Genomic DNA, 72,089 nt, shown 5'->3' on the forward strand with positions numbered 1-72,089 from the left:
TTTGACCGAAAGCCGTATGGTAAGTCTGTGGGTGGTGGTCGTGAGTTCAGGAGAGCTAATAGCCCAAATAGCAAGCCGCGCCAGCCCAACCAGCCCTACCGACCTAATCAGCCGAGTAAGCCTAACCTGAAGATAATCTGCCATAACTGTGGACAGCCTGGCCATATTAAACCTGAGTGTCCTTTAGCATCCACGAGTGAGGGTAGATTATGTTACACCCCAGGTAATGGGCTAGCCAAGGCAACCCCTAGCTCTATGGACGTTTTAGTACCCGTCAGAATCAGAGGGAAAGTGTGGAAGGCCCTAATAGATTCGGGTAGTAGCCAGACATTCATCCAAGGAGCATGTCTCGGTCCAGAGGGTTTAGTGGGAGGGGGTAGTGTCAAAGTGCGTTGCATACATGGTGACGAAAGTGAACACCGGACAGCTGAGGTACAGGTGGAGATTGCAGGGCAGTCATATTTACTTAATGTTGGCATAATGGACAACTGTCCCTACCCAGTTGTTTTAGGTCAGGACGTACCTGTGTTGGCAGAGTTATTACAACAGCACACACCCCAAGTGAAGAGTTATGTGTTAACTCGAGCTCAAGCTAAGGTTAACTCCAATGAAGCGGATAGGTGGCAGGAGTTGCCCTTTCCTGTAGCTTCGTCACGGGGAAAAGAGAAGAAACCCAAGTCGGTTAAGAGGAGGGACAAAGTTTTAGGAACTCCAGTTCTAGAGCAGCTCCACCTACCTCCATTAGACATTAGGGAGGTGGATGGCATTGACTTTGTACAGGCTCAGAAAGCTGATGCTACTTTGAGTTCCTATTTCAGCAAAGTGAAGAGTGAGGAGGATGTGTCTAGGGCCGCAGTGTGTGGAAAAGAGTGCTTTGTGTTGAGAGAGGGAAGACTGGTGCGGGTAGGAGCTGAGGGAGAGCAACTTGTAGTCCCTAAGTCTCTGCGGGCGAAAGTACTGAACCTGGCTCACAGCATCCCTTGGTCAGGGCACTTAGGACAACAGAAAACCCTAGACAGGATTGCTACCCGTTTTCATTTTACTGGCGTGTACCAGGAAGTTGTAGCTTTTTGTAAATCCTGTCCAACCTGCCAGCTCACCTCCCGTTCCAAAAGAGGCACGAAAGCACCCCTAGTTAACCTCCCTATCATTGATGTTCCTTTTACTAGGATTGCTATGGATGTTGTAGGCCCCCTTGACAAGAGTAGGGCTGGCCACCGGTACATCTTTTCCGTAATATGTGACTACGCTACTCGCTATCCTGAGGCTTTCCCCTTGAGAAACACCAAGTCTAGGCAGGTAGCGAATAGCCTTATGCAACTATTTTCACGAGTGGGGATCCCGAGAGAGATCCTAACAGATCAGGGTACAAACTTTAGCTCCAGGTTTATGAAGCAAGTATACTCCCTGTTAGGGATCCGGGGCATAAGAACTACACCCTACCACCCGCAGAAAGATGGAATGGTTGAGCGTTTCAACCAGACTCTCAAGGCAATGTTAAGGAAGTTTGTGAGTGACTCTGGAGCTAACTGGGACCAGTGGCTTCCCTATCTCCTCTTTGCTTATAGAGAGGTCCCACAAGCATCCACCGGCTTCTCTCCCTTTGAGTTGCTCTACGGACGTCAGGTGAGGGGTCCCCTGGATGTCCTGAGGGAGGCCTGGATGGGAGAGGGGCCTCCGCAACAGACTAACATTGTGGATTACGTACTCAAGATGAGAGATAAGCTGGAGGAGCTGAGCAATCTGGCCCACGACAACCTGGCGCAGGCCCAGTTGAAACAAAAGGCCTGGTACGATAGGACTGCCCGCAGTCGAACCTTCAACCCAGGCCAAAAGGTGCTCCTGCTTCTTCCATCATCAGAAAGCAGCCTGCTTGCCAAGTGGCAGAGTCCCTTTGAAGTGCTGCGCAAGATGGGCCCGGTAACCTATGAGGTCGCTATGCCGGAGCGACGAAAGCCAAAGCAGGTGTTTCACATTAATCTGCTCAAGGAGTGGATATCCAGACCAGGGGCCGCCAGCGACCTGATGTGGGCCCGCAGAGTGGACGATGAGGAGGAGCTGAAGGAGCAGTATTTCCCCACTGCTGGGGGCGAGGGCTCATATCCCTCTGTGGAGCACCTTTCCAGTCGTCAGCAGAAGGAGCTCCTGCAGATTGTTGCTGGGGGTCTATTCCGGGAGGAGCCTGGACGGACGACGGTGATCCACCACAGCATCAAGCTGACGTCTCCAGGGCCAATCCGCCAGACTTCACTGAGGGTCCCGGCAAGACTGATTCCTGCATTGAAGCAGGAGGTTCAGTCCATGTTGGAGATGGGCGTCATTGTGCCATCACGCAGTGAATGGTGTAGCCCAGTGGTGCTCGTCCCGAAAAAGGATGGGGGGCTGCGCTTCTCTGTGGATTTCTCCAAGCTCAATGCCATCTCGGCCTTTGACCCTTACCCTATGCCGAGGGTAGACGAGTTGGTGGAACGGCTCGGTAAAGCACAATATCTTAGCACGCTGGACTTGTGCAAAGGATACTGGCAGGTGCCACTTACGCCGGACTCACAGGCGCTGACTGCCTTTAAGGCCCCGACGGGGCTGTTTCAATTCACAACTATGCCTTTCGGTCTACATGGAGCTGCCGCAACCTTTCAGCGCATGATGGACCAGGTGCTGAGGGGGACGGAAAGCTATGCCGCTGCCTACATCGATGATGTGGTGATCCATAGCTCGTCATGGACTGAGCATTTGACCCACCTGGCTGACGTGTTCCGGAGGATTAAGGCTGCCGGGCTGGTGGTCAATGCCAGCAAGTGCCAGCTCGCCAGACCCGAGGTTTGCTACCTGGGCTACGTTCTCGGAGGAGGAAACATTATGCCGCAGGTGAGCAAGGTGGAGGCCGTCCGGAGCTGCCTGCCACCCACAACCAAGAAAGGAGTGCGTTTGTTCCTGGGTCTGGTAGGGTGGTATCGACGGTTCATACCCAACTTCTCCACCAGGGCTGCGGTGCTGACTGACCTTACCCGCAAGGCAAGCGCCAACAAGGTGATTTGGACAGAAAAGTGCGGACAGGCTTTTCAGGATCTGAAGGACAGCCTGTGTCACGATCCAGTGTTGCAGAGCCCCAACTTTGACCTCACCTTCACGGTCCAAACGGATGCCTCAGGACTGGGGCTGGGAGCCGTCTTGTTGCAGGGGGAAGGAGAGTGCAGGCCAATCCAGTACATCAGCCGGAAACTCTTCCCGAGAGAGACTAGGTACTCTACAGTGGAGAAGGAGTGCTTGGCCATTAAGTGGGCGTTGGACACGCTGAAGTACTACTTGATGGGGAAAGAGTTTGTACTAGAGACTGACCACCGGGCACTACAATGGATGCATCGCATGAGAGACAGTAATGCCCGGATCACGCGGTGGTATCTGTCGTTACAGCCGTATAAGTTTACTGTACAGTACAAGGCTGGGAAGGACAATGTGACTGCCGATTTCTTGTCCCGCCTCTACGAGGAGGGTCAAGCTTGAGTAGGGGGGTTTGTGACGCCGCGGCTATAGCGCGTCCTCACGCGTCCGTATAATGGCCGCACTAACGATCCCTCAATAGATAAACAAGGGATTTGCATTCACAAGGTGCATGTGTTCACACCGTTAACATGTTGTTGACTGTGTTAGGCGTTAGGTTTAGTTTGGGTGCGGTTAACTGATGGATGCATACATGACGTTGAAGCACACCAAACATTCTCCCACGCATTCACACGCATTTCATTCATTCATTGTCATTTCACTCACTCGCAGCAAAACATAGTTTGGTAGTTTAGTAGAAAGATAATAATTGCAGCGGAAACCGCGGAGCCTCAACGTATTGTCCTAATTAAAGAGTCATAACTGTTTAGGTGTTAAGTTAAAACTTCTTACCGTCGCTTTCACCGAGTATTTCCGTGTGCGTCTAGAAAGCGCGCTCCCGACACGGGAGGGCTATATGGACGGGCGCGTTCGCGAATGACGCACTTGCGTCAGCATTAAATCAATAAGTGTTGTTTAACCATGTACTCAGTATGTTATGATATGTGTACATGCAGTGAGGTTATATATTAGACCTAATGTGTAGTTTATAGTGATCCGGTACCGTTTTAACTGAGTTAAGTGTGCATTAGTAAAATGTAATGTAAACACCCCTGGCTGTCTGAAACCTAGTGGTAGGTACCAATTAAGGGTGGGTTTCCTAAGGGGATAAATACAGCAGAGCTTCATTTGGAGGGGGCTCTCAGAGGGAATGGAAGTGATGCCAGATTCGCTAGTCCCTATAGCACTAAAAAGGTATTGTGGTTATACCTTAGTAAAGCCTTGCTGTGCCAAGTGCTCTATTTACTTTGACTGAATATAGTCCTAGTTTTTTGTTTATTTTATTTATTCAGTATTTCCTTTCTAGAGTTTTTCTTTTTTTTGTATTGATTTTTTTCTAAACAATGTGCGCTGGTTGATCAACATCTGGTGATGATACAAATAAAAATCATCACTGAAGACATTTCTGCCTGACCAACGTCATTTGTGTCTACCCTTAAGACCCTCCACAAACTACCTATTAACAAACTTGAATAGCTTTAGATCGGTTATGCTGCCAAAGATATGCAAGTTTGTTCCTGTTCACCTTCTTGGCAGCCGGCCGTAGTTGGATTCTGTCTCCAGGGAGGGCACGACGGTTTCACGCAGGTACTCCAGCTGTTCGCAGATCCAGTCAGCTGTTAAAGCCTGTGTTAAAACTTCGGGATGAGGCCGTGTCAGCGGGAACTTCTTCAGGACTCTTGCCACATATTTCAGAAGTTGTAATCCAAAATGTTTACCTTTGTGGCTTTCCGCGGTGAAAACTCCGTTCTTGAAGAATATTCCGTTAAGCAATGTCGTGAGCGTTATCCACTTTCCTGGATCGCCGGAGGAAACAAACTTATGCTCGCGCCGCTGGCTGGTGCTCAATCGATCCCTGTAGGTTTTCTCATGGATCTGGAAAGCCATCCATTGCTGTTCACAGAGTGGACGAACACACTGCTGGAAGGCATGGTTTGTAAGCTCCTCTACCGGTCGATGTTCACGGTGAGGATCGTGAGGTGACAACGGCTTCAGGTAGATTCTCCCTGAGAGTAATGCTTGTTTGTGTGCATGCTTGATTGTCGCAATCAAACACATAGTCCAAAGAAGTTGCCAATGTATCATAGCTGCACATATTACATTAACGATGGCTATTACAACGGGTGTGGTTGTTTTTTACAACAACAGTCAACAAACACACCCACACACACACACACACACACAGGGTCACAAGGTCAATTAAAGTAACTGTATAGGTAACAAATAGAAACAGAGAATGATTGAAGGAATGTATTTCAATACATGTATTTTGATTATTACGATTATAACGCAGAATTCCAATATCAACATTTGATACACTACACAAAGACTGAGGCCATGCATTAAATGTTGATATTCAAATCCTGTTATTGCGCCTTATCATATTATAATTCAAGTGAATGATTTACTGATTCCCTTCTTTATTTCTTCTCAAATTCTAGGGTGTAGAAACACACACAAATACAGCGCATTAGATGCTGTGTATATACCTGGATTTTCTACTATAAAATTGCCAAAAACACCACCTAAATGCTATTATTCACACAAGATAAACACGAGGCTTAAGTAAACACGTTACTTGCATGAATAGTTTTACAATCAACTTGTTCGTTTATCCATAAATGAGTTCATAATTTACACAAACAACGAACGGCAACTCTTCTGCTTGGTATTGGGCAAGTGGCTCAGCGTGGGTGGAGTCAAACGTTTAGCTCCACCCACGTTGAGCCACTCCTCGCTCTGCGTACTGCAGTCAGGGCTTACTCGTAATTATGACTCTGAATGTTTATTCGCATGAAACAGTAGGTGGTGTCATAACAAACAAGGGAGACATTTCCCTAAATATCAGCTGATTATATAAATGTTATTTCTTGCACAAAATTCAAGCACTTTCAATGACCCATGTCTATATCAGGGCCTTGTTTATTCAACTTCACAAACTTTCAAGGATGTCAAGGGAAATGGGAACCCTGGATTGATAATCAAGTGAACGGTTGGTCAGCGATGTGATTATTGTTTCTTGCATTAACAGATACATGTTAATACAATGTCTGAAAAATAAAACAGTAATTGTTAAAATAGTAGTCGAATTAAACGGAGAAAAAAAAGGTTAAATGGTTCTTACCGTATTATGCTCTGCAATACACATCTGCTTTGGTCCTTTATTTATGAAAATCAAACCACAAGAAACTTTTGCAGCAAAGAACAAAGACCAGCGACGTAAAAGAGAGAAACACCAGAAAGGTAACAGAAGAGTCACAAGGATTAAAAGAGGCACATGGGGAAGCAGAAGACACCTCTGTAAAGACATTAGTGATTCCCAGCCGTGTTTTGAAAACCCCTCTCTTCCTTCTTGTCCTCCTTCTCTATCCCTCGCTCCCTTCTGCTCTGTGTGAAGATTAAGAGGAGCACTCCACCTCTAACCCAGTGTGAAGGGGAAACTTCCCCGAGTACAAAAGTTCTGCTCCTCGCTCTCTGCCAGACTGTGCTGCAGCGCAAATCGGCTTTTAGAAATTAATCCCTGCATTATGGAGGCGGGGAAGTAAACAAGCGGAGGACAAGGATGGGGACCTGTGAGTGTGAGACGAGGGGGAAAATGAGACGGGAGAGGTTGTTTTTGTAGGTGAAAAGCCTGTCTTTCTCCTGTGAAGGCTGTGTGTGTGTGTGTGTGTGTGTGTGTGTGTGTGTGTGTGTGTGTGTGTGTGTGTGTGTGTGTGTGTGTGTGTGTGTGTTTGAAGAGAGGAGGAGGGAGTAGAAGAGGTGATTGAGGGGAGAGAGAGGTTGAAAGGAAAGAAATGAAGCATCACAAGCCTGTCCCGTCCTCTGGGACTTTCCTGGGGGGAAAAAAGTGTCACAGTCTTTTTTGCTGCATGATCTTAAAGCCTTGTCTCGCTCGCTCTCTCTCTCTCTCTCTCTCTCTCTCTCTCTCTCTCTCATCTGTCCAGCTTATTACTACTGGCTTTGTCTTTCTCTGCTTCATTCAACCACTTCTCCCTGATGGCAAAGAGTCATTGTCTGCAAATCCCTCCTCCTCCTGGTGTTGCCGCTTCCTCTTCTCCTTTTCCTTATTCTATCTCTCCACTGAGAGGTACTTAGATAAGGCCATAAGTTCAGCCTGACGAAATCAGAACTTCCCTCTTAGCCGAGATTAAACTTGCAGTGACCGGATGGACAACTTTGTGCATTTTCTGCAGAGTTTACGTCTCTAAACACCACCCCGTTAAAGAGCTTTCACACCGACAGGGTTCCCATTAGGATTCTAGATCTGTCTGGAAAATTGGTGCTCTCAGTGAACCATCCATCCATCCATCCATTATCTACCGCTTTATCCTCCACCAAAGGTTCGCGGGGGGCGCTGTGCCTATCTCAGCTGACATTGGGCGATAGGCGCGGTACACCCTGGACAGTTCGCCAGTCCATCGCAGGGCCACATATAGAGACAAACAACCATTCACTCACACTCTCACATCTACGGTCAATTTAGAGTGACCAATTCACCTAATCCCCACATCACATGTTTTTTGGACTGTGGGAGGAAGCCGGAGAACCCGGAGAAAACCCACGCACACACGGGGAGAAGTTGTTCCAAACAGGGCTCGAACCCAGGAACCCGGGTCTTCTTGCTGCAAAGGTTAACCACAACACCAACCATGGGCCCCTCAGTGAACCACCCCACACGAAAGAGGAATTTTTCTTTTTGGCCTTTTTCCTCCACAGAGCTCCCCCTACAGTTTCAGAGTCCATATTTTTACAACATCACTTTAAACATACATCAATTGTCTACGTCTTTATCCTCACTGTTGTAAAAACTCTCTGCAGGGTGGCACCTGGGGAGGTGATATTGTGGTATTGCGCAACAATTGGGAGATGGGACCACCCGATTATTAATGGGTATTTCGCACACTGGTCATAATGCTTTAAACAATAATAATATGGTAAACAATATAGACACTCTCGAGAGCTGGATTCAATCCTGCAACCTTATTGATATAAGTCAAATTACTTAACCATTAGATAGATTAGATTAGAAAGCGAAAAAAAGACACAAGTTTTCTCATGCTCAAAATATTAGATCGCATAAAAACTCAGCTCTCAGATTCCGAACTGTTTTTAACCGTGATGTGTACTTCAGCGTGAGAAAACGGAGGTTTGGCTTGAGAGCACAAAGTCAATCAAATGTGTCCCACATAGCAGTGTCATTTGGCCCAGATTTGGCATGAAGCTGGCACAGGTGGCATTCAGTCGGCACTGACATAAGGCATATAAACCGAACATGGCCCAGGTGTGGCAAAGGTGGCACTGTATTACACTAGTATTCAGCCCATATATCAAATTACAACTCTGGGCCACATAATTGTGAGACTGGTCATATCCCACCCTTAAAATAAAGTTTTAGATATTTCTGAGTTGTTTTTAAAGTTCAAGATTTGATAAATAAATAAATAAATTTCTTACTATTCTATTGATTCATATATATATACATATATATATATATATGTATATATATATATATATATATGTATATATGAATATACATACCCGTGGCGCGAACCTACTGCACTCAGGGGAATTTGTTTATTGATAAAAAAAATATCTGCACTCAGGGAGGATGTGAGTGATGTGACAGGGCTCCTTCTCGGCACTGAACGATTCGGTGAACAAATCTTTTAAACAAAATGGTGTCTAAAATATATACACTATTAACAGAAAGCGATAGCTCAATTTCTCTACCTACCTTAAAATGGGAGGCAGACCTATCTATCAGCCCAGACGAAAAATTTCTGGCTACAAATATCATCTAATACATTCAAAATGATAATAAATCCAGGCCTACAATTAATACAATACAAAATACTACACAGGACAAAGGATGTTCAGAATGGGGTTCTCACAATCACCTGTTCAAACTGCAACGAGAACACAGCAGATAGCTACATACATGCTATATGGCTATGCGTGGGCGATGCCATGGTGGCCTGGGTAGGGGTCCCGCCTCATCTAGGGGGACTGTGCCCATCGGTGGCCCACCCCCTGGCCAGGTGGGGGTGGATCTGCCCCTCTGCTCTGGTGGTGCTCGTGGAGCGCCGTGGTATGTCCCTGGCCTGGACGGACCGCCTCCTCCTTGGGCGGGGACCTGGCGGTGTCGGGGCACATGACTGCCAGTCAGGAAACTGGCATCCTATGGGGGGTTGCTCTTGCCCACCTCTATGTCCCTCCAGGATGCATACACCTCCCCACATACATTTAGGGCACTGGGGGAGGTATGGTGGGGCTGATGGGAGGTGGAACCACCACATGGTGGGGCCACTCTTCACGGCCCCTGACGATCTGCCGCTCTCCCCATAATTTTATCGCATCATAGACAGCAGGGTCTGGTGGGTGAGGGAGCACGTTGACGTCCACTGTCTACCAGCAGGGGGTCCCTGAAGATGTGAGTGATATGCCACGCCTTCCCCCTCCATTTTAATTACACACTAGTTACCAACATACCTCATATCTCATACCACATATCACTCACATCTTCAGGGACCCCCTGGCTCGGGGTCCTACGTGGGCCTCTGCCTGCCCCTCCTGGGGATGGGGGTGTGTGGTCGGTCTCCGGTATGTGGTAGGGGTGGTTGTGGCGGGTTCTGGGCCGCTTTCCCGGTGGGCAGTCTGGGGGTTTCTGGGGTTAGGGCAGCAACAAAGGATTTCCACTCCTGTCTGTTTTGGGCCAGTGCCTTTATAGAGCCCCAGGTGTGGTGTAGGGTCTTCACCTCTCCCTCCACCGTCCTGCGCCAAGTGTTTTTGGGTCGGCCTCTTTTACGTTTACCATCTGGTGTCCAGTGAAGGGCAGTCTGTGTGATGCTTTCTTGCTCTCTACGTAGTACATGTCCAACTCATTTCCATCGCCGTGTCATAATGATGGTAGCCATGTTGTCATATTAACACTGGCTGAGTAGAAGTTGATTAGCGATGGTGTTGGGCCAGAATATTCTATTTATTCTACGTAGGCTTTTGGTGTGGAAGGTCGACAGTTTATGGAGCTTGTTTTCAGTTGTTCGCCAGCACTCAGCGCCATATAGCAGGGTAGACAGGACACAGCTCTGGTACAGTCTCAGCTTAGTGTTGGTGCTGTACTGGGCAGATTTCCAGACGTTGTCAAGTCTATATAAGGTGTTTCGGGCCTTGCTGAGTCGGCTTGTGATGTTGTAGTCTGCTCCTCCTTCATGGCTGACAATGCTGCCTAGGTAAGTGAAATGGTTGGTCATGGGTAGGTTTGTGCCTTGTATTTGTATCTGTGGGGGGTTTGGAATGTTTAGCATCATCCGCTCTGTCTTCTTCGGTTGATCTTAAGACCTATTTGCTGTGCAAAGTTGTTAAGACGATTGGTTTTCTCTTGCATATGCTGATGTGTGTGCGAGACCAAAGCCACGTCATCGGCGAAGTCCAGATCTTCCAATTGAGAGAACAGAGTCCATCTGATGCCTCTCGGTTGGTCATCAGTGGTTCTCCTCATCACCCAGTCCATAACCACGTTAAACAGTACTGCAGACAGCCTTGCCTCACTCCCGTCTTGACTGCAAAATTGATGTGGCTGTTTCCAACTTGGCATGCAAAGTTGTTGTAGAAGCTCTTGAGAAGAGAAGAAACACTTCATTTGGGATACCATAAGCTCTTAATATTTGCCAAAGACTGTCTCTGTGGATACTGTCAAAGGCCTTTTCAAAGTCCACAAAGTTAATGTATATCTGCCTTTGCCATTCTGTACACTGTTCGATGATGTTGCTGGTCATCTATTGCACCTGATATTCTCTGTACAATGATTTTGGCAAGGATTTTGCTAGGGATAGACAAAAGGGTGATGCCTCGCCAGTTGTTGCAGTTGCTCAGGGCACCTTTCTTTGGTATTTTCACAATGATGCCTTTTGTCCAGTCCTCAGGTATATTTATCTTCACCCACATGGCTGTGAACAGTGGCTTCAGAACTTTAGCTGCCAGACCTGGGTCTGCCTTGAACAGCTCAGCATTTAGACTGTCTTGCCCGGGTGCTTTCCCATTTTTTAGGGATTTGATGGCGGAAATTATTTCTTCTTTATCTGGTGGTTCTATGTTGATATCAAGGTCCGTTTCAGCTTTTACTGTAGGTGGTGGTCTATTAAGGATTTCAGTGAAGTGCTCTGCCCATCGGTTTTCTATTTCTATTTTGGATGTAAGAAGTCGTCTCGGTTTGTCTGTAATTGGGACATGTTTCGGGTATACTTTCCACAGATCTTATTGGTGATCCTGCACACAATCCCCTGCTCCCCTCATTTGGCTGCATCTTCTGCTTGTTTTGCAAGATCTTCCATGCCTGCTCTTGTCTGCTCTAACCTTCTTCTTTGCAATTCGTTCCACTTCCCTGTATCCCGACTTGTTTCTTCTCTTGCAGCCTTTCAGACTTTGTTGAGAGTATCTTAAACTTAAGGTCCCTCCTGTTTTCAATTGATTGCCATGTGTCAGTTGTTATCCACTCCTTCTTTTTATTATTTGTTGTTCCTAGACAGGCTTTGCTGGTTTCGGAATATGTTTGCTTGATTTGTTCCCACTTGTTATTGATTTCATTAACATATGAGGTTGTGTGTGGTCCTCATTCATGCCAGTCAGAGCTTGGAACCTATTATTCAACTTCAGGATGAAGGCAGTCTTAATTTTGGGGTTACGTAGTCTCCCTACATCGAGACGTTGTCAACCCATTTCTTTTTGTCCTGATCTCCTTCAGGACTGCTGTTACCAGATGATGGTCGCTGTTGGCATCCGCTCCCCTCCTTACTCTGACATCCAGCAGTGATCTTCTCCAGGTGTCATTTATCATAAGGTGGTCTATCTGGTTCTTGTCTCTTCCATTGGGGGAACACCAGGTTAATTTGTGTATTTCATGATGCGGGAAGAGAGTTCCTCCGATGATGAGGTCATAGGAAGTACAGAGCTCCAGTAGCCGTTTTCCATTCTCATTCATGGATCCACATCCTTCACTCCCCATTGCTCGGTTGTAGTTTGTTTTATCCCTCCCAACTTTGGCATTCAGGTCACCCATAACGATTTTTAGATCGTGTCGTGGTGACGCTTCCAGTTCAGCTTGCAATTGTTCGTAGAAGGCATCTTTTCCTTCTTCATCGCTGTCATTTGTTGGGGCGTAACACTGGAGTATGGTGGTGATGATGTGTTTCCCTCTCATCCTTACTTTCATAAGTCTGGGTGCCCTGGGCATCAAGGTCCTTATTGGCTCGCTGCTGGGGATTGGTCAGACCATGACTCGGTCCCCCACTCAGATTCCAACCACATCTAATGACAACACCTGCACATTTACACAGGTGCGCCCTCATGCTCTCTCTCACACACACACGCACTCAACTACACTAGATAAATCTGAACTGATATAGATGTTGTAAATGTTCTGTTCTGTGAAGTATCACTTTAATTATCTAATGTTGTTTATGTTCTGTTCTGTGAAGTATGTTCTGTCTGTTTTGTATTACTTTAATTATTTAATGTTACACACTTAGACACTGTCACTCTTAATGTTTTCTGCGCATCTCTCTCTCTCTCTCTCTCTCTCTCAAACCTTAAGGTCCACTAGTACTACATGTTGCGCGTTACATGTTGATATCCGTGATATCAATCCTTAAGGTCCACTAGTACTACATGTTGCGCGTTACATGTTGATATCTGTGATATCAAACCTTAAAGTCCACTAGTACTACATTTTGCATGTAACATGTTGAACGTAACATGTTGTTAACATCATTGAGTGATTCCACAGGAAATCGTGGACATATTGACGTCCTCAAATCCAAAAAAGTGGCTTTAGCCAACCTGCTGGACACAAAAGTACACGGTACGCTAATCAGGTAACCCGGGTCCAAAACATCACTTAGATGGATGCTCTTTCTCGCTTCTTCTTCAGCCTGGAGAAGAAGATTGGACAGAAGAAGGTGAAGTGCTTTCAGACACAGGGCAGGAGCTGACTGAACCTGGCCAAATTCAGGAAAGAGCAGTCCACTGAATTCAAAGAGATGCACTCTCAGCTGGAGGCTCCGGGCATTGACGGTAGTGATGGGTCGGTCGCGAATGAAACGGCTCTTAGAGCCGGCTCTTTGAAGTGAACGACGGGAGCCGGCTCTTTCTTGGGAGCCGTGTTTTGTTTTTTTTTGTCACTCACTCACTCTCACTCTCTCTCTCTCTCTCTCTCTCTCTCTCTCTCTCTCTCTCTCTCTCTCACTTTTTTTTCTCTTCGCACCGCACGTGATTGGTCAATATGCGTGAGTGCCTTGTGTTTGCACTGAGCAGCGGGGGGAGGGGCGGTAGTTACACTCGCAGCAGTAACACACGAACAGAGCAGGAGGGAGAAAGAAGAGATAACATCGACACATTAGAAAAGGTATAGTAGATACCTTTACCATAGTAAGAAAATGAGTGACACCAGGAAAAGAAGCAAAATCTGGAACCATTTCAATTTTGTTGACAACACAGTGGCAGAGTGTAGAGTCTGCAAGAAAAGAATATCCTACAGAGCCGGCTCCACAAACAACCTGCACAGCTGAGGCACTTGGTATTTCTTAATGCCAACCTCGACCTTAATTAAAGATCTGGGTGTTCATTTTTTTTTCTTTTTGTTTTGCATATTTTAATCTATATTTTATTATGTTGTGGTTTGCAGTGTTTTGTGTTTCACTTTAAATTTGTTTAAAAGGAAAAAGTTGAAAATTGAAATAGTTAAAAGTTGAATTGTAACTAGTTGTTTTTGTATTTTATAATTTATTTTTTACATTTTATGTGGAGTGTATAAATAAAAGCATATTTATATAATAAACATATATAAATAAAAATACACGTTTTTTTACTTTAGTAATTAATTTTGTGCATAATTTTATATAGTTGTTGATAAATTAATGAAAGCAATAAAACAACCTTAAGAGCCGCTTGGGAGCCGAAAGAGCCAGTTCTTTTTAGTGAGCCGAGCCGAAAGAGCCAGTTCTCTAAAAAGAGCCGGAATTTCCATCACTAATTGACGGCCTTACAGTCCGCACTGATGCCACTCCTGGACTGACGGCAGCCATAAAAAAATCAGACTATTTGCTTGGAGGGACTCATCAAAACAGTATCACCAAACATGAATGACACTCAAGCTTTGGCGTTTTTATTAAATCTCCACTCTAATAGGATGGCCAAGAGGGTTCTGGAGCTCTGGAGGCAGAGGCTCTCTGGAAAAGTGAAGAACCTCATCGTGGAGTACAGTAGAGGGGCTGCTGTGCCGGACAAGCTGGACCGTTTCCCTGACCTCTACCTCTGCCTTGATGTTGGTGAGCTGAGTGGCCTCCTACTGACCCCACACAACCCAGAGAGACTGAGCCTCCAGAAAGCAGACAAATGAACCCTCTACATCAACTGCGTAAAGGCCATCCACAAGAAGAAGAAGCTTTGTGGCAAACCATCCACTGTGTGGACAGAGAGACTGAGGGGCCGAAACCCCATCTGTCCACAGTGGAAAAGTTTTTATAAACCTCCCCTCAAAAAAAAATGACTGGTGACCTCCAGTGGAGGATTTTATATGGTGCTATAGCCTCCAATTAATCTTTTTAGATGTGAAGCTTTTTTTAAAATGTTTTTTTAATGTTTTCCATGTAGAAAAATGTAAATAAAGCTTATTTAAAATATAAAAAAAATAAAAATCTCTCTGCCTGTTTGGAGCAGAGAGAGAGTGATGGTTATCCTCTCGTCTCTGAACAATCTTATTATATAAATGTTGAAGCCAAATGTTTATTAAAAAAATGTATAATAGTAATAATAATAATAACACAAATTAATAAAAAATATGTTGTGGAAGACCAGAGAATTCACAGATTTGCGCCGACATTATTGGGCTTGCTGTGCTCTTAACCAATCTGTCCAGTCTGGATACTTCACACACCAACGCAAGGAGCAGAAATTATTTTCCAGACTGGTAAAAATAATGTGGAAGAGGTGTAGCTACATGCAGGGGAAACATATCAACAATATATGATATCAAAAGAAAACAAAATGTGTTTTATAAAGCCAGTTTTTAGGAGCAAACAAGCAAACAAGCAAACAAGACCTACATGGCTGTCTTTCAGTCTCTCTGGTTTGGCTGTTTAATTGTCACGTTGCTTTAGTTGTAGTGGCTTTATTTGCAAATCACATGTTAAATGCATCCAACACTTACAACTCACCACTGATTGTTGACTTCCAATTACAACTTCTCCATTTCAGAAGCAATTTATTTCTCTCTCCAAAATGTTACTTGTATAGAATTATTTCCACCTGCTTTACTACTTTACTTATGTGTGTATGTATATACATATATATATATCTATTTATATGTATATACACACACATATATGTATATACATATATATATATATATATATATGTATATACACATAAGTGTGTTCACAGATGATGAGCTGAGCATAGAGAGGATTTTTATCCCATACTGCCACCTGGTGGTTAATATGAACATTTGCTCATTTGTTTGCGTCATTTTGCGTTTGCGTGTTTTATAAAGCCAGTTTTTAGGAGCAAACAAGCAAACAAGACCTACAAGGTAGGCTATGTCCATGGCATTTACTGCAGAATCTAATCAGACCTACAGTCTATGGTTTGGACCCGAGTTCGCTTTCTTACCAGAGGGGACCGCACCAGAGTCTGACATTTGGTGTGGAGTCAAGCGGACCGAGACCACCTCTTTTTGGCGGTCTCGGTCTGCTTGATTTGGTGCGGACCCAAGTGCGATTGATGCTTTCACACCAACGAAAACGAAACGAACTAGAGTTTTTGGTTCGGATGGATCGTTTGGTGCGCACCAACTGCTGTTGGTGTGAAAGCACCCTAAAATAATGTTTTTGAAAGAAAGTGTGCCAAGTGATTATTCAATAGATGTGTGTCCTCAACACTTTTTGTCATGAACATTTTGTCACCACCAAATTAACTAAACATTAAGCTAATGGAGAATGAAGAAAAAACAGGTCCTGTGTTCCCTGTTTTTCCCAAAAAAGGTCCTTTTTTAAAAAAACAGTCTTTTCCTCTTCCTCACTTCCTCCTACTACAGTTTTCTGTGCTTCTTTTTCTCCTGCTCTCACTGTCACTGCCTTGATCTTATAGTGTGTGTGTGTGTAGTGCTGTGAAGCAGTTTGTGTTTCTTGTGAGACCAAAGACCTCCTGATTCTGAGGACTCTGGGTCAGAGGCCCTGATCTTGCAAGGCTGGCTTTCCACTAAGAAACAGTCAAATCTCCCCATAACTAGACATTTAATCATCACAATGACTCGAAGCCTTAAAATTAGTGTAAAAATCCTGCATAATACTGCAACAATACATCAACAACCGTGTGAGTCAATGCACAGCATGACAGGCTGATCACATTGAGCTCCTGTGAGCTGTCCCTCTTTTAATTCTCCTGGAATTGAGGTGATGTCCAAATCGTTACCAAAGTAATTTACCTCTTCTGGAGAACACTATACATGCTGTGACCTGGGACAGATCACGAGCCAGTGGGCCCCTGGGAATAGCTTGACTTCCAATTACAACTTCTCCATTTCAGAAGCAATTTATTTCTCTCTCCAAAATGTTACTTGTATAGAATTATTTCCACCTGCTTTACTACTTTACTTATGTGTGTATGTATATACATATATATATATCTATTTATATGTATATACACACACATATATGTATATACATATATATATATATATATATATGTATATACACATAAGTGTGTTCACAGATGATGAGCTGAGCATAGAGAGGATTTTTATCCCATACTGCCACCTGGTGGTTAATATGAACATTTGCTCATTTGTTTGCGTCATAGCTTGTTTTCTGCACATTTTCTATAAAGCTTTATCTATTAAGTTTACTGAGATACACAAATATGCTGTAGAGTGTCATTTGAAATGACTGATTTATGTATATATTATATTTTGAATTATAAATAAAAAAATCATTCTGAATTTTTAAACATGACATGCAAAACTTGTAAAATACATAAAGTTGACGCTAACTTATGGATCAGGATAACTGTGATTTGTGATTATATGTATATAAAAACAAACAAAGAAACGTTAGCCACATGTTAAGTACTTAAACCACAATATTTCTTAAAACATTGATTTAAAAGTGTCATATTTGGGGGAAAAAAGGGGAAAAAAACAGTGAGAACCTGAAACCAGATGTGGTTTAATCTTGGAAAAACTGCAGACAAGTCTAGAAACAGATTGTGATACATTAGGCAGAATTTATAGTGCAAATGTTATTAAAAGGCTGATTTCAGTTCTTACAAAGGGCATGCTCTGTTATGAAAATGTTAACTTTAATGCATTTTTATGCATTGTTGATTGGCTTATGTAATCTGGAGTTTAAGGTCCAGTGTGTAACATTTAGGAGGGCGGAGGAGATATGTTTATATAAACTTATCATTGCATCCAGATGTTTGGATTTCGTACCTTAAAATACATATTTTAGTTTAGACAAGAGCGTTGCTTTACAGAGGAAGCCATCTTGATCTTCTATATTTATTAAAGCAGTCTGAATGAACAAATCAGCCAGAAGCATATTAGTTAAAAATTACTGCAGAAATGAAGATAAATAAAATCCTTTCACTAGGGCTTTCAATGTTCCTCTATAATCCCATTTGAATTCCATTCCTTATTATTTTTAATATTAAAATTATATTTTTTATATTTTTCTTGCAGGTGCCTCTCGATGGCGTTGTTCGTGGTGATGTAGAGCACTCACTCTCAACTTGCGTCCTCAAGAGTGTGTTGCTGATGCATCTGGTAACATTTTCGGCAGTGTGGCTTGTCTGAGCTTCTGTCATTTCGAGAATTACAGTTAGGTCCATAAATATTTGGACATCGACACAGTCCTCTTTATTTTGGCTCTATACACCACTACAATGGATTTGAAATGAAACGAACAAGATGTGCTTTAACTGCACACTTTCAGCTTTAATTTGATGGTCCCCTAAAAAGTGGGAGGCACATATAGAAAGTGTTGTAATTCCTACACCGTTCACTTGATTTGGATGTAAATGCCCTCAAATTAAAGCTGAAAGTGTGCAGTTAAAGCACATCTTGTTCGTTTCATTTCAAATCCATTTCAATCCAAGGTGCAACGTTGGCAGATGTCCCCTAATGTTGCTCGTTGTCAAGTGCCATTTCATTTTGACGGTGCATATTCTGCAGATAACGATTTATCTTTATTTGTAATTTTTCAGTTTGTTGATGGACCCAAAGCCAAAATCTTTCCACACATCATTTTTTATATGGTCAGGAGTGGTAACCTTCTTGGGTGTTTTATCGCCGTTTGCAAGTTCAGACTGAACGTGAGATTGTTGTGCTTCAGAAAACGTTGTTCTGCAAGGGTAGTAAATCATTTTGTTTTTTCACATGTGGAAAAGCGGTCCGGGCCGGAGTTGCCACGTTTTAACACGTGTATTAGAAACAAACAAAACAACAACGAAAAAAAACCAGTTTTGAACAGGAATTACAAAATTCTTTAAAATTCTAATTATATTCGACTCCCAAATTTCTTTCCAACAGTCCTATGACATACTTGAGAAAGGAAGGGGTGAGAGGAGGAGTCCAAAAACCGCAAAAATAAGAGAGATTTTTTGAGTTATATAAGAAAATGTTCTGGATATAAAGTACATTATATAACTGATGAGCATGTTTATATTGTTAATGACTTAAGCTTCTCACGTCCAAAAAAGTAGTTGCCTGATGCAAATTATTGACATATTTATCGATGCTAAATATGGCCAAACATATATAAACTTTGTCTTTGTCATGCATGTCATACATGCTCCCACTGGCCCAGATCATGGAATATCATAACATCTCATACCACTCATATGCTGATGACACACAACTCTATATTACAGTGTCACCACATGATTACGGTCCATTACAGTTGCTGAGTGAGTGTATCCAACAAGTCAATCAGTGGATTGGCCAGAATTTTCTCCAGCTCAATGCAGAAAAGACCGAAGTCATTGTTTTTGGTCCCAAAAATGCGAGGCTTGAGGTCAGTGGCCAACTTGACTCAATGACACTAAAAACCACCGACCAAGCCAGAAATCTTGGTGTAGTTATAGACTCAGACCTGAATGTTAACAGCCACATAAAGACCATCACTAAATCAGCCTATTATCATCTCAAAAACACTGCACGGATCAAAGGATTTCTGTCTCAACAAGACATGGAAAAACTTGCATTTATTCTTAGTAGGTTAGATTATTGTAATGGTGTCTTTACAGGTCTCAGTAAAAAATCAATCAAGCAGCTGCAGCTCATCCAGAATGCTGCTGCCAGAAAATGGACCATATCACACCTGTCCAAATCATTGCACTGGCTCCCTGTGTGTCAAAGGATCGAGTTTAAAATCCTGCTACTAGTCTACAAGTCGCTGAATGGTCTTGGACCTAAATACATGTCAGAGCTGCTCATTGATCATGAAGCGTCCAGACCCCTCAAGTCATCAGGGACAGGTTTACTCAGCGTCCCCAGGGTCAGAACCAAGCAGGGCGAAGCTGCATTTAGCTTCTATGGTCCTCACCTGTGAAACAAGCTCCCTGAACACCTGAGGCGTGCACACACTGTCTAAGCTTGTTTAAATCAGGGTTAAAAACATTATTGTTTACTGCAGCTTTCTAATATTACCAATTTTAACCACTTAAACTTTCCTTTTTAATGATTTAAATAATTTTAAAATATTGATTTTGAATTGCATTTTTTTTTGGCGTGATTTTAAGTTGTTTAATGTTTTAAATTGTTGATTGTTGATCTTAAAATGTTTAATGTTTTAAATTCTTGATTGTTGATCTTAAATTGTTTTAATTTCATAATTGATTTTTGAATGTATTGTGTTTAAATTTCAAATTATTTTAAATTGCATTCATTTCTGCTTGATTTTAAATTGTTTGATGTTTTAAATGGTTTTAATTACTATAATTGATTTTTTAATTGATTGTGTTTTGATTTCAAATGTATTTCCTTCCTGTACAGCACTATAATTTGCCTTGTGTAAGAATGGCACTATACAAATAAACTTGCCTTGCCTTTGTCTTGTGTTTTTTTTTTTTTTTGGTTATTGTGGTAAATGTATACCGTATTTTTCTTCATATACCTTGTGTAACTCATTAATCCTTCCAGCTGAGACCCAGAGTCTCAGCTATGAAGGAAAAGATGTGTGTGTCCTCTAAGATGGCCTTGGCGGTGGGTTTCCCTGCGCCGTGTCCACTGTGAGTGTCCACCCTGACAAAGAGTGGCTGCTGCTGCACAGGGCTGCTGCCCACACCGTGCTGCAGCGCTGCGCAGTACTTGAGAGTGTGCAGAGGCACCACACGGTCATCGTGGTCCCCCGTCAGGAGCAGGACTGCTGGGTAAGGAGGGCCAGTGTATGGTGGCTGAGGGAGATTGTGGAAAGGAGAGTACCTGAGGAGGAAGAGCAGAGGGAAAATTCAACCTCTCATGTCTGACTACACTTACATTTTCCTTGTTGATTTACTTAAATCTCACAGGTGGAGCTGAAGGTCATCGAATGACTCAAATAAGAGCTGAACTTGAAAATGAAGTTAAGGGCTACAATTTGAAACACCTGGTTCCATAATGGCTCCAGTTCCTAAAGTACTGGTATCTAACCCGAGAGAGGCCGTTATAAAGCGACAAAGTTGAAGTTGTGCCGGGGCAAACCATCAAACTGAACTGGAGATGTTTTGTAAAGAAGAATGGTCCAAAATACCTTCCTCCAGAATCCAGACTCTAATTGGAAGCGTTTAGACGCTGTTATTTCTCCAAAAGGAGGATGCACAAATGTTTTCTAAACTTATGCACATGCCTAATTTTGTTTAAATAATTCTTGCTCACTTTCTGTAAATCATATAAACTTTATTTCACGTCTCAATTACCACTGTTTGTCTCCTGTATGATATATTTAACTGAAACAACCAATGATTTATGAAGGAAAATCCTGAAACTTTTCCTGTGTATGTGTTTTTATACCTTATGAGCCACTTGAACTGCTCCGGGTCATCAGAGCAGCCGTAGTCAGTCGTCCAGGCATGGCCGATGGTGAATTTGTGGAACTTGAGCATATCCATCACTCCCACTTCAGCCACAGCACATCCGTACAGGTCTGGACGCTGGTTCACACACGCCGCTGTGGATGTTTGTGTTATAGATTTAACCCACACACATTTTTATTAAGATTACAAAACCACACACTATCCAAATGAAAGAAGTAAAAATTACATCTGTAATTATACATTCGGATGGACTTGTCGGGCTCGGGCCCAGCCCACCCACGACCCTCATGTGGAGGATAATCCAGTGGTAAACGAGTGAAAACCACACAGCTGCTCCTGCACTCACCCACTAGCAGGCCTCCGTTAGATGCTCCGTTGATGGCTACGCGGCTGGCTGTGGTAAAGTTCTCCTGGATCAGATACTCGGCTGCACACTGGAAGTCATCGAAGCAGTTCTGCTTGTTCCCTAAAGTCCCCGCTACAAAACACAGGACACAGATGAACTTATTTAAAACCCACAATCAAAGAACTTTTTAACGTTTTATCAACACTTTGACAAAGAAAAAATTCACGTATCTGTACTTTATTTTGTTATTTATATTTCTGGCAACTTTTACTCCAAAAAAATAGACACGTGGACCTTGACAATCGTCTCACAAAATGTCTGAAATTCCCATCCCTAGTTTTTTTTGTAGTTGTACCTTTGTGCCAGGTGAGTCCGTACTCTCCTCCCCCTCTGATGTTGGCCACAGCCAGGATTCCTCCCAGGTGTCTCACAAACAGCAGGTAAGCAACACTGACAGAGAGGAAACAGAACTAAAAGGATTACAATCAGGATTGTACATCAAGTACAAAAAAAACAAGCTATTTATATTGTAACAAAACTGTGTTTAGATGGAGAAGATTGATTATTGTGCGCTGGTAAATTTAGGGATGCACCGATCCACTTTTTTTCACTTCCAATCCGATCCGATACCTGAATCTGCCGATACCGATACTATTCCGATATGGATGCTCCGTTTGCTTTTAATATTATTATCATCATTATTTGTTGATTTTATATAAGGCTTTAATAATAAATGAACTCCTATATACAGGCAAGTATGATATGTACGACTTTACAGACCTCTGGTGACTTTTTTTTTTTTTTTTTTTTTAAACAGTGACAAATCTCTGTCATAAACCTAAATACTACGAGAACACACAATTCTGCCACACGAGTGTGATCCATCTAACTTTATTTACTGTGGGCGGAGTGTCAGATGATTTGCGTATTTGATTTGGCAGAGATTTTTAAGATTGATGCTCTTCCTGACGCAATCCTACCATTTAACCAGGACTTCAGAATTTAGAGTTTAACAATGAGCAACAATGCTCATGGATACACCAGCCCAACCCTCCAGTTACAGGCCAAGTTCCCTTTCCACTTGGCCATGAACTGTCCAATCTGATTAAAAGGTGTGTTGACACCACAACCACAGTTGGTGCTTTAACTGTGTATAACTCTCTGAAAATGTGACATTGCTCTCACTTATAGTATGGTTGTATAGACGCCTCGAAGCCTCCGTATCCATAGAGGAGAACAGGATGAGTTCCATCTTTCTTCAGGCCCTTAACATGAACTAAGAACATGGGGATCTTGGTTCCATCTTTACTGGGATAAAATACCTGGGAATAAATACATATACAAAAATAGCTCAGTAAAGATCAGAAAAAGTATATTTCACATTATTTTTTACAGTATTGTTAGTTCATAAATACAGATTTCTTAGTTCTAATTATGTATTCTTTTCTTTCATTAAATAATTTAAATCAAAAATCTCTTTAAAAGGAACTTCTGTGTAACCTTGTACGTGTGACACTGACAAGTGAAAACTAAAGTGTGCTGAAACAGAAGTTGCTGAATGGAAAGTTGGTGCAAAAGTCACGAGCATATTTAACTGCAGATTGCCAACTTTATGTCAAATACGTTCGCAAGCTGACTGCAGCGTGTGGAAACTTCCGGTTTTCAAAATAAAACGTGGGCATTAATGTGTAAAAACGACACACTTGAAATGTTGGAGCTTGACCGCAGTCTCCTGTTGCAGGACTGACAACTTTTGAGAAAACCTTGGAGTGAGACAAGGTGGCATCCAAAAAATTGGCTGGCCTAATCGAGGTTACCACCACACAGCCAATATATTTATTAATGCTTTATACAATATGCTTTACATATTATAAAGGCTTAATAGTCATAATTCTTTATACAATAATAATAATACATAATATTGACACCCTGAGAATTCAATCCTACGACCTTCCCGACACAAGTCCACCTACTTAACCACTGGACTATTGCTATTATATAAAGTGTCAAAAGAGTGGCATACAAAACCGAGGGCACGGATTTCCAAAACCGAGGGAACGGATTACTAAACTGAGGGAACGGATTACTAAACTGAGGGAACGGATTACTAAACTGAGGAAACAGATTACCAAACTGAGGAAACAGATTACTAAACTGAGGGAATGGTTTACTAAACTGAGGGAACGGTTTACTAAACCTTAGGAAATGGTTTACTAAACTGAGGGAACGGTTTACAAAAGATTTTTATTTTCTCCACATATGACCCTAGCAGGGCTCCGTAGGGAGGCAGGTAGGTGGTGGTCGTTGTCCGCGCTGTGGAGCTAACAGTTAATATTAATCTAAAGTTGAAAAAGTATAAATGTGGAGCTCCGTGGGGACATGCTTGTGGTATTTATAATCAATATATTAAGAACATGGAAAGGCTAACTTACTTTTATATTCTTCCTTCTTTCTTGTTTTTTTTTTTGTTTTAGATAAAAATCACTTCCGACAAAGCACTCCCGTCATTTCGGTGTGAAAAGTTTTTAGAAAAAATATTGTCCATTAAACCACTATTGTCACACCAGGGTGTTTGGTCTCCGGGCTGCAGCTGGATGCTCCTTCAGCGAGGCAGCCGGCAGCACACATGCTGAACTGATATAGATACGGTTCATATGTATAAAACACATAAACAGCGGGAGAAATCGTGGGTGTGAGTCTATACATTTAAAAAAAAAAAATGGAAATGTACTTTGAATCTCATAAATCTGCAACTTTATATTCTTTCTTATTTTCTTTGACACTTTTAATCTCTGTCTGAAGTTGTGATGCACAGGATAGGATTTGTGAACCTGTAACCCCTATTTTGTGTAAACAAGGTATAAAAAAAATATGTACAACTTCAAATTTACACATTTGTAACTTTAGTGTGCGCATGCAAAATCTGCAGTTAAATGTGCTTGTGACTTTTGCACCAAATATAACTTCATATTTTATGAGACAGAGGTGGAAAATTACCTGTGTGGTCTGATAATCTTCCTGTTTGATTCCTTTAACCTCCACTTCTCTGAAGACTGTGGGCTGTGGGTTTGACTCACTCAGATCACAGTAGTAAATGATTCCTGGACATTTAAGAACAGCAGAGGTTAGTGGCCATGAGCTGAAACTGAAACTGTACTTAAACAAAAATGTTATTTGACTATCACCATATAGTGAGAAAGAAAAGAGACCTGTATTATGAAAATTACAATTGCATTTACATGACTCTCAGAGTATAGGTCATTTCCACAGCATCTGGCCTTAACCAACATTATCTCTTAAAATATAACATTTGATAAGAATATTTTTAAATAGTAAAAACACATTTTAAAATATCACAGTGCTAAACCCTCAAAACGTATTTAGGAGACACAATATTAGTGTGTATCAAAATATAACTCTAGATTTATTATTATTACGCATCTTATTCTACAGACTGAACCACCTTGTCAGACAAGCTGATCCTAGTCACTTCTATGCTACAGGCTAAACCTGGTGTGTGTGACTTGTGTGTATGAGGAGGTTAGTGTACTACTGAGTGTTGCGTGTGACGCCAGAGAGGTGCGTAGGTGAAGCAGGAAGTAATGTGTGTTTACATTAGGTGTATTCACCCCAGGTGAATATTTCTGTCACCCTGCATATTTTGAGCTGTTCCTCTTATTGTGAGAGCCGCACAATAATAAGAAAGGCCGGGTATCATCCTGCAGTGCTGTGAATAAAGAGCAAGTTCTTCAATGCAGAAAAAGTCCTGTGGATTAGTCCGTTGTTGCCATAACAAGCTACTCCGTGCTAAAGGAGCTTGCGGTCTTCGGAGGGTCTGCCAGCTTGGTTGGTAACACTGCATACACCATTACTTGGATGTGGGGAATGCGAGAAATGATTCAGGCTGCGTTGGATACGAAGAGCCCGCTTGGAGACGGAGAAGCGCACAGCACTCGGCATCCACTCAAACGTAACGTTAGCCTACTACGCTTTGGCCAGCTCACAAGCCCAGGCAAGGGTATGCAGCATGCCTGTTGTTTGTTTCTGGTCTTGCTAAATCAGGTGTGGTGTTGTAGTCTTTCTAACATTACTAGTTGTTGCAACAGAATGGGGAAAAAAACTACAAAGTTTGCTAGGCCATAATCAACGTTAATCTCGCAATAAAAAATTTACACCGTTAAAATGGGTTTGCGTTAACACAGTTAATAACTCACAAGTTTATAGAGAATTTAAATGCATTAATGACAGCCATTTTAGTGTATAACAAGTACTCATAAGATTATTAGACTTTAGATTAGACTTTAAATATTCATATGTGCTAAAATTAATTACAAAAACTGCACTTCTGTTTTGTTTTTTACTTATGCTATTGATAGTGTCTCTAAACTCTATCGTATACATTTTATTATTTTTCTAATAGCATTGCTTATTCTATTTCTATGTTTACATTGCATTTTTTCTATAACTAATATTTGTCAAATATTTTACTGCTCATTCTATATCCTATTCTAATACTTCTTGTATTTGTCACCAGTCTTTTTCTGAACCCTTTCGCTCTCCATTAATACTTGTTTGGTCTGTAAAAATGTCAGAATAATGTTGATCAGTGTTTACCAAACTTGAAAATGATCACTTTTAATATTTCTATTTTTTATGTCTTTGTGATATGAAGCAAAGAATCCAGGGGATATTCATTTAAGAAACAAAAAAAAAAACACTCAAACATTAATCGATTTTCAAAACTGTGGACAATTAACTTGGTAATCGACTATGGAATAATCGTTGCAGCCCTAAACACAGTACAAATGAAACATATGCAGTGAGAGACCTGACCTGGTGAAGTGAAGGAGGTGAACTTGTAGAAGAAGTCAGAGTGCTTCCTCTTGCAGCTCACACCGGCCACTGTGCCAACGTCCAGCGGTAGGTCCATGACCAGTCCTCCTGTGGACAGCTCGTACACCTGCAGGATGTCCTTCACGTCGTGGACATAGTTGACCAACAGGTGGTGCTGGTTCACACAAGAGACGAAGCCTGGGGACAAATACAAAAGAGGTATATACACATACATATATACACACACACATATATATATATATATACACACATTTTCTTAAATGTAAGCATGACAGTATCCTATTGTGTGCTTGTTTCATGTGCCTTTACTTCCTGCTATATTGTTTCCCTCATTTGAATTCAATTGAGTTAAATATAATGGCTATGACTGAATGAGACCTTTTTACTTTTATTTTATTGCGTTACTATAGCACAGATTTAACACAGGTGCAGACTGTAAATCTTTTTACGGAACATGAATTTGATCTTACTAACTTTATCCAGCAGAGAACAGACTAATACACTGATCACACAGTGACACAACTGCATGTGCAGTGAGTGCAGGACATTTGCCCAGTAGGTGGCAGTAGTGCTACACAAGCTGACTTCTGTTGCTTAATGTGATTATGTACTGCATATATACACTTCATATGATTGGGATCTTTGAATTATTTTTTAAAAATTTGGTAGATAAAAAAGTACATGTACATTGTTTTTCATTATCCCACAATGAATCTTTTATATTTGTATCATATCAGCAGCCATGTTGGACCCCTATGTTTTTACCACAATGGACAAACTATAGATATTCAGCTGCAACATGGCGACATTTTACACACTGTACCTTTTTAAATGCTGAAAGCAATTTTTTCCTTAAGTAGATTTTCCTAATCTACTTAACTTTTAATTGTCCCACTCCATTATTGGTTTGTTTGCTTGAGGTGTGATGTGCATGTGCACACGTCTCAGCTGACATATGGATATTTTTTTTCTATGATCTCAAGCAACAATTACCGTCATTTTAAATGACTAACGTTGAAACGAAAAAAAAATTGACTAAATATCACTTTCTGAGCTGAGTTCCCTGTGACGGACGACCTTCACCACAGACCCACGACTTCCCATTTATTGTGGTCAGACTAAAACATCAGGACAGAAATTCAGTGAAGTGATTTTGCAATAATTTCATGGGACTGAATTGTGGAACTATGATTCCACATATGAGCTATGTTTCTCACATGCACTCCAGCACAAGTTTGAGGTCATACATTTCCTCTGCAGTTTAAATGTCGTTATAAAATCACTGTACAAGTGTGAGTATTTCAGAAACAGATGATTTACGGGAATTTTCACACACAACCATTTCTAAAATGTACAGAGAATTGTCCAAAAAAGATAAAATATTCAGTGAGCAACAGTTCTCTGTGGAAAAATACCTCACTGATGTCAGAGAGAGGAATGATCAAAATTAGTGCTGGAAAAATAATATTTTTCAAAGTCGTAGCTTGAAAAGAAAAACACAAAAAAACTGCAAAGCCTCCAATGTACTTCATGGTCACTGATTTTCATCTTACTATTTTAATACTATACACTGTTAATGGGATCTTTAGTATCATATTCTAATTGGAATTATTTTATTTTGTGTTATTTTTTTATTTCTATATTTGATTGGGCTATGCTCTATGCCAATTTAAGCAAAAATGTAATTCACACATGACGGAAGCAATTCATACAGTATCTTTATGTCATGATCTGTTATGTTAGTTAAGTGTCTTGTTTTCTTTTACCTTCATGTTCGATGTCTTGTCTTCCTGTTTTATTTTTGTGATCACTCACCCCTGTCTCTTCTTCTGTTTTAAATGTCGTGCCGCTATTTAAGTAATTAATAGAGGAGGACGAGGATGATGATGAGGAAGACCCAAAACAGACCAGAACCTCAGAGGAGCAAGAGGGCAGGGACAGGGACGGTAAACTGATCGACCTCCTCAGGGAAGACATGAGGAGAGAAATGAAAGGAGGATGGAGAGACTCCCGCGGCTGCTCTCATATTAATGTTGCTGTTATAAAAAAAACTGGCTGTGCATTGATAGTTGATCATGTGGGTGTTGTTTTTCTGATGTAACATGGTTGTTTAGACATGACTTAACCATGTGAGCTGAATTTACAGATCATTTCAACAATCTATAAATCTGTCAGTGTCACGCGTCATCATCCAGTTACACACACACGCATTATGCACAGAATAAGCAGATAGAGCTCATTGACTTACTGTGTAATGATTCACTACTGTCACTGATTGTGTTGTGGATGCTGGGGAGGGAGGAAGAGGGAGGAAGAAGATGCTAGCGTTTAAAACATTGTAGACTAGAGTGTGTTCATGCGTTCACGTCATCAGCAGCTGTGTGTCTATTTACATAAAGAAAATATTAATTTGTGTTAAATCAATGTTTAGTTATTTGCTCAAAGTAAGACTTTGAGAAAAGTGTGACTCACTCATACACACACGTGTGTGTGTATGCACCTGTGCACCTTTGCACGCGGGATGAGTTTCGTCTTCAGTGTCCTCTCTGTTCTTATCCACGCATGTTCAAACGTACGTGGTGTATCATTGATGTTTGTCACAGAATAATTCATGTTTGTCGCTGTAGACACATTAATAATATTATTTTGAAACACTGAAGTTTCAGAGCTTAATATTGCAGCGTCTCCACCTGACAAGAGTTTGCGCTGCGGTCCGCAAGGTTCCATGCCAAGTACATTCTTAATAATACCATTGGGTGCGTGAAAGCAAGCGTACACCGTCTTTTTGTGCACAGGTTTATACATGAGGCCCCTCATGGTCCAAAATACCTTCCTACAGAATCCAGACTCTAATTGGAAGCTATAGGAGGATGCACAAAATGTTTCTTTTGTGGTGCCTAAACTTATGCACAAGCCTAATTTTGTTTAAATAATTCTTGCACTTTCTGTAAATCATATAAACTTTATTTCACTGTGTTTGTCTCCAATATGATATATCTAACTGAAATTTCTTATCCAAATGAACAATGATTTATAAAGGAAAATCATGAACATTTACAGGGGTGACCAAACTTTTTTTTGCATACTGTATGTGTGTATGTACATATCAGGCTTTTCCGGAGGGCATGGGGGGACACCCTCTAAAAAAATCCTAGCTAAATGCCTGGTACATATGTATACACGTGTGTGTGTGTGTGTGTGTGTGTGTGTGTGTGTGTGTGTGTGTGTGTGTGTGTGTGTGTGTGTGTGTGTGTGTGTGTGTGTGTGTGTGTGTGTGTGTGTGTGTGTGTGTGTGTGTGTGTGTGTGTGTGTGTATGTTCGTATATATATGTATATATATAAGATTATTTTTACTTTCTGTTGTGAAGTAGGTAAACTACATGACAAGCTCTACAAGGGAAAATGACTCCTGGTACAGTGACATGTCCATTGTATTATATCCGATGAGCTTGGATTAATATTACCGTTTAATTTACTGCTGTAGATTTTAGTTTGGGCTCAGATTGAATTACTTAATATACATATGGCAGGGTTTAATCTACAGTGACATATCAGATTATACTGTATACAATTATAATATGATTGTATAGCTGCAAAGTGACATTGATTACGGTTTCTATAGGATTTAAGATTTCACAGCATAACCATGTTTATTTTACCTGTTCATGTTTGTCTTTCAACCGGAGAAACATCACACGCCGGCATCTGTGGTGAAGGTTCTTTATATGTAATATTAATATTATTATTATTATTATTATTATAATCTAAAGATCTAAAGGCTCCATCCTAACTAAACTCAATTAAAACGAATACAAAATGTACCTAAAACCGACTAAAAACTATACTACAACTATCTTACAACTAAATAATAATTGTAATGATATAATAATGAATTATTTTGAAATTAGAATCGTTGTATAATCACTTCATCCCTGACCCTCTTTTTGGAGTCCCTGCAAGCTCCATGTGGATTATCTTGGTATCAAAATAAAAATAACACTTGTGAGATTCCACCAGAGGTGTAAGTTTCACTGTAGATGCCACTGTGTCAGAGTAAATGTACGTGGAACACAGCATAACTGAAGGATTTTTTCTCTTGCCAAAAAAATATTAAATTTCAAAGCAAAAACTTTAAAATATGCAGTAGGAGCTTAAAAACACATGGAGGTCATGTAACAACATGTGGACATGAGCTGTGATGATGCTGCTGAAATGAAGCAGAGTGAAATTACAGAGGTTTTAGTAAAGAGATGTTGAGGCGTTCTCTCTTTTGGCACAGTTTGGCAGCATCTGTGCCATTTGAGATTTCTTAGGTTTTGAATTATTAAAAACCCATTTAATTTGCTCTTATTTTGGGGCTGGATCCGTGAATCTTGATCGTAGAGTGATAAAAAATGGTACCGCTGGAATCTGTGGGTTCTCCGCTGTCCAGTCGGCAAGTGTTTTTTTTTGTTTACATAATTACGCTGACGCTCCGGTGTCGCTTTTCATTGCGTGCGCTGTAACATTTCTTTTCGCTCCTGCTGGTTTGATCCATCAGTGTTTTAACTGTGTTTTGTGAACATAATAATTTATTTATGTATATGAGCTTTTAGCTGAGCTTCTGACCTTTCTGTGGGTATGCAGCATGTCTGTGTTTGTTAAAAATAGACATGGTTTTAAGATGCTTTTGTTGCTGCGTCTGACGCTGCCCCCCAGTACCGGGGGCAACCGTGAAGAAGAGGTTAAGATAGTTAGTGGAAGATTAAGTATACTATTTGTGACCCGCCACGGACCAAGCGGGAACAAGTCGGCAAAGCGCAAAACGAGAAAAAACAGGAAAAAGTTATTTTTTTCAAAATTAGGGATTTCCGTTTTTTTCAAAATTACACAAGTTGAAGTTTTGAAGAAGCCACTACATGCTTCAAATCACAGTATTGTGGGTCTTAAAACCATAAACTTTGTGTTTGAATTAAGGTAGTTTTATCGTTGTGACATCAGCTCATCTGATTAATCGGTTATTCCCTTATTTACAACTAAACTAAAGCTCTCCTACAAAAAGATTGAGACCACGGAGTGAAAAGAATGAAAAGTGCGCTGTTAAGAGTTGTCGTCATCGCACGTCATCGCGACTGTACCGATTTTCGTCATAAAGATTATTATTGGATGTAAAGATAAAACTGCGTGTAGAGAAATAATCCAGTCTGTGCTGATACGGAAATATCTCTTGGAGGAAAAGCGCAGAGCGCAGCAGCGACGCACAACGCAGCAGAGAGAGAGAGAGAAACCACAGTGCAGGTGCGGTGCGCAGAAAAAAAGGCCCGTCTGCACCAGATGAGGGGGCGCACTCTATAATATAATATACTATAATTGCAATGCCTTGACTTTAGTGAGGTAAGCACACACAGTCCCTGCCATAACAAAATTTGAAAAAAAAAAACAATGGTAGAGAATTAGCACAATAACTTATTTCGGTTTTTCCGTTTCGGCCAACTGTTTCCTGATTTTCGGTGCATCCCTAGTTATATTGCTCTTGCCAATTAAGACATTTCATGTTCATGTGTTCCCCCAGCTGCTTCCCAAAGTAGATGTTTTCTGTAATACAGAGTTCTGTAATGTTTTGAGTTACTTGGCCTTACTTCATGAGTCATCATAATGGTCCTTCAAAAAGCCTCAGAATGCCCCATTTTTACCTCAAATTTTCAAATGCTCCACACCAACCCGCCTCCGCCCAGTCGCTCCGCTCCCTCGCCATGTACTCACCATAGTGAAATTTTACTAGAAAAACCCCCAACACCCTTACAACACACGTGTCTAGATGTTCTAGATTAGTCGGCTCCGTGGTGGTCATGGCCCCGAGGAGCCGTGGTGGGGCGTCCCTTATTTTCATTTCTGAAAGGTGGCAACCCTAGATCGGAGGCACTGAAGTCTGCCGGAATACTTTTCAGTTTCTTATGGGGTGAGTTTTCATTAACGTTGTTTATCTATGTTATGTTAGTGTTCATTCAAAGTCACATACAGACGCACATAGGGACACTGTTTTTTAATAATCCACTGTGCGTTTCATAACGCTGTTTGGCTACATTGTTATTAGCTGTGCCTGCTTAGCTCCCTAGCTCGCTAGCTCGGCACTCGTATTATTACAATGAGAATGATACGCACATCGAAAGTTATAATAGTGTTCCATGTGAACAGTGAGCCATGTTTTAAATATCCTGTTGTGTGCTTCTATTCTGTCACAGCTCTGATGCCAACAGACCAGGTGTGGTGCTTGCTCAAACTCACAGTGATGCAGAGCCTATAGAGTTTCAGCTACTGTGCAACCCAGGAGTTCTGCCCCCTGTTGACAGTCTTCCCGTCCTGGCCCCACATGGACTGACCATGGACAGGCAGACGTATCTTTTTTTAAAAATCAGGCCTTTCTGTTCTGATGAGGCAAAAGACTTCACATGCCCAGAACCAAAGGTTACAGCACAGAAGAGTAAGCAGAAGAGGGTGCGCTTGTGATGTCATCATTTAGCCCGCATATCAACTGTGATGGACAGTGGATACAGCCACATTGTGGGGGAGGAACTGGTATTGAAGATGATAATATAGTCCATGGTCTGGAAAATATTGAACTCTCCTTCACACACTTAGATATATTTTAGATATAAGCTTAGAAATCACACTTTCAGAATATGTAAATAACTCCAAATGTCCCGAAGTAGACTTGTGAACGCTTTTGCCATGGCTGGACACATTTACAAACACTAATAAAGTAGAGTGTTACGTGCCAAGGTGCTGAGTGAGGCATCCTGTTTCTTTGTGTGCTTTGTGGGTCCGCCCATGTCTGCTTATATTTAGGTGCCTCAACTCAGCAATCAAGTGGAAGGACATAAAGCTGAGGAAAAGCGGTGTGGTGTGTGTGCACTCTGTGCAGCTTGGAAAGCTGTGTGTTGCTATCTCAGCGTGTTTTTCACCATTCAACTTGGTACGTGGGATACTTTCTCCAGTGGAGAAAGGGTGATCATTTTACTTTAGTGGTTAATGTTAACAGCATTTTTCTCTGTCTTGTAGGCCAAACAGCTACTTTTGGAGCAGCACGATCTAAGTTTATATTATGTTTGTTTATTGTAAATAAATTCTTTACATGCGATCACGTTTTCGTTTGTCTCATGTTGTCTCCTTTTAAAATATCCCGAGATTTTTATTTTGTACCTTGTTACGCCTTCCTTGCATCCCCTGGACTTAACGGGGACGTAACATAGAGCTTCGCGAATCGTGAAGAATTGGTCTATCGCCTGCCGTAAAGAAGAAGCAGAAGAAGAGGTAGGCTAGACTGTCCCATTTCACAGCGCTTGACTTCCGGGTCCTCTGGTGGTTCGCCTCGCTTTTGGGACATGCCTTCTCTTTCAGGTTCCTGTCTGCCCCGCCCTCTTCCTCGTCTGTGTGCACCTGATCCCTGACTGTGTCTCCCACACCTGTATGCAATCACTCCCCGATCAAGCACGGCTTATATTCCCCCTCTGTGTCTTGTCTCGTTGCCAGTACGTTGTAGTTCTTTGTTCACGGTCCAGTGTTATCTTTCACAGCCACAGCCATAGTCATAGTCAACTCGTGTATCATACCTTGCTTTCCATTTTTGCCTCACATTTTTGATCTGATTGACCTTCCGTGTACCGAACCTTTGCCTGGTAAATAAACTCTGATTATTGATTGAAACTTGTTCTGAATCCTGCATTTGAGTCTTTTATTCTGCCTAGCCTGAGTTCTTGACACTTTAAGTGATCCTATGATCCTTACATTAGAACAAAGATCGGTCAATACATCAAATAGAATTATTCGTCATAAAAACTCCTTTTCCTTAATCGTTCAGCTTTATAGAAATGACTCACAAGAGTAACTCAAATCATCATGTGAATAATCTTTTCATAATAGATTAATAATTTTTCATCATTAAAATAAGCCTTAGGATTTTGTTGGAACATGTTCTATTTGAACATTTTCTGAATTCTTTGCGCCATATAACACATCGATTAATCTGTCAATTATTTTCTCAATTAATCGATTATGAAAATAATCGGCAGGGATCCTGTGTACCCAATAATGTGGTCTGTTAGTGTGTGTGTGGGGCTAGAATTTCAAGGTTGTGTTCAAACAAATAAATAGATTCAGATCAGATATCAATTTGATCAATTTGTGTAATCCTCAGATCGATCCTTTAATGCCTTTTCCTACCTTTTAATGCCATTTCCTCTGCACTTCCTCTGTACTTTTGAATTGCACTGTGTGGTCATATTAAATTAAAAGGTGCTTTAACATGGCTACTACATTTTTATGTGAAATTAATATTTTAATGACAGGTTAGAGAGAGATCCAAATTGTATACAATTTAGAGCATTAATTCTGTGGAAATTTCTTTCATAAACTTGCAAAACTGATTCGATTTAGGAAATCAGCAGCGATAACCAAGCCTAATTTCCACTAAGTCTCACCCAGGACGTCCTTGCTGTGCTGTGGTATGAGGGTCGTCCAGTGCTGTCTCTCTGGTTTCTGGATGTCTATGTTGATGATACAGTATCGCGGAGCATCCAAGTTTGAGCGGAAAGTGAACACAGTTCCCTCGTTGGTGATGTAAGAGTACTGGGCATCAAAGTTGTCCACCAGTTTGACCCACGGCAGCAGCCCTGAAGAAGAAAATTAGAAATCATACAGAATGTGATATTTAAATTTTTTTTAGGCATGCATGTGTTATAACGCCGTTAACATGCCCAGCACTAATAATATACATTTTAAATCACATGACAGCCCCGACCGGCCCAAAAACATGCAGTTAACCCGACCGCGCACCTGACCTGCGCACCCCCCCCTCCTAAAAAAAAACTCTGCGGATCTGCATGATTCAAGAAAATAATTCAAAAATATAAATAAATCTATATCCAGGACTCCCTTGAAAAAGAGGTTCTTAATCTCAATGGGACCTTCCTGGTTAAATAAAGGTTAAATAAATAAAAATATCTTATAGATCAATTAAGCATAATTTTCCCCGAATACAGGACAAATCCGACAAAGCATACTTCAGTAACTATTTTTACTGGGGATGGGGCTGATCCGATCCAGTATCGGTATCAGGTTCTGATATAGACGCAATTGACGGATCGTAAATATCGGACCCAACTGTAAAGATGTCCGTCACCGTTTAAAAACGGCTGCTTGCTGAGGAGAACAGTAACAGGGTCTCTGCAGGTTTCAACAAGTCAAATTTAAGACTTTTTAAGACCATAATGAATACAATTTTAAACCCATTTCAAATCCATGCTGCCAAAAAAGTACAAAAGACCGAAAAAAAAAAAAAAGAAGGAAAATTGGAGTTTTCTCCGCTGCTATGCTAAGCTGAAACACACCGCGGTGTGCGCACAGCCCTCTAGCTAGTGGTGCTCAATAAATTCTCACCTGGCAGCACAGGTGGCCTTCTTTAGTTCCATGTTGTAGTTATGTTATCAGCATCCTCAAAAATAGAAACATTTCAAAGCGAGACTGAAGTTTATGCATGTTTTAAATAAAAGTCACGTTAATAGATTTTTAAGACCTTTCAAAATTGTATTTAAGACCTTTTATGAGATTTTAGGAGAATTTAAGACATTTTAAGGCCTTTAATTGAAATTATTGGATTTAAGACTAAGGCCAAAATGATTAAGGGTCCGTCCACAAAGAGACTTGTTTTAGGACCTGAAACGGACCTGTATATTTTGGAGTGTGTGTGTGTGTGTGCGTGCGTGCATGCGTGCGTGCGTGTGTTTGAATGACCCCCCCATCCGCAGTAAATAACGTTAGATGGATCGGCAGAATTGTGTGTTCTCGTAGGAAGGTTCATGACAAAGTTGCTAGATTTGTCAATGTTTTTAAAAATTAAAGAAAAAGTCACCGGGGGCCTGTAAAGTCGTACATATGATACTTGCCTGTATATAGGAGTTTATTTATTATTAAAGCCTTATATAAAATCAACAATAATGATGATAATAATATTAAAGCAATCCATATCGGTATCAGCAGATATCCAAATTCAGGTATCGGATTGGATAGGAAGTGAAAAAAAGTGGATCGGTGCATCCCTAATTTTTAATTAAGTAAACAGAACACATGAGGCACAACCAAAGAAATACTGACCTGTGATGCCGTTGGGAAGCTGCTGCAGGTCACAGTACCACAGCTGGTTGACGGGCTCACAGCCTTCAGTGATGGATAAAACGGCATACCTGCCATCGTCTGATATCTGGAAGAAGAAAGGAGAGAAAATAGATAAGAAAGAAGAAAAGAATGCATGCGATTATGTAAACCAACACGTTTTTCAAAAGATTTCCTGATAAAAATGACGCCTTCATCCCGAGGAGGTTTAAAAAGGACGAAGGTTTCACTATGATATCGGACTGCAGGAAAACAGGATTGTTTTCTAAAATCTTTCACTGTTGACTGCTAGTGATAGTGATGTGTCCAGACATAACCACATTTGGCATGTGGCTTTCAAACACAGATGCAGGAAAATTGGATTAAATCTGGCCAGGCCAAAAAAAATATCTGATCGTTTTTTGCAGTGTGAACAAAACCTGAGATGAGTCTCTGTTGATATGAAGTTAGATGTTGAGCTCTGATGGATATTTAAATCATCGATAGACTCACGGTTACTGAGCTGTGCCACTTTGGATGATCTGGAAACTCGGCAACCAGAATGTCTTGTGATTGTTTGGTGCCGATCACATGGTAGTAGAGCTTCTGGTTGATGTTGCAGGTGGTTTCAGTACCTTTAGCACAAAAACAGATTGCTTTAGAACATTCTTGAAAACCAGTGTTCCAGGATAAGTGCACAGTTTAACCAGTATAATGTATAATGCACTAGTTCCCAAAGACTGGGTCTTTTTTGGGTCCCCAACAAAATTTGCCAAATATTCCCAACATTTCAAGATTTATGTAATTTCATTTTTTCTAAGACATCTAAATATGCTCTACTTCACATTAAAAAGCCATAGAAATAAAGCATGCATTATGTGAAATGAGAGGTTATAAGTGTATTTAAAGATCATATAATACAGATCATAAACAGTAGATATGTGAGTGTATGTGTATTTACAGTGTACTGTATCTCGTTTGAGAAGCACAACATCTCAAAAGAAAAAGTTTCATGAGTCCAGAGCAACAACCCGTGTGCAGCTTTATAGCCACATACATCTTGTATATCGGGATACAGACTAATATGACATGAAAAGTATATCGTGATTTATTTATTCCCATATTGCCTAGTCATCTGTATTAGATTTCTGTGGCATCTCCTCCTTACCATCTGTTTTGCCTTCCTGACGTGGGTAGCAGTTGTAAAAGATGCCCTTTGTATCGTGAGTCCAGGCCAGGCAGCTGAATTTAACCCTCTCCAGAACATCAGACAGTGGTGCAAGGTCATCGGCCTTCATGAAACGCACCGTGACCCAGTCGGAGCCACTGCTACTCAAACCATATGCGAAATATTCACACTCCTCCGACAGACGACCCACTGAACATTTGGGGGGGGGGGAAGGGAAAAAAGACAAAAGTCATCAGTGCGAGTTAGTTTCCTGTTTATCTGTGATCTGCGTGTGTTCGTGAAGAGTTTCTCTGTTGGCTCACTCTTCAGTGCCACAGTGCCGTCTTCAGAGAGTTTATTCGGGTCAAAGAAGATGGTGGCGGGCGCATCCAGAGAGTCCTGCACATACAGCACATCCTGGTTCTGGAGGCCTTTGTTATGAAAGTAGAAATACCTGAAAATAAAGCAGAAAATTAGGAAGAAGTTCAACTTCACCTGTGCAGTACTTGTCCTTTACATTTCAACAATACCTCTTCCCTCTCTTGTAGGGGCAGCTGAATTTGGGATAGTCATAGAGCTCAGTGAGGCGCTGGCGGAACTGAGACTGGACGGCACACTGCTCCAGGTACGGCATGGTCAGTTTGTTCTGCTCTTCAACAAAGGCCTGAAATAAAACAGGAAAATTAAGTATTTGTTTAAAGGCTTATCCACACAGAAACAGGACTGATTCTATTTCTTGTTTTTTTTTTAAGTTTTTCGGAAACACAGCATAATTTCAAGAAATGCCTTCATCCACATATAAAAACACTGAAAAAGACTCTTAACACTGTAGTATACGGTACATGCCAGGCCTGTAGGTGTTGCTGTAACGCAGCTACATCAAAAACAGAGAAGACGTTGAGAACATACTGTAAAGCATGTGCACCGTGTGTAAACTATTTAAATAAGGCTTTCTAAACAAAAACACAGTGATGGCATTTCCCACTCCTAATTTTTGACCCATCCATCAATCCATCTTATACCGCTTTATCCTCCACATGAGGGTCACAGGGGGAGCTGTGCCAATCTCAGCTGACATAGGGCAATAGGCGGGGTCACACCCTGGACAGTTTGCCAGTCCATCACAGGGCCAGATAGAGACTAAGGGCCAATTCCAGTTCCTATCTTAACCCTCAAGCTCAACCCTTATTGAGCTTGAGGGTTAAGATTGAGGGTTATTTTGTCACTTAGAAATGGGACACCCCTTAAATGCAGATACGTCTTCAGACTGTAGGGGGCAGAATAACGCGAAAGCTGCGTCCAGTCTGTCAACTCCAAAAAAGAAGAAGAAGAACACATTTACGAGTCACGATTATTTATTACGATCCGTTTGTCGGTCGAGTTATTAGGTTGTCAGTTAGTTATAAGATGATACTCATACAAATACCACAACCACAGACATATTCAGCTGACAGTTACCACACACCACGGCTTATTGAAAAGTAAACCACACCAACAGGCTATTGACAAAAGATCGTAAAATTAAAATAAATGTTACGCAACAATGACGTCACTTATCCATAATATGGGCCTAAACTATGATAATACAATGGTTTTCATCATTTTTATATCTCTATTAACAAAGAAAATACTTAATTTGTAGCGCACTCGTTTCGCTGCTTTCGACGCCATCTTTCTTATGTGAAAACACGCAATGCATTCTGGGTAGCCCTTGCTCCCAAGGGTGGTCTCGGAAAATCTCAATATTGAGGGCGATACAGCCCTTAAACTTGCCCCTCAACTTAATTTTTCTGAGAATCGGGACAGCACTTGCACTAGAGGGAGCGCACATTTTTGAGATTGAGGGTTAAGATTGAGGGTTAAGCAAGGAATTGGAATTCACCCAAACTCTCACACTCGCACCTACGGTCAATTTAGAGTGTCCAATTTACCTAATCCCAATATTGCAAGTTTTTGGACTGTGAGAGGAAGCCGGAGAACCCGGAGAAAACCCACGCACACACAGAGAACATGCAAACTCCATGCAGAAAGACCCTTGTTCCGACCAGGTCGCGAACGCGGGTCTTCTTGCTGCAAAGGCAAGAGTACACTACACCTGGGGGGCCTCATTTTTGACCCGTTCAAAACAAAAAAGATATGTGTCAGGGCTTCTAAAATGTTGTTCCTGTGTGAATAAAATGCGGAGACAATTAAAAGAAAAATCCTGACAGATTCACCTGCACTCGTTTTCATGTGAACAGGGGTCCGTTTCACAAAGCAGGTTTAGTGAAAACTCTGAGTCTGTTAACCCTGAAATGAGGGAAACTCTTGAGTTTTCCGTTTCACAAAGGGAGGTAAGTCAAACCAGAGAAAGAGGAGTAACTCTAGCCTGTTTCACAGAGAGAGGTAACTTAAGCTCTCGGTCAGTTACCATGGTAACATGCTCTATGAACCTAACCTGGTCGGGACCAGGTTTTTCTCCGCAAACCTTGAGTTTCTCTCTGCCTCTTTCAGACACACACGGTATTTGATTTCCTCATTCATTCAGTCAGCAGAGTTTTGAAGTCTGTTCTGCTTCTACATTAGAAGTTATATTAGGTGGAGACTATTTTCACAACCATGTCCTTTTGACAGTGATCCCGTGGATGAAGGTGCAGCATTACTGTGCAGGAAATTAAATATTTGTCAGGAGATGATTATTAGACCGCGCATAGATTTCCAGACACTTATCTTTTTGAGCTGTACAGTTTCACGTCACAGTTCATCATTTACATACACAACCTAATCCGTCCTTACATTTCAACATTACCAACCGGAGTCATGCTCTCACATCACAGCAGAAATTGTGTGTTGTGCTGCGGGTTTTTTTGATTATTTTTTTTACTTACAAATTTACATATTTTTCTTTTATACAACGTCATAGAAGCAGAGCACTTGAACGTGATATAAAGAATGAGAAGTAATTTATGTGTGGAAACATCATTATGTTGGGGATAGAACAACTGTAAAATCAAACAGTCATTTCATATTTTACTTTATGTAAAACATGATCAAAATGAGGTAATCCCATGAGATTATACCGAGGTTTTACCTGTTTATGTTTCATATTAAACTGCTGCCAACTGCGCAACTCCCCCGCGGGATTGCACCTAAATAAAAGAAATTAATCGTCTACAACTCAAGCAGTTTCCCGCTGTAATATTATTGTGATTGTGCAAAGGATGACATTTAAACTTCCGCATTAGCAGCAGTGTTCTCTGACGCCGTCTCCCTCTCTTTTGCTGCTGTGTTACACTTCCTTCTAAAAACTTGCTCAAACTCACGCATTAATATTTTCAACTCCAGTGGGTGAAGAACGTCACCCTCCGCTTCTGCGTTGTCATGGTGACTCGCCGAAATGGGGCTCCATTCAAGCTGTCTTTTTAGACTTGTGGAGCACACGCTTAACTCGAGGTGAAACTACTCTGAGTTGAACAAACTAACTCAAATCAGCTGTTGTGAAACCGAAAACTCAGAGTTTCATCTCTCAGAGTAGATCAACTCAGAGTTCAGGGTTAGACTCAGAGTTTGTTGAACCTGCTTTGTGAAACAGACCCCAGCTCCTAAGTTGCAACGCAGTTTAAAGCAGGGCAATGTGGCTTATAAATAATACTACTACTAATAATAATGATAACTTCATATAGCGCCCAAGGTTGCTGTACAAGTAGGAAAACAAAAAAAAGGACAGATCAGAACAAAAACACTAACAATCAGGTGGTAAATACGTGCTGGAGCAAGTGTCGCTTCAACAGTGTCTCAAGATTTTTAGTCAGGTTATATACACATAAGATATATTTGGATATGAAGCTGCACACAGGTTGTTTCTCTGAACTCGTGAAAGGTTTTCTTTAGAGATGCGTGTGCTTCTCAAACGAGAGTGACACTGTAGGTACACTAAAACAAAAACATCTACCGTTTATGATCTGTATTACATGATCTTTAAATACAATTATTACCTTTCATTTCACATAATACCTTCTTTATTTATTTGGCTTTTTAATGTTAAATGAAGGATATTTACTTGTTAGGAACAATGAAATTGCCTATAAATATGGTCAAAGTCATCACAGATACCTAATTTATATGAGGTATCTACAGTATATTATAAATCATTTATATAATAAGTAGGGCTGTCAAAATTAACGCGTTAACGCAGGATGATTAATTTGTGGAATTAACGCGTTAATTTTTTTAACGCATTAACGCACTTTCTCACTTTTATCGCGATACGGGTAGACGTGCAGTTTATGAACAGGCAAGGCAGGCAACTGCTTGGGGCCCGGAGCCGATAGGGGAGCTCCCGACACTCGGAGTCTAAATGCATCAGTGAGCAGCTGCATCCCCGTCCCCCTTAAACAACAATGACATCTCAGTAGGAAACCTGCCTAAAGGGGCCCCACGTTACGTCACGTTAACCTGTGTGAAGCTGAAGGAAAATGAAGAGGAGTTATCAATCAGGAAGTTAGAAGAGGAAGAAAAAAAGAGGATGAAGGAAAAAAGAAAGAAAGACACACAGTTGTAAGTGGCGCTGCTGGCGCAGATAATGATATAATCATAACATTAACAGTCACTGTCTAACTAACGGGGACACAGACAGCAGCTAACATTAGCGTCAGAATGCTAGCTGATGGCGCTAACGCTAACTAGTAGAAGCAGTGCTTCAAAGTGCTGATGAGGAATTTCCTGCTGTGGGTTTAATAAGAAAACTATTTAACTTCTATACTCTATATTTTGTTTATAATGTGAGTTATTTACAGTGCAATGTATAGTTTTTAAAAAAAAGTTATTTACAGCATTTTATTTTTTCTATTTATTGTCTTATAATGTGTGTTTTTTACGATGTAATGTTTATTTTTTACTAAGTTTGTATAGGTTTTTACAAGTTATTTACAGTATTTTATTGTTCTTTACATTTATATTTTCACATACTTATTTATCTCTCCGTTCCTACAACAATAAAAAGAGAAAATTTGATTTTTTTTTGGCATATTTACGAATGGTAATTAATCGTGATTAATCCACAGCAACCCTGTGATTAATCTGATAAAAAAAATGTTAATCTTTTGACAGCCCTAGTAATAAGACAATATCACATCGTGATATGGATATGATATCAATATACTGTGCACGTTTCATTTTCTGCAACAATACCATGGTTTCTGCACCATCAGGGTCTTCCAGCCATGCGTACGGATCACAGATCTTGGTTCCGTCGTAGTCGTCCACCTGATGGAAAGACAAAGACACACACACATACATGTGATGCCCATTTAGTCAAGTGGGTGTTATGTTTGTTATAGTTTTTAGTAAGTGAACAGTAACGGGACATTTTCATTTTGATGTTTGGCTGGGTTTCTTTTTCTTTCTTTCTTTCTTTCTTTCTTTCTTTCTTTCTTTCTTTCTTTCTTTCTTTCTTTCTTTCTTTTTGTTAAAATATAATAGTTTGATAATAACAGATAATGCACTAAATTGGATTCACTTCATTCACATTAATAAATATTTATGGTCTGTATCTGTCTACATACAATATGCATTTTGTTATTAGTTCACTTTCAAAATAGCACACAAACTAAATATTAAATACATGCGCTTGAATGAATGAATGAATGAATGAATGAATGAATGAATGAATGAATCGTTTATATCGGGCATGACAAATAATCAACATCTGCACACATCAGCATTTAAATTCATACACATGACCAAAAGGGACAGCGGGAGAAGCAAAGCTTATCTAGTCCTGCCCCCATTACACAAAAAATTTCCTGTTTTTTTCTCTTTTTTTATTTTAATTTTTTTCTTATTTTCTTAACTTTCGACAATATTGACGTCGCAGCAACAATAGCATAAGGCTGCAGTTCATCTCAAGGCAGTCAACAGACTACATGCACGTCCGTACATGTGTTCTTATCGAACCGTCACGAGCGATCACAGTCTCGAGTTGTTGCCCCGGGTGTAACAACGTCACAAGCGGCCCAATCAGAAGAGTCTCTTTCAGTAGTGTAATTTTTTTAACTTCGATGGTGCGAGAGCCCGGTTCTGCAGATTTATTCATCCCTCTCTCGCATAGCTCTCACCACGCTTAGTTTCACCAACTCATCTTTACAGCATTTCACAAGATTCTGAGAATAATATCAGCCAATAATGATTAAAAACTGATACATTCACCTGGTTAACATATGGACCTTTTAATATTTTAATAACATGGGGCCCTTTCCGTCTTATTAGGGCCTTGCTCTCAGTGTTATTTGGTTGTCATAAATGTCCGAATTATTGTTAAAAACAAACAAACAAAAAAGTAAATCAGCATTTCCCGTACATCAAATGTATTTCATGGAGGCGCAAAAAAACAACAAATATTCACATTTCAGACATTGAAATTCATCTGTTTCCATGAAAAAAACAATATATGATTGTCACAATGGGTGCAGATGATTCATTTAATCATCAAACGTTTATGGATTCAATCGAATACTTGCTCTGTCTAATCAAACTAAAACACAGGGACCTGTACTTAAATCAAAAAATGCAATTAATGGAATTTATTGTGTAGCGACAAAATCCCGTACTATGGCGATATTGGCTGCTGACTGATTACTGGTAAGTAGAGCTGAAACGATGAATCGATTATTAATCGATTACTAACTGAATCGTCAACTATTTTGATAATCGATAATCGGTTTGAAGCTTTTTTCATTCTTAAAACAAGATTTCTGATTGTTTTAGCTTCTTAAATGTGAATTTACTTTTTTTTACATTTTCTGACATTTTATGAACTAAGGGATTCATCGAGAAAATAATCGACACATTAATCGATTACCAAAATAATCGTTAGTTGCAGCTCTACTGGTAAGTATTGGTTGTACGTGCAGTCGTAAACCAGGTTCTTCCTTAATGTCTGAAATTATATCAGTGATTTATTTTCTTCCATTTCCACTAAACAAGCATCTGTCTATATCCAATAAACAAATAAAAATAAAACTTAAAGTGGTTGGGGGAAATCTCACAAATAAAATGTGATATGGCTCCTAAATACTGGGTTATATTTGTATCTACAATAGTCAAGCACAGGTGACTCTGAGAAGGTGGTGGAAAATTTAATTCTGCTTTAGGCCTGGCTGTGAAACAAATCATGCGGTGAACATCAAGTCAACACTGTCAATGGGAGCAGCATGTGTATAAATTCATACTTTTTACGTGAGTGATACATCGAGTACTTTTGGCTTTTAAGTTAAGTTTTTGTTTCCTTCCTTCGAGTCACCGTGACTTCAGCCACCACCCATTTGTGACTCGTCTTTCTCTTCCTGCTCTCGCTTTTCCTTCTCAGTAAAAACCACAGCAGCAGCAGCAGTAACGGGAGCGGGACTTTACCACTAACCTTGTTTTCGTCTCTTCGTGCAGCCGGGTATTTAAACGCCATGCTGTTTCTCTGTCGAATCGCTTTTCACTTGTTACTCGTGTATGTCTTTTTTCTGGACGCCCTGACAGCTGCGCCTCGAAGGAATCAATGGAGCAGTGAAATGAAAGTGAAAGTATTTTCCCCACAGCGCATTGTGACACGAATACACATGTAGTGTGTGTGTGTGTGTGTGTGTGTGTGTGTGTGTGTGTGTGTGTGTGTGTGTGTGTGTGTGTGTGTGTGTGTGCGTGTGTCACCAACCGGACAGACTTGTTCTCTACACACAGGAAGTGATCCGCATCTTGGGCAAGGGGTGCCATTTTGTGCCGTGTTATATTTGTAGGGCCGGCACAAGCCTTTATGGGGCCCTAACCTGATTTGGGGGCTTTGACTATTACTGATACAAATATTTACACCAAAGCAGTCTAGTTTTTTTAAAACCTTATAGAGGGCAGTGAAATCCCAAAAGTATGGTGTCCCTGAGGTGCAAAACACAAACGCAAATCACAAAACACAACACAAATCAAAAACACAAACGCAAATAAAAAGACACAAACGCAAATCAAAAACACAAAAACATTAACTCAAAAAGGAAACACAAATCACACAACACAAACACAAAAGCAGAAAACACGAAAACATTAACTCACAACGCAAACACAAATCACACAACACAAAAGCAGAAAACACGAAAACATTAACTCACAACGCAAACACAAAAGCAGAAAACACAAAAATATTAACTCACAACGCAAACACAAATCACACAACACAAAAGCAGAAAACACGAACACATTAACTCACAACGCAAACACAAATCACACAACACAAAAGCAGAAAACACGAAAACATTAACTCACAACGCAAACACAAAAGCAGAAAACACGAAAACATTAACTCACAACGCAAACAAATGCAGGAACCGTTTTGTGAGTTAATGTTTTCGTGTTTTCTGCTTTTGTGTTTGTGTTGTGTGATTTGTGTTTCCGTATTGAGTTAATGTTTTTCTGTTTTTGATTTGTGTTGTGTTTTGTGTTTAATTGTATGGTGATACTGAACTTGAATTAAACAAGTAAACCTCAACACTATTAAGATATATAAATATATTTAGATTTATTTTATGTATTAAAAAAAAAAAAAATTCCACACACTTTTGGGACCACATGGTGATCAGAGGCCCCGAGCAGCTGCCTAGTTGCTTATGCCTGGTAAATCGTAGTAATGAGATTTTGAATTACTTAACAGCTCTTCATTTGATCTCAATATTATTCTGAAATATGAAGTCATAATTATGAGATAGGAAATCATAATTATGAGATGCCATCTCAAAATCAGCCGTCTTCCAACACCTGGTAAATGACATTCTGCGTGACATGCTGGACAGGTTCCTCTTCGTCTACTTGGACGATTTTTTTCTGAGACTGAAGAGGAACATGTCCAGCATGTCAGCCTAGTTCTGAAACAACTCCTGGAGAACAAGCTATTCGTGAAAGCTGAGAAGTGCTCCTTTCACGCCCAGTCCGTCCCGTTCCTAGGATTCATCGTTGAACAAGGAAATCTCTCTACCGATCCCTCCAAGATCTCCGCCCATCCTACCCCCCACCTGCATCTTGGGTGCAGCTTCCTGGCCGGTGGAGACAAGGGTATGCAGGGCTCAACGGACCAAACCTGACCAAGGAGGTGGACCCCCAAATCGCCTGTTCGTTCCCACAGCCATGCGCTCTGAGGTTTTGCAGTGGGGGCATTCATCAAAGCTCGCCTGCCACCCTGGGGCTGCCCGCACCCTCCAATTCCTCAGGCAGCGGTTTTGGTGGCCAACTATGCCTCAGGACACGCCCACCTTTGTCTCTGCCTGTCCCATCTGTGCTTGAGCCAAGTCATCAAATAGTCCACCTGCAAGACTCCTCAATCCTCTCTCCATTCTTCATCGCCCATGGTCCCACATTGCCGTCAAATTCGTCACTGGTCTTCCTCCCTCCGACAACAACACCACTGTCCTCACTGTCGTCGACAGGTTCTCAAAGGCGGTCCACTACATTCCTCTTCCCAAACTGTCCTCTGCCACGGAGCTGCTGGTCCAACACGATTTTCGTCTCCACAGTTTCCCAGCGGACATTGTCTCCGACAGAGGTCCCAAATTCTCCTCACAAGTTTGGAAGGCTTTCTGCACTGCTCTGGGGGCTTCTGCCAGTCTCTCCTCGGGTTACCACTCCCAGTCCAACGGCCAGACTGAACGCTCCAACCAGAGCATGGAAGTCGCTCTACGTTGTGTCTCTACCTGCCATCCATCAGCCTGGAGCTCCTTCCTTCCATGGATCGAGTACGCCCACAACTCCCTCACATCTGCTTCCACCGGTGTCTCCTCCTTCATGTCCTCCCTGGGTTATCAGCCTCCCTTCTTCGACTTCCAGGAAAAGGAGGTGGCTGTCCCATCTGTTCAGGCCAACCTCCAACACTGCCAGGCGGTGTGGCGACAGGTACAGGCTTCCCTATTAAGGGCCTCCCAACAATCTCAGAAACAGGCCAACCGACACCGTATCCCTGCTCCCAAGTACCAATCTGGACAGGAGGTCTGGCTTTCCAGGAAGGACCTTCCGCTCCGGGTGGAGTCCCGCATGTTGGCACCCAGATACATCAGCCCATTCCCTATTGACAGAATAATCAACTCCACCTCCGTCCGGCTGAAACTGGCATGATCCCTCAACGTCCACCCGACTTTCCACGTCTTCCTCCTCAAGCCTGTCAGAACCCCCACTAACTTCCAGTGTTAGCTTCTTGTTCACCTAGGCTAATAAACTCTAGCCAAGGTTTATTAGCCTTGGCTAGAGTTTATTAGCCTTGTATTACATTCTGTAATACCCCCCTTGTATTACAGAATGTAATACAAGGTATTACAGAATGTAATAAACTTACATTCTGTGTCCTGTCTGCTTCTGAGTCCTCCATTCTAGCTCTTAGTCGTTTTCCCATAAGGAAAACGTAACACTGGGCTCCTGCTCAGCACTGAACGATTCAGTGAAAGAATCTTTTGAACAAATAATTTTAATGAACGGATTCTAGGGATTCAGTACACTCAAATGAACTGCTGATCCCATCACTTTTGTACAGACCTTTTAAAATCTGTAAAATGTTGTTTCTGCTTCAAAGTAACTTGGAGGTAGAGTGACCACCTGTCCCGCTTTACGTTGTACTGCACAGCAATTTTACCCTTTGTCCCGCCTCACGTAAATTGAGCGTCTGTCCCACTTTTTCATTAGACCCTGCCTAATTGAAAATAAAAAGACGGATAGTAGGGCTGGATTAAAAGATTAAAAGAATTTTAATCCTGATTTTGGATTCTCACGATCCTAAAAACATTATAATTGAAGAAAAACGATTAATGTGCTGCACGTGTATATAAATTCCTATGCTAGAAAAACACCTTGAACACCATGTTACGTGCAGCTGCAGCAAGTGTGTGATGTGGCATATCTCACTGACTGTCTAGCTATAAAGCAAGTTGTGTCCGTATGTCTGTCGGCTCGCTGACTGTTAGTCAGATTGCCCTAAGACTTTGGATATGGGTTGAGCATGGCCCGATGGTGGGCATCCTTGATTTTCAAATTTTTTGGACAAATTTTAATCTTCACTGATTTATCATGCTGCACTTTCGCTGATTTATCATGCTACACCAGGTAGGCAGCGGCTCATCATCAGCATCAGCAGCAGTGAAGAGGCTGTCCTCACGTTGGGTGAGACATTTTCACACGGTTCACCACAGAACATGGTGTTATACTGAAACGACGAGGTGTCCATTCACCAATACGCCAGCACATATTTATTTTGCATTAGCATGCTACCACTTTGAGGCTAACTTGCCGAACTTGTTTCCAAAGGTAAGCTAGCGAGGCTACGATTAGCATTAGCGTGGGGCTAACATAATACAAACAATGTGCAACCTCAGTAGGCACAAGTGGCTGACAGTCTTTACGTTCCTCATCATTACCATAACTGCAAAATCTTCTTCAGCTCCCACTATAGGAATACTTCCTACAGCCACTGTACTAGTTCTTTGTAAATGAAGTACCATTTTGACACAATTAACACCAAAACAAAAAGGCACGTTATGTTGCAAGTTCTGTAAATATGAGTCCACCATTTCCAAATACCACAATGACATAACTGACGTGTGTGTTTTTGCTGTGATGGGTTGAAAACATGTTGGGACATTGTTGTACTTAGATTAGTGTCCCCCGCTCCTCGGGATATCAAGACAAGAGACAGACTGTGCAACCTCAGTGTTCTTTCTCTCACAGTGAGAGAAAGAACAAAAACAAAGTTTCAGACATGTAATCTGTCTAATCCATAAATCTCTGAAAACGACTGGGGAGCAGAGGAGGGGGTGGAGGAAGATGGAGGGCTAATTTCAAACTAATTTAAGTAAGGTGATTAAGTGAGACTGGCTCAGCTGTCAGAGAGGCCCCCTGACCTTGTTTCAGTGTGCTTACAACTGTACTGTACACATGGATTCACAAACATGAAACACTATAATATGATGCAAACAAGAAAGATACAAAAGCTTTATGAGATTTTTTTAGATTAAAAATGTTTTATGGTAATATGTAGCATATTTGTACCCTTTTCTTGTTATATGTCTGATTTTAATTTTTTTCTGTGCTACATCAAAAAAATCAGCACATTAAAGTTGTGGTGCGTAACATTTGCTGATTTGTTGTAGATTCTGCCTTTGTTTGGTCTTCATGAACATAAATAATGTGTTTTCTGTGTCCTTCATCTGAAAATGGGCTCTGCCAAGCAAAACTATCAGACCTGACTGAGGGAGCACTTGTGTAGCAGCAGAGCGGGAAGAGCAGGAATAAGAAGCATGTATCCCTTCAAACTGCTGAACAATTTTTTTTTTTTTTTTTATCATTAGAACTCACTTTCCGCAGACATCATTTTTTGTTTTCAGTCAAACTCCAAAGTGTCTGCAGCTGTCTTTGTTTTTGTTTAAAGCACCCTCATACAAGTTCCAATTAGCGCTTCTGAGAGCTGGTGTGCTAATTACGTAATTTCCAAGTACCTGGCCAATCACAAGACTGTTGGGAAAGCTCTCGTTGGCTGGCCAATCACAACACTTCTGTCTTCTGGGGGTGAGATTTCTGTCTGAAACAACGCTGCTGTCCAGAGCTTCAGTGAGGAGAGATTTCTATCGGCTCGTTTGCAGCAACTAGGAGGTTTTTGACCATATAAACAAGTTAATGTATGTAAGTAGACCTGCATAACGCATATATGTGTGCTATAGGACCACTCAATGGGAGCTTTAAAAGTCATGCAATATAGTCAAAAAATAACAAATTGGTTCTTGGTTTATTCTGTGTTATGCCTAAAACTGCATTTGAAGCTAAAGACAAAATGGGCATATGTGAGAAATGTAATATGATCTTACAATCATTTCTGAATTGCAGATGAAAAAATAACAACAAAGGCAACACTTGTAAAGTAGCCCACTTAACTGGTGATGAATCATGGCTTTGGCGATTACCTAACAACTGTATGCCAACAAGTGCTCTAATTAGCACTAAAGTCGCTAATCTTTGGGGCCGTTGGGGGATGAAAGTGGACCAGGACACGCCACAGGCAGATGGGCTCTTACAGCAGATATTTTGGGGCCCCAGACAGACTGAGCCACCTCTGATCCTCAGCTGAACCATGCAGCGGCCCAACCAGGCCTGGCCTGCACGACATGCTGTGCAGATGGGGCATTAATTGGCTGGAGAGAGAGAGACCCAGGTAGTTTGCTAATCTGTGAAGACAGAGAGATTAGATTAGCCATGTCAGATTACAGCAGAGCAGTGTCAGACGAGTCACAAGTCCTGTGACTGTTAGGAAGCTCCAGACTCACCCACAGAGAGAGAGAGAGAGAGGTTGGGGGTGAACTGAACTTTTGAAGTGACAAGGAAGAGCGAGTCGGGTGATGATAAATGTGTGTGAAGAAAGAAAAGAGAATAGGTGAAGATTAACGTGAGTGAGAATAGAATATGTGACCCACCACGGACAAAGGGGATGTCGCATGTCAGCCCAGTGCAAAACGAGTAAAACATAAAAAAAGTTTTTGTTTTTTTCAAAATTGTTCAACTTGAAGTTTTGAAGAAGCCACTACATGCTTCAAATCACAGTATTGTGGGTCTTAAAATCATAAACTTTGTGTTTGAATTAAGGTTGTTTGATCGATGTGAATCATTCCCCGTTTGGGTGTGGCGATCTCACATTCCAGAGCTTTTGTTGTTTTTTCGGCCAATCAGCTGACGGCACGGAGAATAGGGCTGTAGCTGTCACGATCCACATTTCATGGCATCTATTTTTATTGTTGTTGTTGCCTGCTGCTCTCTGTTTTTCTCTCTGTGTTCACCCTGCAGGGGGCGTGGTTGACCCAGTTCCCACATGACGCCAGAGATGACGTCCACCTGCGCAGTTCCTGCCCAGCTGTGCCTGATCAGCAATCATCCGGGCATATAAGGCGGGACTTCGCGTCTCTCTGGTGTCAGTTCCACGTTTTCGCTTAGCTGGTAAATGCTTTCCTACTACGCTATTAGAATTCCTGACGTTTCCAGTACTCACCTCAATCTCCGTATTCAGGTCTCCACGTCTCCTGCCGAGAGAAGAACACCGAGTCTCCGCGGATTTCCTACCACTCCTGGAATCGCCTACTCCTGTTCTTCTCTACCGCATTCGTCTCTTCCACCACGACGACGCGGCTTCACCTCTCCTCAACCTTCGTGGATCATCACACCCTCCTCGCTGTACATCTCGAGTGAGTCCGTTCCGTGGGAACGTGAAAAAACGAACTGTGTTTGCCACGAAGGAGTCACTGAGGACCTGGTCTGCTGCTGTTTCACTCTCTCTTATACTGTCACATCCTACACCCTCTCTAGCGCGTGTATTTGTGTTTATATATATATATATATATATTTATGTTTTTCGTTTTTAATAAATATTATTATTATATATATACTCACCTGTGTCCTGCTCTGCATTCGGGTCCAACTCCCTAAGATCTAGGTTTTCCCTTTAAAGGGGAAACGTAACAGTTGGAACTGACCAACTATGGACCCGGCAGACAGAGACTTGATACACCAGGCGTTAGCTTCTCACGGCGAGGCCATATGCAGACACGAGGGCCTGCTAAGAGACGCAGCCAACGCCGTTCATGAGCTAACCGCTAGCATTCAGCCGCTGCTAACTTCCGGGTTACCTGTTCCACTGCCTGCTCCTTCTCCACCAGCTACCCCTACGTTAGCCCCCGCGCTAGCTTCCCGCGAACCATTTGTTCCTACCCCCGAACGATTTTCGGGGGAACTTAATAAATGTGCGAGTTTCCTGTTTCAATGCTCACTTGTTTTTGACCTACAACCTAGCACTTACCCTACAAGTCATGCTAGAATCGCGTTTGTGGTAAACCTGCTAACTGGTAGAGCCGCTCAGTGGGCCACGGCCTTCCTTAGAGATGATCACCACCGCTCCATCTCATATACTACGTTTTCTACGGAGTTAAACCGGGTTTTCGACCAAGCGTTTCATAATAGTGACATTTCAAACCAACTACTTTCATTGAAACAGGGTAATTCATCTGCCGCTGATTTTGCCGTCAGTTTTCGCATATTGGCATCTGAGAGTGGGTGGAATGACGCGGCTTTAAGGGCCATTTTCTTACGTGGGCTTACAGACGAACTACGGGACGAATTAGCTACTCGCGATATAGCATCCCATCTTGAAGTGTTAATCGAACTAGCTATTCGCATTGACTGTAGGCTCCGTGAAAGACGAATGGATAGACGACGTCACTCTACTGTTCGTACCCCAGATACCCCACATTCTTCCGTCTCTTCTTCTCTGCCTTTCCCTTCTGCTAACGTGGTTAGCCTTCCTGAACCCATGCAGCTGGGGCGAACACGTTTATCGCCCACGGAGAGAAGACGACGGTTACAGTCTGGAGTTTGCCTATACTGCGGACAGGCTGGTCACGTCATGTCGTACTGTCCACATCGCCCAAAAAGCCTGAGCTCACCAGCGCACGCAGGAGTGCTGGTGAGCAGGACCATCTCCTGTCCTGCACCGACCCGGATCTCCCTGAAGGCTCAACTTCGCTGGAACCAGGACTGTTTTTCCACCACATGCCTGGTGGATTCTGGAGCCGACGAAAGCTTCATCGACACGCATCTGGCAGAACAGGCTGGCATCCCTACGATCTCCCTGCCACAACCCAAGATCATCTCGGACCTCAACGGAAATCGGCTGGCTGAAGTGACTCTTCGCACCATTCCCCTCACCTTGGTCTTGTCTGGTAACCACGTCGAGGAGATCCAGTTGTTCCTCATTCCGGCTTCCTCCGCGTCAGTGATCCTGGGTCTTCCGTGGCTGTCCCTTCACAACCCCTCCTTCGACTGGTCCTCGGGTCGGTTGTCCAGCTGGAGTATCCCGTGCCATTCCCGCTGCCTCAGATCTGCTCAACCTTCGCCACAGAGAACGGCCGACGTCCCACCAGTGCCTCCCGACCTCTCCGGCGTCCCAGAGAGTTATCACGACCTGGCGGAGGCATTCTCCAAGGATCGGGCCCTCTCGTTACCCCCTCATCGTCCATACGACTGCGCCATTGATCTCCTTCCTGGCGCCACTCTTCCTTCCAGAAGACTCTACAACCTCTCACGCTCCGAACATCAAAGCATGAATGACTACATCAACCAGTCATTATCTACCGGTCTCATTCGCCCCTCATCTTCTCCTGTAGGGGCAGGATTTTTCTTTGTCGAGAAGAAGGACGGATCCCTTCGTCCATGCATTGACTATCGTGGGCTAAATGATATAACGGTGAAGAATCGTTACGCCCTTCCTCTTCTAGACGCTGCTTTCAACCCCCTCAGTAAGGCCAGAATATTCTCCAAGCTCGACTTGCGAAATGCTTATCACCTGGTTCGCATCAGAGAGGGGGACGAGTGGAAGACGGCGTTCAACACTCCCATGGGACATTTCGAATATCTAGTCATGCCCTTTGGCCTCACTAACGCTCCTGCAGTATTCCAACACCTGGCTAATGACATTTTGCGCGACATGCTGGACAAATTCCTCTTCGTATATCTGGACGACATCCTGATATTTTCTGAGACTGAAGAGGAACACGTCCAGCATGTCCGACTAGTTTTACAGAGACTCTTAGAAAACAAACTGTTTGTGAAGGCCGAGAAGTGCATGTTTCACACAACATCGGTACCATTTCTTGGATTTATTGTTGAGCAAGGCAGTCTTGCACCAGATCCTACTAAGATCTCTGCAGTCAAGGACTGGCCGACACCCACCACCCGGAAGCAGCTACAACGCTTCTTGGGTTTTTCTAATTTCTACAGAAGATTCATAAAGAATTACAGTCGTATTGCTGAACCTCTTACCAGACTTACCTCTCCCAAACAGGCGTTCCTGTGGTCCAATGATGCCGAGTCTGCTTTCCTCCGCCTCAAGGAGATGTTTACCTCAGCCCCTATCCTCTCCCATCCGGATCCTGAGCTCCAGTTCGTGGTCGAGGTCGACGCTTCTGACACCGGGGTAGGGGCGGTTCTCTCCCAGCGAGACCACAACGACCAGAAACTCCACCCCTGCGCCTTCTTCAGTCGCCGGTTATCCCCTGCGGAGAGGAATTACGATGTTGGAAATAAGGAACTCCTGGCCGTGGTCTTGGCACTACAAGAATGGCGACACTGGCTGGAGGGGACCGCCCAACCTTTCATAGTATGGACCGACCACAAGAACTTGGCCTACCTCCAGAACGCCCGTCGCCTGAACTCTCGCCAAGCTCGTTGGGCTCTGTTCCTGGGCCGCTTCAAGTTTTCTTTGACTTTCCGCCCTGGTTCCCGGAATGTGAAGCCTGATGCACTTTCCCGACTCTACTCACCAGATCCTCCGGAGCTGGAACCTGGGACCATCCTGCCGCCGTCTTGCATTCTGGGCGCTGCTACATGGCCTGTGGAGACAAGAGTCCGCGAGGCCCAGCTGACCGAACCTGATCCCGGAGGAGGACCTCCTGACCGCCTCTTCGTCCCAGAGGCTACCCGCTCGGAAGTTCTCCAATGGGGTCACTCCTCTAGACTGGTTTGTCATCCTGGTTCTGCACGCACACTCCAATTCCTGAAACAACGCTTCTGGTGGCCCACCATGTCCCTGGATGTCGCCACCTTCGTCTCTGCATGCCCCATCTGTTCTAGAGGCAAGTCGTCGAACCGCCCGCCTGCTGGACTCCTGCATCCCCTTCCCATTCCCCATCGCCCCTGGTCTCATATCGCCGTTGATTTCGTCACTGGACTTCCCCCCTCCAATAACAACACGACCGTCCTCACTGTCGTAGACCGTTTCTCCAAGTCGGTTCATTATATCCCCCTCCCCGCCCTCCCCTCTGCCATGGAAACAGCCGAGACGTTGGTCCAACACGTATTCCGGATCCATGGTTTCCCTATGGACATCGTTTCAGACCGTGGGCCTCAATTCTCCTCCCAGGTTTGGAAGGCCTTTTGTGCGTCACTGGGGGCGTCCGTCAGTCTTTCATCCGGTTACCATCCACAGTCCAACGGCCAAACAGAAAGAGCAAACCAGAGCATGGAAGTGGCGCTACGTTGTGTCGCCACTCGCCACCCTGAAGACTGGAGCAGTTTCCTCCCATGGATAGAATACGCACACAATTCTCTCACCTCGGCTTCTACTGGCGTCTCCCCATTTATGGCTTCCCTGGGCTACCAGCCTCCACTCTTCGACTTCCAGGAGAGGGAGGTAGCGGTTCCGTCAGTCCAGGCCAACATGGAACGCTGCCAGGCTGTGTGGGTGGAGGTCAGAGCATCCCTCGAAAAAGCTTCTCTCCAATCCCAGAAGCAAGCTAATCGCCATCGCATCCCCGCCCCTGAATACTTACCTGGCCAAAAGGTTTGGCTCTCATCGAAGGACCTCCCTCTACAGGTAGAATCCCGAAAACTGGCTCCGAAGTTCATCGGTCCCTTCCCAGTCGACAAGGTCATCAACGCCACCTCCGTTCGCCTCAAGTTACCCCAATCCCTGAAGATTCACCCGACTTTCCATGTGTCACTCCTGAAACCTGTGATCGAGTCGGATCTGGTCCCTCCCTCTGACCCCCCTCCACCACCCAGGATGATCGAAGGCGGTGAGGCCTTCACAGTTAACCGAATTTTGAATATTCGCAGACGCGGCCGGGGACACCAGTACTTGGTCGATTGGGAGGGGTACGGTCCGGAGGAGAGGTCATGGGTTCCACGCCACTTCATCCTGGACCAGACGCTGATCCAGGACTTCCACCGTGACCACCCAGATGTTACTGCCCTGGCGCCAGGTGGCGCCCGTTGAGGGGGAGGTACTGTCACGATCCACATTTCATGGCATCTATTTTTATTGTTGTTGTTGCCTGCTGCTCTCTGTTTTTCTCTCTGTGTTCACCCTGCAGGGGGCGTGGTTGACCCAGTTCCCACATGACGCCAGAGATGACGTCCACCTGCGCAGTTCCTGCCCAGCTGTGCCTGATCAGCAATCATCCGGGCATATAAGGCGGGACTTCGCGTCTCTCTGGTGTCAGTTCCACGTTTTCGCTTAGCTGGTAAATGCTTTCCTACTACGCTATTAGAATTCCTGACGTTTCCAGTACTCACCTCAATCTCCGTATTCAGGTCTCCACGTCTCCTGCCGAGAGAAGAACACCGAGTCTCCGCGGATTTCCTACCACTCCTGGAATCGCCTACTCCTGTTCTTCTCTACCGCATTCGTCTCTTCCACCACGACGACGCGGCTTCACCTCTCCTCAACCTTCGTGGATCATCACACCCTCCTCGCTGTACATCTCGAGTGAGTCCGTTCCGTGGGAACGTGAAAAAACGAACTGTGTTTGCCACGAAGGAGTCACTGAGGACCTGGTCTGCTGCTGTTTCACTCTCTCTTATACTGTCACATCCTACACCCTCTCTAGCGCGTGTATTTGTGTTTATATATATATATATATATATTTATGTTTTTCGTTTTTAATAAATATTATTATTATATATATACTCACCTGTGTCCTGCTCTGCATTCGGGTCCAACTCCCTAAGATCTAGGTTTTCCCTTTAAAGGGGAAACGTAACAGTAGCGATAGACTAATCTCACGATACGATACACGATATTCAGCTCACGATACGATATATATCACGATATTCAGCCAATGAAACGACTCGATACGATTTGATATAAATCGATACTCTTACATAATTTTCTGAAATATTTAAATGGGACAAAGTGATTTTGGTGACATGGAGTGTTCCATTTACTTGGATTGAATTAATTGAACTGAAAACTAAAAACATCAATTGCACAATATATGTCTGACTGGACAGAGTCTACAGCTTACAAATGCTGGACAAAATTAATTAAAGATGTGTTTAATGTGATGAGAAAATTAGTTCTCGCTAGCTCACTATTAGCCATTAGAACGCTAACACAGTATGAAAAAAAAAGATCAATTAATTTTGCTATCTTACATGTCTAAGAACAGTGCTAATACGATATACAAAAGACACATTTATACATCTGAATAAATACTAGAACCTCATCTGCTGACACGGAGAAAGACGACGAGGACGACATTTGACCCGCTGAGGATACCGTAGCGCTCAGGGAAGGGAGGGGGTGAGCAGAGGAGCAGTTTGTTGTTGTAAATTTCAGCCTCTCCTCTAGATGTCACTATAAACTAATTACTTCACCTTTAAAGTTGCAGGAAAGCACACTGTACACTGTACACATTAAACAAGGTAAGACACGACAGTGAAAATACACATATTACTGCCAACGGCGTTAACAAGTTAACAAGGCAATTAAATACTATGATAGGAACAGCACTCATGTTTCTTCATTTACTTATACCCGGAGTGTCAAACAAAGCACACCTCCAGACTGCCGCTGCTGTTTTTTGTTTTGTTTTTACTTACGCATAGTGATTGAAGTCATAGTTTGAAAAACAAGTTCAGTCTTTCATTCTCATTTGTCACTGCAACTGAACTTTGAACTAGTTCATGAAAAGTGTGAACTTGCACAACACTGATTATAATGATAATTTGTTTGTTTGTTTCTAAAACCCAAAACTGATGTAAATGCCACCCTCTTTTTATTTTAATTTTTTTTTTTTTTTTAAAGTGTGGTACAGCCCGACATCAAATGTGTGATAATCGATGAGGACCATGGTGGTGGTTGCGGCCTGATGCCAAGTATTGATCTGCTGTCAGTGTTTTTGTTCTGCAGTGCGCATGATGCCTCCAGGACAATAAAAGACCTGTGAGATTAAGAAAATTAGGGGGTTGATTGTTATCCGAAAGACAAAGAAGAAGATTAAATGGAGAGATTTGGGTCAAAGTGGTGATGTCCAGAATAGGGCGGGTGTAAAGAGGGCAGGGAAAAGGATGAAGATGAAGGAAGGATTGGGGTCAGAGAAACTGATCACTGTAGTAGAGAGAAGGTTACCTAAGGAAGAGAGTGAAGGACTGATTCCCAGCAGACAACAAGGAATTAACCTGGAGAGCAAGTTGTGCTTCACCTGATTTCCACATGAGACACGCCTGTCAGGGGATTTTCCTTGTCTGTCTAGACTTGTGAATCAGCACTGGCTGCTGTGGTGCTTTTCTTTTCTGCCTTCTCTCTCGCTCCTGTTGTCCTTCCAACCACTAATTAGCAGACATTTTTATTGATCTCCTGGATTTGGATTCTGAAATCCCTCTTCTCTGTCTGCCAGACAGATCTTGGCTAAACTGACTCTCATTAGCTGGTGGTCTGTGAGACTGAGAGTGGGGGATGGGGGTTTGGTATGTGGGCCCACCTGTTGACCGCAAGCCAAAAGCGTGTAGACTTTCTTATTCCTATTGTCCTCATCACACTATTTTTAAAGATATAATATGTAATAGTTCACACAATTTCTAAAAATGACTGATACACTGATTTCATATTTCTTTGAGTGTTCTACTTAAGCCTGTCCTACACTCGAGGATAATTGGCCAGGTTTCGATCCCGATCTGGCCCTTCCAACAATCATGGGTGTATTTGATTTTAAGATGATTTGAACAGAACACACATTTGATTTATACAACTAAACAGCTTTTGGGGCGTGAGCAGAACCTCACAACAAGAGTGAATTGACCGGGAAAAATCTTTTGATCTTTTTTTGATGAAGTGTCCCGTCTTCACTGGATCGTTTAGTCTGTGCTATCTCAGGATTAAACCATTGACAATCAGTTACAAAGTTTTTTGTTTTTATTTAACCTGTCCTGTCCAGTACCTTGGGCATGCACTATGGTTGACTGCATGGCCCTGGGTCGGGCGGCTGCGGGTCTGCCCCGCACAAGACCAGTGCAGGAAGCCGCAGAGCCGGAGCCCCCCCCCGGAGCCCCCCCCAGTTAGTTAGTCAGAACGGCCTAAGAGTTTCATATGGGTTGAGCATGGTCCGATGGTGTGCATTCTTGATTTTCATTCTTTTGGAGTAATTTAAATTTTCGCTGATTTATCACGCTACACCAGGCAGGCAGCGGCTCATCAGCAGCAGCTGCGCTGTCTGGAGTGGGGAGGTGGGAGTGACGAGGCTGTCCTCACGGTGGGTGAGACATTTTCACATGGTACAGAACATGAACATGGTGTTATACTGAAAACGATGAAGTCGGTGTCCAATCACCAAAACGCGAGCACATATTTATTTAGCATTAGCATGCTACTATTTTTTGGCCAACTTGGCGAACCTGTTTCCAAAGGTAAGCTAGCAAGGCAACGATTAGCATAGCGTAGGACTAACATAATACTGACTGTCAGACACGCCACGGCTGGCTACGCTAGTGCTAATTGAAAATTTTAAAATTGTGTTATGACTGATGAGGTTGCACAGTGTTTGTATTATGGTAGCCTTTATGTTGCTTATCATGCATTACCATAACTGAAAAATCTTCTTCAGCTCCCGCTATAGGAATACGTACTTCCTACGAGCACTGCACTAGTGTTTTATACAAACATTTTGTACTTGACTTGACAGCAGTGTCGAATAAAGCTACGCAAATATGGTGCAAGATTTGCAGAGCTGGATGGTCCATGTGTTACTCTTCTGCTTCTGCAAACCAGCGCTTTCTAGGTGTGAACATTCACATGTCTAAACTGACAGAATCACAGCATCATCCTGCAGACGTACAACTCTCTCACAGCGTTTGATGCTGATAACCACAAATGTCACCTAATTTGTACAACACAAGAGCTCAAAGGCTTTGAATGTATTTTTTTAAGAAGAACTGCAGGGAACAGTGAGATCAGCATTAATTCTTGGAACATATTGCCATAACTGTTTATGATGCAGATATGCAGAATCAGGCTCTAGAAGTAACAAGCATTTTTACTACAACGGTACAAAAGATAATAAATGTTGTGCTTGCAAAATATTTTTATTGAGCTAATAAACCCTCAGATTAAATCAAAAGTGAAGCCCCATACACTGGCTTTCACTAGGTTGAAAGTCACCATGGTGTTTAGAGTGATGTGTTGGCAGATAAGGATGTTGTTTGTTGAGGCTCATCCGTCTTCCTCCTTCATGGCCTCCATCTCTGAGAAGGTGTGAAAATGACAAGGGGTTATTTTAATCTGTCCCTGTCAGTCTGTGAGAAACTTTGACTTCTGCTGTGCTGGTGACAAAAGTGTGAGCTCTCACTTTGAATGCATCTTCATCTCAAGATAAAGAGACACACAAACAGCATAATGTGAAAGAGTAGTCACATTATGAATCCCTCAATGTCAAAGTCAACTTTATTGTCAATTCAACCGCAAATTACATTTCTCTCAGGCCCCTATAGTCTGGTAAAAAAAAAATATATATATACATATTCAGGAATAAAAGTGAATGTGTACAATACTGATAAAGACATAAACACATAATGACATAAGTCACAATGCTCTACAGTTAAACCTGCATTCTCTGCAGTTAATGAATACAGATACAGAAACATACAGGGTAAATATGACAAATAATGTTTTCATATACGTTTTCAATGAATGAATAAATGTCTGCAAATCATTTTGTAATTTTGCAAATGGACAATGCAATGATTCAGCTAATAATACTTTATAATACAAATTAATTTCATGGTACCAAATAATGTACAGATTACATTTCGAAAAGCTCTGCCTTTGATTTGCTAGGGCTTCACCAATATTTTTCTCCTGTTGGTGTTTCTCTTACTATTGATGTAACGAACAGGACTGGACCCAGATGCAGGACGGTGGTAAGAAACAGTCTTTATTAAAACAAGGAAAAACAAGACAGTCAGATAGGAACGAAGATCCTCAAATAGAGTTTTCAACTAGTGGTGGGCGGATCTATCCAAATATATCGATATATTGATCCAACGTTGGTATTGATATTGATCAATACCAGCGTAATGGTATTGATACTTCAGTTCCTGTCCTGTCCGGGATGTGGAGGCGACCTGTCTGTCTGTCTCTGTGTAAGGGTGAATTCCAATTCCTTGCTCAATCTTAACCCTCAATCTCAAAAATGTGCGCTCCCGCTAGTGCAAGTGCTGTCCTGATTCTCAGAAAAATTAAGTTGAGGGGCAAGTTTAAGGGCTGTATCGCCCTCAATATTGAGATTTTCCGGGACCACCCTTGGGAGCAAGGGCTACCCAGAATGCATTGCGTGTTTTCACACAAGAAAGATGGCGTCGAAAGCAGCGAAGCGAGTGCAATTCAAATTAAGTATTTTCTTTGTTAATAGAGATATAAAAATTATGAAAACCAGTGTATTATCTTAGTTTAGGCCCATATTATGGATTAGTGACGTCATTGTTGCGTAACATTTATTTTTATTTTACGATCTTTTGTCAATAGCCGGCCGGTGCGGACAAGCGATTGTTTGCTATGGTTTACTTTTCAATAAGCCGTGGTGTGTGGTAACTGTCAGCTGAATATGTCCGTGGTCGTGGTATTTGTATGAGTATCATCTTATAACTAACTGACAACCTAATAACTTGACTGAAATAAAATAATAAATAAATAATCGTAACGTAAATGTGTTCTTCTTCTTTTTTGGAGTTGACAGACTGGACGCAGCTTTCGCGTTATTCTGCCCCCCGCAGTCTGAAGACGTATCTGCATTTAAGGGGTGTCCCATTTCTAAGTGGCAAAATAAGCCTCAACACTTGGTTTTGAGGGCCAGTTAAGATAAGGGTTGAGTTTGAGGGTTAAGATTGAGGGTTAAGATAGGAATTGGAATTGGCCATAAGTGTCGCTACTTTGAGTGCCGCTGCTGCTGTCACAGCACGGAGCACAGCCAGGCAGGCACACTCTGCTCGGGGTCGTACCTTTGTTCCCCGGGTCCTATGTTCCCCGTTTTTCCAAAAAAGGTCCTATGTTCCCCACTTTGTATGTGACAAGGGAACATAGGACCCTTTTTTGAAAAAGGGTAGGGTTAGGGTTAGAGAAAGGGTCCTATGTTCCCCGGTCACATACAAAGCGGGGAACATAGGACCCGGGGAACATAGGACCCTCTGCTCCTCCTCCGTCCTCTTGTGCTTTATTGTCACATGACCCAGGTAAAAAAGCAAGAAGTGCTGCTGGCCAGTGGTAACTACTCACACAGATGATGAGAGACAGAGCGGAGGAATGGCAGACACTAGAAAGAGGAGCACTGTGTGGCTTTATTTTGAAGTCACAAATGAAACAACAGCAAAGTGTTCTCCGAGCTTCAGAGACAGCGAGAGCAGGAGAGAAAACCCTCCAACCCGACAGACCCACACCACCGATCCAGAGGCAGCAGTCATTAACAGAGGCCTTTCAGTTTGGCAGAAAATATCCAGGTATATAATAGTGTACCAAAATTTGCAGTATCGCCCACCCCTATTTTCAACGCAGGTGTGGGATAATGGTCTCACAATCGACTAGAACAGAAGAGCAGAGTTCAAAAACTGCACTGAAGCACAAACGTGCATGCACAAAAATCCACTGATAAGTGACAATAATCCAAGACAGAGAAGAGAGCTCAAGGAGTATGTATGGAGCGGTTGATGAACGAAGACAAACTCGCAACAAGACAAGGAAAAGTGTGTGGTTTCAATACACTGAGGAATCAAGGAGATGACGAACAGCTGTGACGAACAAGACACAGGTGAAACAGGTTGGGGTACTAACAGAGGGGAAAAGACAACAATAACTAATATGTGTTGTATACTGTATGCATACAAGCTTGCTGGGAATTGTGTATGGATTTCATTTCAATGTGCAGACGTGCACTTTGAATGTGCATTTATTCTTATGTTCTATAATATACTCACAGAAAGCTAGGGATATTCGACAAGAACATCCGTATGAAAAGTTCATGCTACAGTGATAATCTACCACTGAACAGCTGGACACGTGGATGTGGTTGGAATCTGAGTGGGGGACTGAGTCATTGTCCGACCAACCCCCAGGAGCGAGCCAATAAGGATCCCGCTCCATTGCCCCGGCCATACCTCCTAAATGTATGTGGGGAGGTGTATCCATCCCGGAAGGGCATAGAGGTGGGCAAGAACAACCACCCCATAGGATGCTAGCTTCCCGACTGGCAGAGCCATGTGCCCTGACCCCACCCAGGTCTCTGCCCAAGGAGGGGGCGGTCATGACAATTTAATTGGAGCTTCACTTAGAGAATCCAGCAGTAGAGCTGCAACATGTATCACTAATCCTAAAACAGATGGAGAAAAAGAGGATTTATGTTGTTGTTGTTTTTTAACCTCCAGGCATTAAAGAAAAAACATATGCCAACACTTATAGAGTTTAGATTGACAAAATACATTAGGATTATCACTTTGTCTTTGTGTTTCAAATCACACCTGGATTATATGTTTGGCCCCACCTCCCCATATACAAACATGCTTGCTTCCTTTAGCTTTGAAATAGTTATTAGCTGTTGTTTAGGTTTGTCTTTGCCATATATTAGATTATACTGTACATGTGGTAAATATATCAGAGTTGTTGTGTCAAAAATATGGGGGCGCATAGAAACTATACATTCATTATTTATAACTGATTCATCATATCTCACAGAAAAGTGATGATACATACATAAAGCAAAGGGACTTCCAACTTAATTGCATTGCAAATGTGAAATTTAGTTTTTCAATCAAGCTTCCATATTCACTATGATGTGGATTTAAAATGAGATGGGGCATAACCACATAGCATCAACATGGTCCATCTACTGATTATTTGTTTTGTTTGTAAAATGCAAATATATATAGAATAAATTACATAAATACATTAAATTAATAATTTAGTAATCGTTGAAGCCCTAACAATCAAAAATAGAACAATTAATTCTTCAACCCTACTCCTGACCCTCGAAGATCTTCAGGTCCATTGAGAAAATAGCCCTCACCAAACAAAGATGCTTATAGGAAAACAGTTGTTAGTGATGAAATGTCATCTTACATGGTAAGTATCAGGGATAATCCTTTGAGATGTGATTGAAAATCAAGCTGGCCCAGCTGTATAAACAACAAACGCCCCAAAATATGACGTTTCACTATAGCTACTTCCTATAGGTTATCTGGCTGTTGTGAAGGGTAATGACAACCCCATAAGTAACAGTGCCTTATCGGATAAATAATCCTCTTTTGTCTGCTGCTCAGCTGTTTGCTGTTTACCACCTCATGGCTGGAAAAACATCCAACCATCACACTCACAAATTTTTCTACAATAATCGAGTCATCTCAAAACTAAATATGACAGAATAATAAATTCAAGATTGTCATCACCAATCCTTAAGTTAGAATGGGGTGTGGTGTATTCAGTCTCTAACGGTGGCCAAGCACCTTTGAACAAAGTGAGCTTTCACATGTTTTCCATGACTGGATTGTTTCCATTATCCAGTGAAAGGAAAAGTTGATTCTATCTCATTGGTTCTCAAAGTGCGGCCCGGGGGCCAATGGCGGCCCGCAGAAACATTTCTGGTGGCCTGCAATGAATTACAGTTGATAGTTTTAATCCAGGAGGTACTAAGCTTGTTAAATGTTTATTGGACATTACTGGATACAGACCAATAAGTGTAAACAAAAATACTGGGTATTTACCTGGTTTCTATATGGTGAATTTTAGTGTATTATTGGGTTATAAGCTGGTAATAAGCAGGTAGCTACAGCCCCCAATTTCTATTTACCCAGTAAATATATGGTAACAGAAATGTGTTACTTGGTATTAACCTGTAATTAGAAGGTAAGAACCATTGCCAAAATACTGGGTATTTACCCAGTAAATTATAAAGCATTATTATATTAATGCTTAAATGACATTATATTAACTTTATATATATATATATTTATTATATTACTTAACACTAAACTGTAGAACTGCAATCTGGTCATTAAAATTATTACAAATGGGATTTATTTCTGTTTTTTTTCCTTTGGCAGCCCTCAGTCCAATGTTGGGTTCCTAAATTGGCCCTCAGGTATCAACACTTTGAGAACCCCTGTTCTATCTGATAACCCAAACACACTGGCAGCTTATCATTTCTGTACAACCCACATAACTGATCACTCTATGAAGAGTCTTGTTTTCTCATGGTGGATGATAATTATATACATGTATCATCATTTCCAGGATGCAGTGTGGCACAAGATCCATTTTACCAGCCTGAAAATATGTGTGATTGTAATTCTATCACAAGATGTGATGATGATGACAATGATGCTGACAACAGAGATGTTCCATGTGGATTATGACTCATCAGTACTAAACTTTATCTGATGACCTGCTGGACCTGCTGTTCCTCAGATATGTTTTTTTTTTTTGGGTTAAGTTTACTTTCGTTTTGATGACACTACTGCTTTGACTCTGGCTGTGGGGTAATTTCAACAAATGTAACATGGAAAGAATGACAATACGGACATTCAGATCACAGTCCGAAGGAGGAATCCCTCACTGACTTTGGTGATCCCTCATCTTTTCCTCTATATTTCTAGAATGAGTTGATGGTTTTGGGTGAAATGTCATGAAATTGATTGAATTGGTTAGAGTTAAATTAGGTAAAAACGTGTTGCTCTCTGGATTAACTACAGCTCATCTTCAACCTGTTCGGTACTTTATGAGCAAATATGTGCAAAACAAATGACTTTGCTTTGTTTTTATAGTGCTAACAGTAGTAGCGTTAGCTTGACATTTGTCTAATGAAGAAGAAGAAGAATCAAGAAAGACCAAAGTACACTTGGGTGCAGACAGTGGGAGGGAAGACATGCTAACTTCTGAAAATAATGTGTAATATGTGTCACTTGATTTGACCTGTTGGTTGTGCTTCTTTCGGTTGGCTGCTGACTTAGCTTCAGGCGGGTATTACAAGTTTAACACAAAACGTGGTGGCACAAACGTGCCAGTGACACATCTTGAAAAAATGGTTTGGGGCTACATAGCCCAACCCAAGTTTGCTATAATCAGTATAATTTCCATTTAATCTTTAAACAAAACAACTCACCGTTAGCAGCACAGTTAAAATACAAGCGCAGAAAGCGCAACAAATACATATCACTCCCTCAGACCAACTTGTCCAAGTGTCCTTCACAAATTAGCAGAACTGTGACTGCCTCTTCTGCTGTTCTTTACTCACTGGCTATCAGTGCTTCAGCTCTACGCCTCTCTTATGCCTGCTTATGACTACTGAGTCAGTCAGAGTGAGGGTCCTATGTTCCCTACTTTGTGGAAGCCTGGGTGTGGAGCTCCAGGGTAAAGGGTTAGGGTTGGGGAACATAGATACGGTCCCATTACCAGGGCAAATTTAATGTATTGATCGATCTAACTAATAGTACTTGTAAATATTAGTTAGCATTGTCATTGTGTGTATCTTAGTATCAGCACAATTAGGTACAGCCAGGTAGCCTGACTAAGCTTCTTTAATAGCTAGCTGTATTTGACATTAGTCAGGTTTTTTTTTTCTTTCTCTTTCAGGTGACCAAAAGTAAAACTAAACAACACTACCAGCCAGTGGCAAAGTCCCCTGCATGACTTCTGCACATGACTTATAGAGAAGCAGACAAATAGTCAGCGTCAAATCTCTTCCAGTTATACGTTAGTGTATATGACAGGTCATTCAACAGCAAAAGTCCCTTATTGCGCAGGCTTTAAATGTCTTGGGATTCTTTATGAAACAGGCTGATCCAGGTGACAAATGGGGAAACTCTAATAGATAATTTCTTCCATTGCTGGAGGCACCTGGCTAACCTTTCACCCAACCACACCTTCCACACATGAAACTCAGGTGATACTGATTTCTGTTCTCACTTCCTAAATAACTGTTCTAAACTAATACACATATTATTTAGCTGGTGTTTAACAGGAAAATAAAACATACTCCTACAGTAAGTGAAAGTTTTTTTCCTTGGGGGACTTTAACATTTCCAAGACACATAGTCATTTTGTGAGGGCATTAAACCATGTGCTGGTGTGAGTGTGTATTCCACAGAGCAACTTGTGAGTTGTTACCACATCTGACTGGTTGATGTACATGTGATGGGAAGTAGGTGGTTGTTGGTGGGTAAACAATAGATTTCGAGTGTGCCCTATTTGTTTTCTTGTACTACGCCTAATTTGACCTTCTAACTATACCTCTAATTTATATGGCATGAGCACTATGAGCACTCACTCACACTCACTCACTCACTGGTGCCAATCCCAGCTGACAGGTCATCAGTTCATCACAGGACCACATACAAAAGAGACAAAAAACATCCATTCTCACACTCACACCTATGGTCAATGTAGAGTGTCCTATTAGCTTAATCCCCAAATATGCATGTTTTTGGACTATGGGAGGAAACCAGAGAACCTGGAAAAAACTTGCAAAACTCCATGCAGAAAGATAAGCAGATAACCTTTGCATGGCAACATGTGTTCATGTAGACAGGACTATTATAAAATACTCAGGTATGATCATGTTTCAGGTCAGGTCTTTGCTTTTGCCTTTGTTTCCACCTCAGCTTCAGTATAGCTGACCTCAGGTCTCTGCTCCACTCATCCTTTTCATCTTATCTGGTGCCCTCACTCCCTCCCTCTCTGTGTTAAGGCCCCCCTTCCCCTTGGGTGGGTTTTCCATCCAGCATGTCTGGACCATGTCGGATGTGATGTGTGTTGACTAGTGACACAAGTCACCTCGCCTGCTTTTCTGGAGCGCTGGGTCTTTAGCCTCTGAGCCCTGAGCCTGAGTCCAGACTGTCTGCAAATTAGAGAAATTAGCCCAGCTTGGCGCAGGTCAGTGAAATAACCCAAATCCCAACTTCCCCTCCCTCTACACACACACACCCTCTACTACGCCCTATTAACTCCACGGGAAGATCCACTCCTGGAACAGCATCATTGCTAAGTAACCAAGTTACCATTTTAGAAATAAATAATAGGGTTAGCAAAAAATCAAAACATGCCATTTGATCTTTCGCAATCAAATAACTTGATCAAATACTATTTAATATACTCTCAGGTTATTTTCTGTGGCTTCTTTTGAATAAAAATAATAGATATCATTTCCAATAATTAAACTGATTGCATCTGCAATTGAATAATTTGGAATTTGGAATTATTAAGGAACTGAGTTGTATACCTTTGTAATTTTGACATTTTCAACATATGGCCTGCCAGTTATGCAACATTTAGTTGTAGATTACAGGAATAAAAAAAAAAACTAAACTTACAATTCTGAATGACAGCTATGTGTCACAACTGATAAAACGACAAATGTTCGGTTGAGAAATAAAATGATAAATAAGACAAATAAAATGCATATTGTCATGAAAATCAACATTAATTTCTACTGTATGATACAGTTCATGGTCGCAACAAGGCATATTTGTTCTTCAGCTATTATAAACATGAAAATGTAGAATTGTACATTTGCATGTATGATATCTTCACATTAGGAACATCACCTTCACTTTATTAACCTCACATGCTATTTTAAGCTCTACTCTCCTGAGTATATTTATGCAGACCTCCAGGTGAGGTGACCCAGTGTGTCACACTGTTGCTCTCTCTCTCTCTCTCTCTCTGTGTGTGTGTGTGTGTGTGTGTGTGTGTGTGTGTGTGTGTGTGTCTGAAAGTAAAGGGGACAGTCACCAGACAGGTGTCTAAATCTCTTTCCTGTGTGCTGGGATGACTTGCCCTACATCTGCACAATCTGTACCTGTGTTAGAACTAGTTGGAGTAAAATATGAGGAATGAATATGAAAGCATTTTCCTGATTTGTTGTTTAAGATTGCACCAATGCATATTTGTACGGGTCCTGGCTTTAATTACTGGTCTGTGTCTTAAGGGTCTTAGTTAAAGACATACTACAGTGAGATGTAGGTCAAGGAGATACACAGCCAGCAGATTGCTCATTAAGTGCCAAACCAAGCAAAAGTCTCTGAGTGTGTTTTTCAGTGGCAACAGGCCAGCCATCTGCTCTCCCTTTATTCATTCATTAACACATCACAGCAGCAGCAGCACTTGCCCGGCCAAGTGTATACGTCACTTGTGTTGTTGTCTGAAGCCGACAGTTGTGTGTCAGATGGCTCAGTCACATGACCGCGGCTGCTCGGGATTGGCCGGTGAGTTGAGCTAAAAAAGCTTGCCGCAGTCCGAGCTCATGAGTTTCTGGTGACAGAGTTGACACGGAGAGCGCGGATATCCCAAAGGATCTAACTGAGGGGAATCAAACTCTGAAGGCAGAAGAGAGACCATAAAGGATAAAGCAATTAAGGGATGACATATAGCCAAAGAAATGAGGATCCTACAGCTAAAGACACAAGTAAAAGTAAGTTGTTCTAGTTCATTTAATTTATACCAGCATAGAAAAATCATGGACAGTGAAAAAGATGGATAACTGATGGAGAAGGGGCAGAAAAGGGCTGGCTGACCCATTGACCCTTAAAGAAATGGCTGCCTAAACTGAATGGCCAACACTGGGATTTAGGCCAAGAACAGTGTCATTGAACTTTGGTTCTTCATGAATGGAAGTGGCTGCTTGAATAATTAATGACTGACAACAGGTGTAAAGAATGGGAGTGAATCTTGGAAGTAACCTGGAGATTGTTTTAGGCCAAAATTATACTGTGGCTATATCAAATATCAAATGGTATAGTATAAATACTGTGCAATACTCATATTGTGTAAAAACTCAAGGCACAAAAATATTTCACAGTTTTTTATGTCTCAGTTCTTCAATAGGAAGAATTCAATGCAACAGTTTTTTTGGGGGAGGTGACTAAAACACTTTTTTCTCTCCTCCTTTACCCAGATCTTGAGCTTCAACCACCACAACTAAGACAAGGGACAACCTTAACCAAAGAACTTTTATGCCAAAGCAACTCAAACCAAACCAAACTAAACATCTCACGTTGGAAGACATCGCCTAAAGGTGTTCAGCATATTGTCAACATGAAGCTGGATAAAGCACCAGGAGACATGAGCGGGTGGAGGGAGGTGGACTTCGCCCTCAACTGCACCTACATTGTGCCAGACCAGGTGTCGGACCCCGGTTTCAGTTTGCCCAAAGCCATGACCTCCATTCCACGCAATCTCACATTCGACTATGGCACAGACAATGAGGTCAGTTATTGATTTACTTGAAATTACACATCAACAGAGTTATTGGATGGGTAACTTTTTCTTTTGTGAAGACAGCACGATTGTGATATTAATACATTATACTTACAACAATAACAATTCTGTGTTGCGCAACATTCTGTTGGAGGCCATCTGCATCGGTTTATGAGGGACAAAAGATCTGCTGACTAATGTGTTCTTCACAAAAACAGTACGGTGTGTGTGTGTGTGTGTGTGTGTGTGTGTGTGTGTGTGTGTGTGTGTGTGTGTGTGTGTGTGTGTGTGTGTGTGTGTGTGTGTGTGTGTGTGTACATGAGGCCACTGGCAGCTTATGGTCAGGGGCCATTTTGTTTATTCCATACATGAATATCTATGATTTTATTCCACATAGACGTGCCCAACAAATCTTAGTCACAATGAAAACACACACCCACGCACTCAGTGAGAGCTTGGCGTCTTCCAGGTGATCTAATCACATCGAGACTTCCCTCAGGTCTATTTATTCTTTCTCTTTACAACCCTGCCTGACCGTTCCCTTTAACTCCTACACCCTTTTCCACTTAAGTGAATCAGAGCATTACGCAATAATCCCGTATCAGTCAGTCAGCTGTCAGCAATTGCTCCGCAATAAAAACATCAGACACATGTGTCTGGACATGTTAGCCACTGCAGAGCACTGCAATCATGTGTCAACGTAAGACTTTTGGAGCAATTTTCCACCATAGCTACAGTATATACAGAGAAAATACTTTTTTATCTTGTCCCCTTCATCTTTCTGCACTGACTGAGGCAATACTTTCTGTCGTTCTTCCTCTCTAATGCTTACACTCTTATCTCCCTGCCCCAAAATACTGCTGGAATACAAGTAAAGCCTGGTAATTATGGTCATCAATTCACATTGAGGGCTTAATTCCAATCCTGAGCCCTTGTTTATCAGTCAGCATGCTTGAAACACACTATAGTCTCACAAAACCAAGGGGTACACAGATACTGTAGCCCTCATAGGGGTCGTACCTATGTTCCCCGGGTCCTATGTTCCCCGTTTTTCCCAAAAAAGGTCCTATGTTCCCCACTTTGTGGAAGCCTGGGTGTGGAGCGCCAGGGTAAAGGGTTAGGGTTAGGGTTACGGTAAGGGGGAGAGTCCTATGTTCCCCGGGTCCTTTTGGAGGAAAGCGGGGAACATAGGACCCTTTTTCCAAAAGAGGGTCTTATGTTCCCCGGTCACATACAAAGCAGGGAACATAGGACCCGGGGAACATAGATACGGTCCCGCTCTCATGTGTGGGTGTCTGTTCTGTATGTGATCATAAAGATTAACAAAAAAAAAAAGGAAACATGCTCATACAGCTGCCGGTAAACAGGCCTTTGTCCACTGAATGGTTTTCTGAAGATGGCATTACATG

General features: G+C 42.0%; 2 protein-coding genes across 2 annotated transcripts in view; one reads left to right on the top strand and one right to left on the bottom strand.

Moving 5' to 3' along the window:
* Window positions 1-17,363: 17,363 nt before the first annotated feature.
* LOC310935917 (prolyl endopeptidase) lies at window positions 17,364-45,200 on the bottom strand. The gene is made up of 15 exons (XM_083899918.1): window positions 45,052-45,200; window positions 42,825-42,899; window positions 38,186-38,319; window positions 37,979-38,109; window positions 37,656-37,865; window positions 37,001-37,122; window positions 36,491-36,596; window positions 34,819-35,010; window positions 26,342-26,539; window positions 24,506-24,609; window positions 22,694-22,830; window positions 21,864-21,958; window positions 21,509-21,640; window positions 21,140-21,296; window positions 17,364-20,572 (listed from the first exon to the last, which is right to left on the bottom strand). The coding sequence occupies exons 1-15, from the start codon at window positions 45,091-45,093 to the stop codon at window positions 20,278-20,280; spliced, it is 2,130 nt and encodes a 709-aa protein (XP_083756044.1). The 5' UTR covers window positions 45,094-45,200; the 3' UTR covers window positions 17,364-20,277.
* A 25,318-nt stretch (window positions 45,201-70,518) lies between these two features.
* prdm1b (PR domain containing 1b, with ZNF domain) overlaps window positions 70,519-72,089 on the top strand; it is a gene marked incomplete at both ends in the record, with an annotated part of 10,485 nt that continues 8,914 nt past the window's right edge. Inside the window, one exon of the mRNA XM_083899288.1 lies at window positions 70,519-70,689. Coding sequence (XP_083755414.1) covers window positions 70,519-70,689 — 171 coding nt within the window. The remainder of the gene's footprint in view (window positions 70,690-72,089) is intronic.

The sequence above is a fragment of the Microchirus variegatus genome, assembly GCF_963457635.1.
Source record: "Microchirus variegatus genome assembly, chromosome: 13".
Taxonomy (NCBI): Eukaryota; Metazoa; Chordata; class Actinopteri; order Pleuronectiformes; family Soleidae; genus Microchirus; species Microchirus variegatus.

Excerpts from the sequence above, each read along its gene's own strand:
- LOC310935917 (XM_083899918.1), bottom strand. The coding sequence starts at position 45,093 with ATGGCGTTTAAATACCCGGCTGCACGAAGAGACGAAAACAAG. Across the intron at positions 38,110-38,185 it reads CCCTACAAGAGAGGGAAGAG|GTATTTCTACTTTCATAACA; the intron begins GTATTGTTGAAA and ends CTTTATTTTCAG. Across the intron at positions 37,123-37,655 it reads TCAGGAAGGCAAAACAGATG|GTACTGAAACCACCTGCAAC; the intron begins GTAAGGAGGAGA and ends TTTGTGCTAAAG.